The 69,904-nt window shown below is 55.9% G+C and overlaps 1 protein-coding gene and 1 long non-coding RNA gene across 2 annotated transcripts; one reads left to right on the top strand and one right to left on the bottom strand.

Annotated features, from left to right (window-relative positions):
* Nucleotides 1-19,087: 19,087 nt before the first annotated feature.
* Nucleotides 19,088-40,407, top strand: FOXO6 (forkhead box O6). The gene is made up of 2 exons (XM_070593765.1): nucleotides 19,088-20,151; nucleotides 38,248-40,407. Exons 1-2 carry the CDS (start codon nucleotides 19,738-19,740, stop codon nucleotides 39,508-39,510), a joined length of 1,677 nt encoding a protein of 558 aa, XP_070449866.1. The 5' UTR covers nucleotides 19,088-19,737; the 3' UTR covers nucleotides 39,511-40,407.
* Nucleotides 40,408-48,790: 8,383 nt separating this feature from the next.
* Nucleotides 48,791-53,493, bottom strand: LOC139078735 (uncharacterized). Its single transcript, XR_011531770.1, has 2 exons — nucleotides 52,678-53,493; nucleotides 48,791-49,489 (listed from the first exon to the last, which is right to left on the bottom strand). It is a non-coding gene; the product is annotated as an uncharacterized lncRNA (long non-coding RNA).
* Nucleotides 53,494-69,904: the final 16,411 nt, after the last annotated feature.

Here is a 69,904-nt window from a genome sequence, read left to right as displayed (position 1 = left end):
GCTATATATTTCATTTTGGATACTTTCTATTGCTACGTCTTCAAATTTACTAATCATTTTTTCTGTGTTATAAAATCTGCTTTTAATCCCATCCAGTGTATTTTTCATCTCAGACATTGTAGTTTTTCATCTCTGGAAGTTCAATTTGGGCCTTTTTCCCCCTAGTCTGTACTTAACATGATCAATCTTTAGCTTCTTGAGCATATGAAATATAGTTATGTCGTTTTAATGTCCTTGTGTACTAATTCTACCTTCTGTGTTAATTTAGGCCTGTGCCTATTGATTAACTTCTCTCCTCATTATGGGTTGTATTTTCCTGCTTTTTTGCATGCATGGTAGTTTTTGGTTAGATGGAAGACATTGTGAATTTCACCTTGTTGTATGCTGGCCATTTTGGTATTTCTATAAATATTCTTGAGCTTTGTTGTAGGATGCAGTCAAGTTACTTGACAAGAGTTTGATTCTGTTGAGGCTTGCTTTTCAAGTTTATTAGGCAGGACCACACCTTTTTTGTCCCCACCACTGAAGCAATCCCCTTAAGGAATCAGCTTGATGCCCCATGATCTGTGAGGTTTCTCACTTGTCGCTAGGAATACAAACCATCCCAGGTCTTGTGTGTACGTTGGAAATTGTTTCCTCTGCTCCTTGGGATGCTCTTTCCTCAAACTTGGGCAGTTTCCTCACATACAAGTGCTGTTCAGTATTCAGCTGAAGGCTTGAGGGAAACTCTGCAGATCTTTGAAGCTCTGTCTGTGTGAAGCTCTCTTCTCTACAATTCTCTGCTCTGTGAACTCTAGGTGCTTTGGCCTTTCTGGACTCCCTGCTCTGTCTCCTCAACTCAGGGAGACAGCTGGGAGTCTGCTCCCTGTGCTGCAGCCTGGAAACTTTCCCCAGGCAGAAGCTGGCGATTGTAGGGCTCACCTCATTAGTTTCTCCTCTCTCAGAGATTGCTATTTTGTGCTGCCTGCTGTTCATTGTCTGAAAGCTGTTGTTTCATATGTTTTATCTAGGTTTTCAGTTGCTCAGGACAGAGGATAAATCCCCTGCCTGTTATTTCATCTTTCCAGAAGCCTTATAACCACATTTTCACATTTAATTATCACTATAATCTTATATATTAGGAATGATTATCCCCATTTTACAGATGAGGAGAATTGAAGCTTAGAGAATGAGTTATAGTATAGTACAGTAGAGAGACAGAATAATGTAACAGATAAAAAGATGGACTGAATAGCCTAACTTCTGGGTTTGACTCTCAGATTCCCCATTTATTAGTTATGTGACCGTGGACAAACTATTTAACCTCATTATGCCTCAGTCTCCTCACCTGTAAGAATGGAATGATAATAATAATTATAGGATTGTTATGAGAATTAAATGAGTTAATATGTAACTGGCACATAATTACTATGTAACTATTACCTATTATTATTGGGGTAGAATAGGTAAAAAAATGTAGAGCTGAGTGACAGGCAGACTCATTTTGAATTCCAGTTCCATTACTAACTTACTGTGGAAACTTTACCATACGTATCAGTCAGCATTCAGTTAGAGAAGGAGAACCCCTAGGAGATTCTAACTAAAGTCATACAGAAAAGGGAATTCTGGGAAACGTAGTTCAGCTGAGCTGAGCTGACACATTGCAAAGCCACCATACCATGCTACTTAACTGCTACGAGAATCTAGTTCCTCATCCGTGAAATGGGATAATAATACCCCTCATTGGGTGAAATGAGATAATGCACGTGAAGCACTTGGCGCACTGTCTGGCACTGGGTAGCGTTCAGTAAATTGTTTTTACCATAGATGCCAGGATCCCTCAGCTAATAACTGCCAGAGGCATGAGCTGTCCCCCCGAAGTCTGTTGCTCTTCCCACTTCACCCCTCTGCTTCCTAGTGCTGGGCCTGGAAGTATGGAGATAAATAAGACGGTCTCTGCCTGCAGGATCCCACAGTTCAGTAAGGGGGTAAGCCAGGGGCACAAATAAGTATAATATAGCACAGGAAAAGGAAACAGTATTGTTGGGAACCTTCTATGAGACTGACTCCAAGCTGGATTTCCTACACAGGGAAGGAGGAGAGAGGGATTCACCATTTACTGCATACCTACTGTGTGCCAGGCACTGTGATAGGCAGTTTATGAGATGATCACATTGTGTCATCACAATTGAAAAATGAGCCAGATATGATTATTATTCCTGTAATACAGATAAGGGAACTGAGACTCAGAGAAGATCAAGTCCCTTGTCCTAGGTCACAGAGTGACCAAGTGACACAGCCCCGAGTCTCAGAAGATGGCTAAAATGGCAGTGGAAGCCACAACTTGGGGTCTGTCCTGGGGTGACTCGGGAGGTGGGGCCTCCCCTGAGCTCAGAAGGCAGGGCTGGCTCTGGAGCCCCTCCCAAGCTTGCCTGCACCTGTGCCTGACCCGGGGCCGGCGGGCGGTGGTGGCTGCAGTGCGGGTGGCGGTGGCGGCGGCAGCGGCGGGCGCGTGGTGGCTGCAGTGCCGGTGGCAGTGGCGGCGGCGGCGGGCGGCAGGGAGACAGTCACACCTCGCTGTTTTGTAAACTGTTTCTCACAGCTTGTTTGTTCCGGGTTAGGGCTGGAGCGGCACCGTATGGAAGTGTGACTCATTGTTTAATGTGGCAGCTCATTAGCAGAGCTTGTTGCTGCCTCTGATTTCTCTGCTCTCGCTAATTGGAGAGCCCAGTGGGGCCCTGGCTTCCCGGGAAGAACGAGCCAGTCCCCCAGGGCTCCAGCTGGCCCTTGCCCCTCTGGCTCCCTGAGGAGGCTGCCCCACGCCTGTGAGCACTGGTATCGGCCAGACCTGGTTCAAATCCCGGCTCGTGCTGGCAGTGTGAGCTCGGACAAGGCTCCTTGTGCACTCCTCCTCTCTGAGCCTCAGTTTCCCTTCTCACCTAATGAGGGAAATAGTAGCCACCTCATCGGGGTGGGTGAGAGGAATAGTAATAATAGCTGTAAAGTCCCTTATTGTGGGGGTGCGCAGGAGATGCTCAATAAGTGGTTATTGTAGTGTTATTATTAGACTGGAACCTCAGGGACGCCCTCATCCTGACCTCCCTGGGGCAGCCCCCCAGCCCAGAGGTGCTCCGGAGGCTCCAGGTGTGAGGGCCTGTCCCCCCGTAGGTGATCTAAAAACGTTTCTTCCTTCGATGCTTGACCCCTCCTATGGCAAATCGGCCGGGCTCCCTTCACCCTTGGCGCTCCCAGAGGAGGCAGCAGAGCCTGTCGGGGACAGTCCTGGCCTGCCCTTGAGGGCAAGTCTGCTCCCCCGGAGCACTCTCTCAATTCCAGCTCTCCTCTTCGAGGCCACACGGAACACATCTGCTCCCTTGGCCCCGTGACCATCCTTTGCTATTTGGAGGCAGTGACGTCCCCTCTCCAAGTCCTCCCTCCAGGTGGAACCAGTCCAGGCCCTTCAACTGTCCCTTCCGTGGCATAGTTCGTGGGGTCACTGAATACACTGGACCATGATGTCAGCGGTGCCCCCGGAGTTGTGCAGTGCTGTGGCCTCGTTCTGAGTCCTGTCCCCACCATCCTCACTCGCTCTGCACGTGCTCCTCCCTGCCTGCAGGCCTGTTACGATGTGTGGTCCAGAATTGAACTCAGTCCTCCTCTGCACAGTGTAGGGCAGCCCTGTCTCCTCCCTCATTTGAGACCTGCGCTGTCCAGTTGCCGTAGAATGTGAGCCACTTGTGTAATTTTAAATTTTCTAGTAGCCACCTTCAAAGTAAAAGGAAATAAGTAACAGTAACTTAAAGCTATATTTTGTTTAACCCAATATACCCAAAATACTATCGTTTCAATGTACAATCGATATAAAAATCATTAATACCCTAAACTTTTTTTCATATAACATCTTCAAAATCTGGTGTGTTTTCACACTTACAGAACATCCCATTTGGGACCAGCCGTGTTTCAACTACTCGATAACCACGTGTGACCAGTGGCTACAGTGTTGGACCGGGGAGGGGCTCTTCTAGACTCTGCTTCTATTAACATGGTCTGAACTGGCTTTGGTGTTCTGGCCAGCACATCCTCTGATTCAGGAGGAAAGAATAGTCTCGGGCCCGAGGGTTGGGGCCTCTGGCTGCGAGGAGGTCTAGGTTCCGGTCTTGGTTTTAACCAGCTCCCTGTACATGTGACCGTGGACAAGTCACCGCCCCTCTCCGAGCTTCAGTTTCCCCACCTAGCAAACAGGAGGTGAGAGGAAAGAGAAGCACCTGCTCTATGCCAGGAACTCTCCGGGGGGTTCTTCGTGCCTTCTCCCCTGTGTTCCTCAGGAAAGCCCCGTGATGTGGGTTTTCTTCTCCCCGTTTCCCAGGTGAGGAAACTGAAGCTCGGATCTGACTCCTTCCCCACCCCAGGGGCTGTGGATTCACCTGGCTGGGGGGCTGGTTGCTCCTGCCTTCCTGGCCACCCTGGATACCAGTGGGGCTCAGTTTCAGACAGGCAGCCCCCAACACTGTCCCCTTCCTTGTTGTGACTCTTTCTCAAAAAAAAAAATAATAATAATAAAGACACAGGACAGGAGATGGCAGTGTTTTGAGGTGTGCGTGCAGGTGGTGGTCTGTTAGATGGAACTGCCTCCATCTGTTCAGGGGGTCTGTCTCTGCAAAGCTGCCACCGCGGTGAATGAGGCCAGGTCCTGGGCCCAGCCTGCGCTTGTTCCTGCTCCACCAGGACACAATAGAGTGAAACCCACTCATCACATTGCCCAAGGAAGCTCCCTTCAGCTGCTTCCTTCCTAGCTCCTCTCATCCAGCTGATGACCATAGACCTCCCTTCAATCCCAGAGCCCGTCATCTGTCACCTGTGTGACTTTGACAAACGACTCTATTTGACAGAATCTCCATTTCCATGTCTGAGATAGGGGAGAATTCCCCCTTCCTCACGAGGTTGGTGGGAATAACAACCGAGACAGTATTTGTGCACGTGCCTCGCTCAGTACTTTCTATAAATGTTCATTGTGACCGAATCTTCACAACTCATTTTAAGAACCGCTTAGCTTTACTCTTCTAAACTGAACCTCACCTGGGCTCCCCTTTTACTCTCTGCACGGCTTTCTTCCATGTCCCCCAGCCATCTGGGCCTTCTCGGGCAGGCTCCCTGCTGTCCTCCAAATGGAAAGATCATCCGCAGATGACCACTTCTCTTGGGGAGAGCATAGGATGGTGGGGCTGGAGGGGAGCTTGGCAATCACAGCTGGCAATCATGATGGTACCCTATCACCAAGCTCAACCATCTTCGAAAATGACAGACATCACTTCTATTGTGAACCTTTTCTAAAGTATATTACACCTTTCCCTGTGTTCCCCAAAAGAGGATACGTGACCTGAATTTAACTTCTTTTTGATTCAGGATCTTCATCAGGGATGGATATCTTTCTGCTAATATAAAGAGTGAGAGCACAGTGAGAGTGCCCACTGTATAGTGGGTATCTTATAAAATGATGTCATCCAGGGGCTGGCCCCGTGGCCGAGTGGTTAAGTTCGCGCGCTCCGCTGCAGGCGGCCCAGTGTTTCGTCGGTTCGAATCCTGGGCGCGGACATGGCACTGCTCATCAGACCACGCTGAGGCAGCGTCCCACATGCCACAACTAGAGGAACCCACAACGAAGAATACACAACTATGTACCGGGGGGGCTTTGGGGAGAAAAAGGAAAAAATAAAATCTTTAAAAAAAAAAAATAAAAAAAAAATAAAAAAAAATAATCTTCATTTAAAATGATGTCATCCAGCTCTTACACCATCTGGATACAAAGTTTGGATATTATCCTCTTTTCACAAATGAAGAAACTGAGGCTCAGAGATGTTGAGAGACTTGGCAGGGCCTCATGCAGAGGGGTTCAGCCCCTCCCCACCTTCACATTGCCTCCTGGTGGCCTTCGGGCTCAACTTTAAGGGCTCCCAACTGAGTAGGAGTTGTTACATGAGGTTTAGGTGTTGGCCATTCCCTTGTGGGGGCTGGTGGTATATACAGGGGGCAGCTGCTGCCTCACTTTTTGGCCTGCACTGGTCTGAGAATGTATATGCTATAGCACATGCTTTTAAGCTTTGCTTTCTTGGTCTGTCTATGACATTTGCACTATTTACTAGTTCCTTCTTCTTCAACCGCTCTCTTCTCTTGGCTTCCATGAGTCCCCTCTTTCTGAGCTCTCTGGCTGCTCCTTCCCAGAACCCTTTGCAGCCTGCCCTTGCTCTGCTCCCCCTAATGTGCTGGTGTCCTTCAGCATCCTCCTTTGGCTCTCTGCTCTCTTCACATCTTGCTTCACATCATTCCCAGAGTCTCAGTCCCTCTGATGGTTTCCCCGTTTCTGTGCCAAGGACTCCCAAATTCACGTCTGCTGTCCACAACTCTTCCCAGAGCTCCAGGCTGGCCTATTGATGCCTCCAGCTCTAGGCATATCAATGCCTGCCCAATGGACGTCTTTTCTGGCTGTCCCACAGGCACCTCAAACTCAGCTCCCCCAGACTGAGTCCATCATCTTCCTCTGAAGCTCACACCTCCCCTTGTGATCTCTGAGGGGCTCAGTGAATCCCTCCCCCCGACCTCAGGGGCTTTTAGAGTACAGACTCACGCTAAGTGATCCATGGCTCCTGCTGATCCTCAACCAACCCAGAGAAGTTGCTATTATTTTATTTTATCATCATCCCCATTTCACAGATGAAGATGCGGTAATAGCAGTTCCTGGCACATAGTAGGCGCTTAGCAAGTGCTGGCTCTTTCTTATGGCTTTTTGGGTTTTCAGCAGTCTAAATTCATAGATTAAATTGGCCTTGCTCAAGCCAAGGTGGGGTACACAGCGGTTGTTCCCACCTGGGACATGTGCAGGTGTCTAGCTTGCTTTGTGACTCCAGCCCGACAAACTGGACGTCCAGGCTGAGTCCTATTCTGAGATATGTCATTGTTGGATCCCTCCGGCCCAAATCCAGACCTTGCCTCAAGAGGCAGCTGCTGTGCAGAATTACTCACGAGCCCAATTTCAGGTATTTAGCCCCTAAACCTGCCCCCTTTCTCACTCCGAGTAACAGCCAAAGGGCAGGCAATGGCAATGTGTTTAGGTGTGTTTGCAGATGGTGGTGTGCGGATGGGAACCCCCTCCGTCTGCCTGGGTATCTGGTTTGCCTCTCCAGAGCTGTCCTACCATGGTGAGTGGCTGTGAGGCCAGGTCCGGGCCCCTCCCCATGTCTGTTGTTAGTATCATTATCATCTTCACAAGAACCCTGTGAAGTAGATATCATCAATTCCTCTTTTTAAAAGTGAGATATAATTGACATATAACATTGTAGTAGTCTTAGGTATACAGCAGAATGATTTGATATACATATAGATTGCAAAATGGTTACCACAATAAGTTTAGTTAGCATCTGTCACCTCACATATTACACATTTTTTTTTCTTGTGATGATAACTTTTGAGATGTACTCTCTTAGCAACTTTCAAATACAATAAAGTATTGTCAACTCTATTGTAGAGTTAACTCTGTTGTAGGGAACTATTGTTACCATGCTGTATGTTACATTCCCAGGACTTATTCATCTTATAACTGGAAGTTTGTACCTTTTGACTCCCTTTCACTCATCCCGCCCACCCCCTACTGCCTGCCTCCCTGTCCTCTATATCTATGAGTTCGGGTTTTTTTTAGATTCTACACATAAGTGAGATTCTACAATATTTTTCTTTCTCTCTCTGACTTATTTCATTTAGCATAATGCCCTCAAGGTCCATCCACGTTGTTGCAAATGACAGGATTTCCTTTTTGATGGCTGGATAATACTCCATTGCATACATATACTGTAATTTCTTTATCCATTCATCCATCAATGGACACTTACGATGCTTCCATGTCTTGGCTGTTGTGAATAATGCTGCAGTGAACATGGGGGTGCAGCTATCTCTTCAAGATAGTGATTTGGTTTCCTTTGGATAAATTCAATGTTTCTTTATAGCTAAGAAACCTGGAGTTCAGGGAGATGAAGTGACTCGCCCAAGGCTACAGAGATAGAGCCAGACCTAAACCAGGCCTGTGGGGCTCCATGTGTCTGTTCTTTCCATGTTCAGTTTGAAGGTTATCGTTTGGTTAAGGAGACTAAGATTCAGTTGTTCTGAAAATGACTTGTAAAATGTAGGCATCAAAGGAAAAAAAGACTGTAAGGATTCAGTCACAATAAACATTTATTTAAAGGACTGGGTGAGGCAGGGTCACTTATACTGTCTCAGTTGTTTCTCCCACCAACCTTGTGAAGAAGGGGGATTCTCCCTTATCCCAGACACGGAAACTGAGATTCGGTCCAATGCAGTGATTTGCTCAGTCACACAGGTGACAGGTGACGCTCTGGGATTGAAAAGCAAGTCTTTGAGACTCCAAGCTCAGTGCTCCATTCTCCCATGAAAGTGTGGTCAGGAGCGAGGAGCTGGGGAGGAAGCAGATGAAGGGAGGGGACCCCGGGCAAGGTGATGTCTGGAGTTTTACTCTAACATATGGCGGTAGAGCAGAAACATGCACAGCAATCCATTTCCCTGGACGAGGAAACCGAGGCTTAGAGAGGTACAGTAACTTGCGTGAAGTTACACAGCTAGAAAGCAGTGATGCTGGTATTCGGCTTGAATTTATCTGACTCTTAGGCCTTTGACCAGGGTATCACTCCACAGTGTGGTTGTCAGAGCCACACACCTCCTCCTCCTGAGAGTCTCTCCTCCCAGCCATAGCCTGAGGTCCATTAGGAACTCCGGATGCTTTTCTCTCAGGTAGAAAGACTTGAGCCTCTCTGCCTTATAACCCCTAATAGTGCCAGGCCCTGCACTAGGCAATTTACATGGCTTACTTCATTTCTTCCTCATGACGAGCCTGAGAGCCAGGAACTACTATTATCCCCACTTTTACGATGAAGAATTTGAGAGCTAGAGAGGTCACACAATTAGAAGCAAGGAAACTGGAATTTGCATCCGGGACTGACCCCAGACCTGAGTTCTTATCTGCTACCCCTTCCCCACTTTTCCTTGCTTAGATTTGGCATTGATTTCACTCTCTAAGGTTTATCAGGCCAGAGTCCAAATCTCCAACTACGCTGGTCCCCTTTCCATAAATCCCTACCCTGCTTAAAGACACCACTCACCCCGATCTGACAGCAGGGATCAAGTCCTGCTAAACCCGGGGGCTTCCTTGGCCATTTCTGTACCTTATCTCCAATTTTCACAATTACCCTCAAGGGAGGCAGTGTCGTCCCCATTTTCCTGGCACTTGAGGCTCTAGGGTCTCACAGGGTGGGCATCAAGGTCCAAATCCAGATCTCTGTGTCTCTAAGACCCAGCCTCTTTCCTCTCCTTCCAACTGGGAGGCCCTGGGGAGCCTGGAAAATCTCCCCCTTAGAATCATGCTGGCCAGCTATGCCTCGGCCCAGGTGGCTCACAGCAACCCGGGGACTCTGTTCCCATCCAGGCAGTGGCCTTGATGGTTTCTAAGGCTCCTTCCTGGTCTGAGAGCATGGGGTCCTCTCCTCATGACTCTGTCTCAAGGCCCACAGAGAGAACAGACCCGAGCTCCGGCAGAGGACCAGCCTCCTGAGCTTGGGGCTGATGCTGAGCTTGGGGCTGAGCTGGGACAGCTCCTGTGTCTCCAGAGGGGTCACTAGTCAGATCCCTCCTCACTGGAGACCAATTCACCCAACTCTGGTTTCCCTGGGTTCCTGGAACCCTTCCCAAGGCCCTCCCCATTAGACTCCATGTCTTCATACCCTCTGCACTCATCAGGACTGTCCTCGGGCCATGGAGGCAAAGAGATCGGGCTGCTGGCCCTGCTTCACCAAGTCAATGAGCTTCTTAGCTGGACTCTTCTAGGGGCATTCATTCATTCATTCATTCATTCATTCAAGTATTACTGGAGGACAGGCATTCTAGCAACTCTCTTCTTTTTCCCTTCATTATTTTTAATTTGTTATAAAAATATTAAATATAAAACTACATAAAGTAAAAGGGGAGGCTCTCCCCAACTCTCAACATGTCTCTTGATTGGAACTAGCTAGTCCTAACAGTCTTGGGGATTCCTTCTTATATATACAGGACTTTGAATATATGTGCATACACACACTCAGCATAATGCCCATGTGCAGTACTGACAGAAATAGAATCATATTACACGTGGTGCCTGGCACATAGTAGGCACTTTGCTTTCCTGTCATCCTTCTTCACTTAATGTTACATTATGGCCATCTCCCTGTGTTAGCACACGGGGGTCTACTCATTCTTTTTAAGAGCTGCACAGTTTTCCTCTGTGTGCTTGTGCCGTAACATAATCTCCTCCAGATGGCCTCCAGAGTTTTCCTAGTACAACTGTGGCTGTCGCTCCTTGAGTGCCTGTCATGTGCCTGTCACTGGAGGAGGCCCTCTGTGTACATGTTTTGGTGGATATGTCATTCTTATTCTTGGATGCCTCTCTTGGCATCTAATAGTTGCTCAGGAAGTCATTGGAAGACCCAGCTCAACCGTTTCGGCTCTGTGAAGCCTCTCGTGTTCCCTTCCCCGCCTCCCCTGCTCCTCGTTTAGGTCCTGAGGAATGAGTAAGACAAAGACCCAGAGCTAGAGGACCTCACAGACTAGCAGAGTAACAGATGTGGGAGCAGATAATTGCAGCTGAGAGTGAGGAGAATGAGAAACGCGCTCCAGGAACAGAGGAGGAAGGACTGGTATATCCACAGGGGTCCGGGAGGCCTCTCGGAGGAGGTGACAGCTAAGCTGTTTCAAAAGATGCTAGGAGTTTGTCAGGTACGTCGGGGCGACACCTCGGTTCTGTCTTTACCCTGCGTGTGACTTCCCCCATCTGTGCTTCTCACCGTCATCCATCATTCATGCCACATCTACTTCCAAAAAAGGGACTTGGGGTAGATTCTAATGTTTATTAAATGACACATACAATAACAATAGGACCGTTAAGTAAGGAAAAGAAGTAAGAGTTTTGTAATAAAATAGAAGAGAATGAACCATAAACCTCAACTGAGGATAGTGGCTGCCATCGAATACAAGAATTACCTCAAGGCTTCCCAGCAGACAAGAAGGGTTGTACCTGCTGTGCCGTGGGGACAAAGGGCTGGTCCAGCCCCCCAAGTAGACCCAAGTACCCTCCTCGTCACATTGACCATCAGTTTGTTCTCTGTGTTTGTGGCTCCCTCGTGTACTGAGCTGATCAGTATTTTGAATTGATCTTTAATTCTTTCTCATTTATCTGACTAAATTGGATGGGGAGGCTGTGGAGCCAACATTTTGGGAGCACCTACTATGTGCCACTCTTTACAACCACCCTACTCTGAGTATAAACAGCAGAGAAACTGAGGCTCAGAGGAATCAAGCGAAACATCGGCAGTGCTGGCCCCACGGCCACATCTCCTGACCCCAGCACAGCCTCTCCACGAGTTCAGCCGGGAGGCATCCAAGGATGAGACATCTCAGAACAAGGAACCAGATTGGGCGTCCAGTTGCCAAGCTGGAGTCACAGAGCAAGCCGGGGTCCAGGTGGGAACAACTGCTGTGCACCCCGGCTTGGCTTGAGCACAGCCTATTTCATTCATAAATTTATACTGTTGAAACCCCAAAAGTTGTAAGAAAGAACCAGCACTCGTCAAGTGCCTACTATGTGCTAAGAACTTCTGTTACCACATCTTCATCTGTGAAATGGGGATGATGATAAAATAATAGCAACCTCTCCAGATTAATTAAGGATCAGTGAAAGCCATGGACTGCGCAGCATCGAGTTTGTACTTGATAAGTATTTCTGTTATGATCTCTATCATTATTAGCAGCATCCTCACCACGGTCCTGTGAAGTAGGGACTGCCAGTGCTGCTTGATGGCTAAGGAGCTGAGGCTCAGGGAGAAGAAGTGCCCACAGTCCCAGAGTTAGAGCCAGGAAGCTAACGCAGGCCTGGTGGGCTCAATTCCTGTGCTCTTTCCACGTTGAAGAATGGATGCCAGGAGATAAAATGAAGGCTCGGGATAAGTGTGCAGAAGGCAGCCAGCCTTGGGGTGGGTGCAGATGGCATTAGGTCCCTCCACTGGGTGAGGGGGCCTCTGAACAGCATCTGCAGAGAGAGCTTGGATGCACACAGCTGGCCTGGGTTGTGTAGCTAGAGTTGCAGTCATGTAGTGGGGTCACACTTAGCACCCAAAGGACTAGCAGAGAAGCGCCTGCAAAGCAGGTTAGGGCTGGACCCCGGTCCCAGGGCACTGGGCATGGCCAGGCCACCTGAGAGGGCCATCTCTTGGCACCTGGGTGATGAGAGATTAGGAAGGGTGGGATGACATCATTTGCATGGACCACATTTTTGGCTTGTCCTCACTTAGTCTAACTCAAATATTAATTGCAATTAAAAAGTAGAAGTGAAGAGTGGGCTGAGTGTGTTTCCCCATACACGGAGGGGAGAAGGTGCCATACTGTCTCCCTGCTTCCCGGTCAGCTGCACTTGGCCTGGGCAGTCTGGGCCACCCATATTTGGCATCACCCACCAGTGCAGGCAGCAACCAGCTAAGAGAAAGCAATTGCAGCGGTGAAAGCTCCAGATTTGGGGTTGGAAAACTCGGGCTTAGCTCCTGGCTCTGTGACCTAGGGAAAGTCATTTTACTTCTCTGAGGCTCTGCTGCCTTCTCTAAAATAATACCAACCTCTCAGCGTTAATTAAGGATCAAGAGAGAAACACGAATTCACCTAGCATAAAGGCCGCACTTCGTAAGCGCTCGATAGATATTGTATGTTATTATTATTATTATCATTCTCATAACAACCCTGTGAGGCTCCCTCAGCAGATGCCGCCTCAGTTTCCCCATCTGCAAAATGGGGATAGTACTGACAACTCCAGAGTGTGGCTTTCAGGATGAAATGAGAGGGAGCATGCAGCACGGAGCCTGGCACCCAGGAGACCTCCTGCACGGTTGGCCTCCTCCCTCCTTCTGTCAGCTGCCTCTGTCGGGCTGGTTGCTCTGAGCATCCTAATTCACAGGGGGTCCACAGCCTCTCTTATCAAGATTCCTGATGCTGTAGGGTCCTGAGACTGAGAGTCAGGCCGAGGAGGTGCTGATGTCTGCCCAGGGGACACAGGGCAAGGCCAAGCCGCGGACCAGAGAAATACTTACAATTGCTCAGAAGTTACGTAGCTCCTTCTCCACCAGGTTATCTCCTTTCATTCTCCTGCCCGCTCTGGGGTAGGTGTTGTGAGCTCCATTTTGCAGACAGAGAAACTGAGGTATGTGACCAGTCCAGGGTCTCATAGCTGGGTTGATGGGGCTGGCTCCCTCCATAGCTACCTGCCGTCCAGCACTGGGGCTGGGCCTGCAGAGGGGAGAAGCTGCAAACTCACGGAACTGTGGGCGGGGGTCCGAGGGCTCCTCACAGACTCGGGCTCACTGGCTTGAGAAAGTCTGCTGCCTCCATGGCCTGGTGGGCCTGGGGGGACCTGGCTAGAGGAGGCCAGCTGGAAGAGGCAAGCTTCTCCTGGAAACCTCACTCCCATTGCTAGGACTCCTTCTCCTAACAGTCGTGGCTCTTTAAAATTCCAAACTACTTTAGTAGTTTGCAAAGAGGTCTCAGGGCTTTGCAAACATCAGCCTCAGATTGAAACTTTGGGATCACCTGCCCCAGGCCTCCCACCTATTTGACTGATTAGAGAACAGAGTCCCTGAGGAATGGAGAAGTGACTTAGCCAAGAGGAGGACCAGTGCAAAACATTGTAGCCCACTGTTCTGATAGCATCATTGGATCAGGGAGATGACAGGCTGGGGTCAGGACAATGCAGAGGAGAGGTCACATGGGCAGGGCAGGGCAGGGAGGCCACGGCGAGAGGCTAGGTCTTCTGCCAAGGCTCTGCTGTCAAGTCTTTACTTTGTTTTTCCCTTCCACATTCCTGGGAGGTCAGGGGTGTTGTCCTCACTTTAGGGTAACAAACAAGACACAGAAAAGTCCAAAGTCAAAACGCTTCCCAGCAGAGGAGGCAGAATTCAAACCTGGTCCTGCCATCCCCAAATCCTACACCTTTTCCATCACGCTTCTTGTACTGAGTTGAAGAGTGTGTGTGTATGTGTGTGTGTGTCCCCACGCCCAACATTCACACCTTGCCTGGAAGCTCAGAATGTGACCTTATTCTGAAATAGTCTTTGCAGATGTAATCAGTTAGATTAGATCCTAGTGGAGTAGAGTGGGCCCTGAATCCAAGATGGCTGGTGCCCTTAGAAGAAGAGGAGAGGCACAGAGAGAATGCCCTGTGAAGACACGAAGAAGAGACAAGGAAGAACACCGTGTGAGGAGGCAGAGACTACAGTGACGTGTCTGCAAGGCAAGGGATGCCAGGATTGCCAGCAACCACCAGAAGCGAGAGGAGGCGAGGGAGGATTTGCCCCTCCAGCCCTCAGAGAGAGCATGGCCCTGCCAACGCCCTGATTTTGGACTGCTAGCCTCCAGAACTGTGAGACAATGAACTCCTGTTGTTTTAAGCCTCTTTGGTACTTGTCACAGCAGCCCTAGCAAATGAATACGCCTCCTTCCCGCAGCACAGAAAGGGGGCTGACTTACAGGCATCACGGATCGCAGGCGGGGTTGTGTTGAAGTTTAGAATATCAGGGCAAAGCCAAGGCGGAGCAGGAGGAAGGGAACATACATCTGCCTGAGGTGTACTCTGAGCGGGGCACCTACACACGTGGTCTCCCTCATGCCCCACAGGCAAATATAGCCATTCTCATTTCACAGATGAGGAAACTGAGGCTCAGAGAAGGGAAGTGATTTGCCCCTAAGCTCATTTCCCCCTGCCTCTAGGTGCTGTGCAAGAAGCAAAACCGGACTCCAGCTGGAGACCTAGGCAGGCGGGCAACTTACTTCTTTTCTCCGAGCCTCAATTTCCTCATCTAGAAAATGGGAATAATAGTATTTGCCTCTCAAGTGGTTGGGAATGAAATGCGTTCACCCTGTCATTCAACACATAGTGAAGGTCTCCGTGCCAGCCCCTGCTCTAGGTCCTGGGTACACAGCAGTGGACAAGACCGGCAAAGTTCTTGCTCCCAAGGAGGTAGGTGCTTCTGGATAATGCCTGCCAGGTGCTCTGCAGGGGCTGACTCTTAGCCAGTGCTCAATAAAAACTTATGGGGATAAGACTATAGATGGAAGGGTACAGTATGTGGAACGGGCTTGTCCTGTGTGAGAAGCTCCCTTTAGTGCTAATTCTCTACCACTGTCAGTGGTAGGATAGCCTCTTGGCCCAGGAGGACACAAGGTCCTTTCGGCCTGGGCGCCCTATTCATGGGCACCCAGCAGTTGCTGGTCCAACCTACCTCCCCAAAGCCACAGAACTCTCTGCTCCGGGCCTGGACTGTGGAGGCAGCTGAAGGAGCCCGGGTCTTGTCATGAGGGCCCTCCTCAGCTGCACTGTCCCCCCTTAGACACACAGTGTCAGCTCAGCCCCACCCACTCCCTGACACTTTCCCTGGGCCAGGCCTGAGCCTGCCCTGGAGGCTCTCCCAGCTGTCCTGATGTCCCCTCTGGCTTCTGCAGACGCTCCCCCTTTCCACTCCTGGAGCCCTCCCTGGTCTGGGCACCAGCCCCTCCCCGACAGGGGCGTCCCCAGACATCACCCCCTGTGCTGTTCTTTTTTTCCTGACAACTGTGGCATCGAATGTCAACCAGGCTCTGCTCGGCACTGCAGGTGGGGGCAGAGGGGTGGCTCTTGGTAACCATGTGGTTTAGAGGAAGGTCCTTTCCAGGCACACATGAGGGGCGAGGAATGGCTGGCCCTGGTCTGGCTCTGCTCTCGACTCACTGCGCTGCCTTGAGTAATCCTCTTCCTCCCCAGACCTTGGCTTCTCTGAACCACGAAGGGAAGGCAGCCCTCTCTGCCTTCACCTGGTGGCATGAGGATCAGGGGCCATAGGAACAGCCTTTCGGGGACTGGGAAAAGGCTGGGCAAGTGGCAGGGGACTCCTTGGAGAGCTGACCTTCTTCTAAGCGGGCTCTGGAAGGGGGTTCTTGGGGGTGCAGAGCAGCTACGCCCATCAGACCTCAAAGGAGCCTGTCCTCCTGTCCTCACTTGCCCTGAGTGAGCCGGGACAGCTGGCACCGAGCACTGGGGAAGCGGGCTGTGGCGGGCCCTGACAGCTCAGCAGTGGCAGCAGCGGAGGTGGCAGTGGCCTCAGCGGCAGGGGCTATTCTGAGAGCTGGGAGGGGCTGGGGAGCTGAGACTGGAGGAGGGAAGCAGCCGGGGAGGAGACAGTCCTGCGAGGGTGAGGGAGTGTCCCTGTGGCCCGGGGAGGGTGTCTGCCAAGGGCTGTGTGCGTTGGGAGAGCTGCGTGGTGCATGCTCTTCACTGGGAGGGGATGGACTGCACAGGTACTGAGGCGCGGACTGGGATTGTCTGGGTGGACATGTACAAGTTTTGTGATCCAAGTACGAGTCGAATGAGGAAAGCTCACGTCTGTAAGTGAGCGAGCAAGCGAGCATGCATGCACTGGAATGCGAGTGTGTTTAAGGGCATGGGGAGGTGCCTGTGTGTGGAAGGGGGAGGAATGCAAGGGTAGGCAAGTGGGGGCTTGTTTGTGAGCAGGAATGAATGTGGGAGTGGTAGGAGGGTGAATGGGAGCTTGAGAGCAAGCGCGGGGGAGGGGTGGGGGCCTGGGAGACCTGGGGGGAGGTGTGGGTCTGTGTAATTGGGATGCAAGTGTAACGGACATGTGCAAATGTGCATGTGAGGGAGCTGGTGCTTGTGAGTGGATGCAAGTGTATGCATGGTGAGAGCAGGTGGGACCGTGTGAGCTGGGACAAGCGGCAAGGAAAGATATGTAGGATCATAAACATCAACAGTAATAAAAACAGCTAGCATTGACTGAGCACTTACTCTGAGCCTGGCACTGACATTCGTGATCTTATCGAATTCTTCAAATATCCGAGGAAGTTAGTGTTCTGATGGTACTCACTTATAGATTAGGAAATAGTGGCTTTGAGGATTTAATTAACTTGCCCATACTCTTAATCACTATGTTATACTGCCTCATAATGGATGCGTGAGCAGTGGCCAAGTTGTGAGTAAAGAAGGATGAGTGTCAGTGTGCATGGCAGGTGTGAGTTTGAGCATGTGGGGAGGGCAGGGGGCTGTGTGTGCCAGACGTGGGTCCCAGAGGAGAGTCCTGGCAGCAGCTGTGGACACTGGGCAGGGCAGGGGCCCGAGCAGAGCCTGAGTCAGCCTCTAGGGCGTCTCTGCCAACCTGGCTTCCCGGTCCCGCAGTGGCAGCGTGTGCCAGGGTCCCCAGCGAAGGGTCCTCCCCGCTCTGGTCTGGCCCCCGGCAGGCCCCCATCTCACAGAGCAGGCTGGGCCAGGGCTGAAGACTGGCAAGTGGCCTGCTCGGCCTCCAGGATACCTGAGTGAGCAGCGCCCAGTGTGGGCTCCCCAGGCAGGGAGGGCATATGAGAACTGTGGGAGGGGGTCCAGCAGTGATTTCAGGCCCCTCGTGGCTCTAAACAGAACCACCTGGTGGGTGTGTGTGTATGGGGAGGGGGCAGCCAGCGGTTCCATGCCCACCCTTGCCTTTGGGATGTGACTCAGTCAGATGCCACTCCAGGCATTTGCAAGCTGGGCCTGCTCCCACACTGGGGGATGAGGGGGGCCCCCCTAGCCCCACTCCCACCCTCACCCTTGGCCCTGCTCCTCAACTAGGGACCTAAGTTGGAAGGAAGGAATTTTTGAGAGGGCTGTCTCGTGGCCTGGGCCCAGCCCTCCCACTGCTCAGAGAACTCTGCAAGTCGCAGCCTCCAGCCTCCCCAGGAGTGTGGTACTACCGGCTGGTGAGCTTGGGATTCTAGTCCTGGCCATGCCATCTGTGCAAGTCACCTCCCCACTCTGGGCCTCAGTTTCCCTATTGGGAACAAAGAAATATTGTACTAAAGGGAAATAAGGTGTTGCTGGCAGAGCAGCAAGTGGTGTGGGCAAGCGAGGAACAGAGACGAGTGTTGGGAGTTGGGGTCGGGGAAGGTGTCAGGGGTGAGCTGACATTTGAGCTGCGCTCTGAGGAATGGGAGAATCTCTGATGAGGGCCTTGAGGTGGGGGAAGGGCATTCTGGGCAGAGGGGATACCCTGAGCAAAGGCTGGCAGGTGGAGTGGTAGCTGGAAACCTAGCCTAGGGCTCTGTGGGATGAGGTCATGGGCTGCCCAACTTCTCAGCCAGCCTCTCCCTTCTGAGGCCATTGATACCCGATTAGCATCTGCCTCCTCTGCTAGCCTGTGTGGTAGCGACCTCACCTGTCTGTCACTGCTCTCCCCACAGTGGCACGAAGAGTGCCTGGTGCATCAGAGGTGCTCAATAAATACCTGTTAAATGAATGAGAAACTTCCCTCCAAACAGGATGAACTTTGGGGCGAGAGCTTCTTCCAACGGCCCCTGCCAGAGCCTCCCACAGCCTCTAAAACAGTGGTTTGCAGAGTGTGGTCCAGGTGCATCACCTGGGAACTTGTTAGAAATGCAGAGTCTGGAGCCCCAACCCAGACTTACAGGGCTGAGGCCCAGCAATATCTTTAACAAGCTCTCCAGGCTGATTCTGCTACACGTCAAACTTTGAGAACCCAGGCTCTGAAACTATGTTCGCAGGCACCCTAAGAGCCCATGAAGAACCCATCTGCAAGCTAGAATTGTTGCAAAGCCTAGTCCCGAACCCGGGTATTCTTGACCCTTTCCCTTTCCCCAGCCCAGTCCAGGGCACAAAGGAGAGCTTGATCATCCTCCCCATCAGGTTGCCAAGACGGAAACGCCAAGGGTCTAGAAACGGGGCGGGGCACTCCGCCTGCGAGTAGAAGGCGGGGCCAAGTGCCCCGAGCCCCGCCCCATCCCCGTTGCCCCGGGAAACCCCGGGTTGTAACAATAACCCGCTGACGCGCTGCTGGGAGGGATCCTGCCGAGTCCGTGGGCGGGATAGCCCTGCTGCGGACCAACGGGAGCGCTCGGGCCCCGCCCCCGCGCCCCCCACCCCCAGAGCCGAGCAGGGGGCGGCGTCGCGCCCGCCGCTCCTCCCCTGCCCCGTAGGCGGCGCTATTGCGCACAGGGGCTGCGGCGGGGTCGCCCCGAGCCGGGAGCCCCGCGCCTCCACCCCGAGCCGCGGGCGGGGCACCCGGGCAGGCCGAGGATTCCGCGGCTGCGGGCGGGCACGCCCCGCCCCCTCCCGCTCCGGGCCCGCCCCCTCCCCGTCCCCCGCCCGTCCGGAGGTGCAGCCGGCGCTGAGCGCGGCAGGCGCGGGAGCGGGCGCTGGAGCCGGAGCGGCGGCGGCGGCGGCATTCACGGGGCGGTGGCGGCGGCGGGCGGGCTCCGGCACGGGCTCGGGCTCCGGCATGGTGCAGTCCGGCCTCGTCCTGGGAGAGCGGGGCCCGCGCGCGGGGCCGGCGCCGGGGGAGCGGCGGCAGCGACGGTGGCGGCGGTGGCTGCAGGCGCAGGCAGGCGGCAGGTGCTAGAAGCCGGGCTGGGCGAGGTGTGTGCCCGCTGGGCTCCGGGGCCGCCGCCCCCTCGCTGCCCTGATCTTTCCCTCCCTTTGGGCTTCCCAGCGCGTCCAGCCCCCTGTCTCCGCGCCCCAGCCCATGGCGCCCCGCGGTTGAGCCGGCGCCGCCAGGGACCCCTCCCGCGGGCCTCCCCGGGGCGCGCAGATCCCGGAGCCGCCCGCCCACCCTCCGCGGAGCCTCCCTCCTCTCCTCGCCCGAGCCGGGCGGGACCATGGCTGCGAAGCTGCGAGCGCATCAGGTGGACGTGGACCCGGACTTCGCGCCGCAGAGCCGGCCGCGCTCGTGTACCTGGCCCCTGCCGCAGCCCGACTTGGCCGGCGACGAGGACGGAGCGCTGGGTTCAGGGTTGGCTGAGGGCGCCGAGGACTGTGGGCCGGAGCGCCGGGCGACGGCCCCGGCGATGGCCCCAGCGCCGCCGCTGGGCGCGGAGGTCGGACCGCTGCGGAAAGCGAAGAGCTCCCGGCGGAACGCGTGGGGGAACCTGTCCTACGCCGACCTCATCACCAAAGCCATCGAGAGCGCCCCGGACAAGCGGCTCACGCTCTCGCAGATCTACGACTGGATGGTCCGTTACGTGCCCTACTTCAAGGATAAAGGCGACAGCAACAGCTCGGCCGGCTGGAAGGTGGGGGCGTCTAGCTGTGGAGGGGGCTGGGGTCGCCGGCTGGGGCTTCCAGGGGCTGCTAGGTGCGTCCAGGCTCCGGATAGACGGGCGGTCGGGAGGGAGACCATGGGGCACCCCCAGGGGTCATGGAGTGTGTGCCTAGGGCGTTGGGTCGGCCAGCAGACAGGCGGGGGCGTGCTGGGAGCAGCTGTGTGCGTGCCCTGGATGCGGGGTGGGAGGTCTGGTGAGGTGACAAGGGACTGCCACTTTGAGGCACTCCCGAGGAGCACCCCACCCCGTCCTTGGGAGCATAGCTGAGGAACCTATTCCCAGGCCTCAGACACAGGGCCCCTCTTGTCCCCGGGACTCTGCTTTGTGCTACTCTTGTACCCTCTCCATCAAGGCACCCTCCTTAAACAGCTACAGTAATGACTTGGGGCTAGTGGTTTTTTCCCCCCAGATCTTTCCTACTGCCCTCCCTGGAGCTGGCCCTAGGGTGAGGGGTGCCACCCTGGGCCCACAGTTCTTCCTGTGGTGCCAGGAGTTCACCCTAGGGCACCAACCAGCCTTGGGGGGGAAGGGGTCAGGTGACCTGGGATCTGAGTTCTCCGTGGGGCAGCTGCTGCCCCCTTGCCTGGACCAGCATGGTGGGCTGGTGATGACCTCCGCTGGTGTAAGGGCAGCCTATTGAGGGCTGGGGATCTCTCCCTGCCCACCTCAGGCTGTCAGTCTTCCACTTCCTGGCTTTCTGAGCCCAGATGCATTTGGCAGTGGGGGGAGGGGCAGGGGCACCCCAGGGAGGCCTCCCTTCCAGGGAGTGGAAACGGGGGAGCCATCTTGGGAGGGGACAGGGGCTTGACTGGATTGTGGCCTCCAGACCCTCCTCTGGCCATCTTGTTGGGGAATGGGTATGGTCAATGCCTTTGGGAGAGAGGAGTTTGGGGTGGGGGGCTCTGTGCCTAGGGCCTGTGAGCTGTCAGGCTCCCTATGGGAGACGGGGTCTCTGCAAAGGAGTCATGCCTCCATGGAGGGAGGGGGCTGTGCCTGGTGGTGGCTGCAGACAGGGTCAGAGGAAGGAGGCGTGCCAGTGGAGGAGGGGAGGCTTGTGGACATGGGCAGCTCTACATGCCCAGAGGTTGCTTTTTAGGGGCCACGGGGTGCTCTGACCTGGGAGCCCAGGGTCTCAGGCTCCGTGCTGGCAGCTTCTCTGTCTCTCTGTGGCCTCTAGGGGCTGGAGGCACAGGCTGGAGGAGCAGACGTGAGTTTCCTTCCCCATCCTCTCTCTGGTCCTCTTGGGCTCAGCGCCCACCAGAACATTTATTCCTCCCAACTGGGTCCTGCTCTTGGGCCTTGCTCCCTCCTCCCTCCCTGCTCCCCATGCACTGTCCCACCTTTCACTTCTCCCTGTGGATATAATCCCTGTCCTCAAGGACACAGAGTTCAGATGCCTCTTCCAGGAAGCCTTCCATAACCCTTTTTAGCTAGCTCAGGACTCCCTCTTCTGTGGCCTTCTGCCTGCTTGCATAGGTCTCATTTCCCTTCCCCACCCTGCCTTTGGAAGACAGTGGCAGTGTTGGGGCAATCTCTGTGCCCACAGCACCCAGCGTAGAGCCTGGCACCGAGGAGCCACCCGTGCATGTCTGGTGAATGAGTGAAAAAATGGGTGGATGGTGCGGAGGATGCTGAGGCCAGGGAGGGTACTGTGGGCCAGGGTAAGCCAGGAGGGCTTCCTGCAGGAGGTGGAGCTCCAGCTGGGCTGATGGATTAGGGATGATGGGGGAAGATGGCAAGAGGGGACGTGAGGCTGGAAGCTGGGCGAGAACTGTAGTTCATTGAGGGTTTCAGGGCCAAGCCCTGTGCCAGACACCTTCAGGCATTGGTGCCAGGTGTCTCTTTTGATGCTGTCACCAGTCCCTGAGGAGGGTTTTACTGTCACCATTTACAGAACTGGGCACTGAGGCGCCGAGTGGAGGACTGAACTGCACAAGGTTACACAGTCAGTAGATGGGAAAGCTGGACTCCAGTCCAGGTGCCTGTCCCTCCCAGGCCCCGCAGAGCCTCCGGAATAGTATTCTGCTGGCACTGGCCATGGGAGGGGGACACTGGGGCAGGTCTGAATCCTGGAACGTGGTTGGAATTGTGCTTGGAGATAGTTTAGTCCCACGCGTTCATTTCTCAGACCGTGAGACTGAGGCCCCGGAAGGGGGTGGGCCTCTTCTCAGGTCGTCCGCGAGCCATGAGCGGCAGGTCCTGGATGATGGCCCAGGTCTCCCGCCTGCCCACTGGATGCGGTTTCCACTGTGCCACGCTGCTGGGGACACACTGGTCCTCTCTGTGCCTGGGCTCAGGAAGGAAGGAGCCCTGGAAGGCTCGTCCTGGGCTGGGGCATGGCAGAGGGAGCCTCAGGCTGGGGCTCCTGACCTGGGCCCTGGCAGAGACCACCCAGGCCCTGGAGGAGGGCTGTCCGGAGGGGCCTCTGGCCTTTCCCATCTCATCTTCTCCGTGGCTGTCCCCCTTCTACCCCACCTCATCCAGCTCCCCAGGGAGCCTCCTTCTCCTTATTCTGCCCCCCCTGCTACCTATTCCTCCATTCCCAGTCAGTCCCCCAAGCAGCCTGGTTGGGGGGCCATGCCCCACTCCCAGCCAACCTCTGGTTAGCAGGGGCTGTGTGACACCTCAGGTGCCAGGGCTGGGGCCCAGGCCCATTGTTCCTTCCTTCCTCCCATCCCCCACATAAGTGTTGCACTTGAACCCCAGGGGTGTACCACACCCTGTGTTAGGTGGAGTGGGGGGACCAAAGGGGAAGGCACTGGACCTGACTTCAGGACACACCAGAGCTCAGCCAGTTCCACACGCAGGCCCTGTGTTTTACAGGCAGGAAGGGCCGGGTTGGGGGCTGTACGAAAGGTGGGCTAGAACCCTGGGGAGCCAGGCAGGCCCTCACAGAAGGTGACACTTGATCTGAGCTGCCTTCATTGGGGGGTTAGAATTTGGGAGGGTCTTGCAGGGCATGTTGACTGCACGTGCAAAGGCAAGGAGGTGGAATTGTACGTGTTGGGTTTGGGAGACGGTGGGGCGTGCCAGGCTGGAGCCGACGGCTGGTAGGGATGGCAGGGAGGTGGCATGGGAAAGGCAGAGTGGGTCAGGTCAGGAGGGGCCGATGTGCCTCCTTTGCCCTGTGGTTCCACCTGTGGTGTGCTGCGGAGAGGAACTGGAGGAGGCAGGACCAGCAGCAGGCACAGGACACCCCACGGGCTGCAGCCTGAGGAGAGGCCAGGCTTGGTGCTAGGATCTCCACCGGAGAGGCTGGTAGTGTTCCCCTCAGGGCAGAGGGTCTCCAGGCCTGGGACAGGGCCTGGACAGGAGCTCCCCATCCCTTTGCAGTGTCCCAGAAGTGTGGGTATCCGCCATCCAGGTAGAGCCTCCCACTTCCTCTCAGAGGCGGCTGACCCCCCTTCCCTAGCGCTGGACTCCTCCCGGAAGCCTTCCAGGCTGCTCCGGGTCCTGGCGCTCCTTCCACTTAGCGCCCCTGGAGTTGTTCTGCCTGCTTTTGTGTTTCCTGGCTGCCAGCTCCCCTGGGAGCTCCCAGGCCAGGCCTGGGCACCTCCCATTCCTGTCCCCAGGCCTGGTGGGGGAGGAGTGCAGTGGATGGGGACTTCCCTTCTCCCTCAGGGCTGGAACAGCCTAGCTGCTGGGGGGTGGGATCGGGAGGGGTGGCGCTACCCCCATCTGGCCAGGCTGGCCAGTAGGTCCTAGGTGGGATGGAGCCTAGCAGGAGGGCCTGATCTGAGAGGCCAGGAGGAGGGTCCTGCTGCCGCCGGGCTGAGCGGGCTGAGCGGTGGTTGTGAGTGCGGAGGGCTCCCCCTCTCGTCCTCCCCCCAGCCTGCTCCAGGAGGGCTCCCTCCTCCTCCTTTGTCCTCCGGGGATCCCCAGCCCCAAGGGCTGGTGGGGGTGCGGGAGGAGGCGGTGTGAGCCCGGGTTGGGGGTGTCCTCACCCCCCGCACTGCACGAGCGGGGGGCTGGCAGCTGCCCGCCTCCTGGGCACGAGCCCGTGCCAGCCGCTCCTGGCACAGTTGCTGGCACGCCCGGCAGACTCCCACGGCCACCTGCTCACACCCACCCACGAGCGCTGGCGCGCTGCGGGCCCTTCCGGCTTCGCGGGCCTCCCAGCGCCCCTCCTCCGCTGCTGTGCTCTGGAGCCCCCACCCCAGGCCTCTGCGCACCCGGGCCCCCTCGCTCCCACCACCCACCGCCCTGCCCCCTCCCCGTGCAACTCGGGGAGCTCAGGAGGTGGGGCCTCGGGAGGCCCCTGGGGTAGCTGTGCTGCGGTGGCGGGCGAGGGGGGAGACCAGGAGGCAGGCAGACAGACAGACCGACAGACAGGGTGAGGGCCCCGCCTGCCACCTGGCGCCGCTCCAGCGGGACGATGGCGGGCAGCGCCGTGCCAGGCGGTAATTGCAGACAGACTAATTTAAAGAGATGAGACGGTTATTTTTAACTCGTGTTAAGGTAATGAACGGCGCGGGGGGTTTGCGGGTTCGAAAGTTCAGCACCCCCAGCCCCCACTTTCTGCGGGTTGGGGCCCCCTTCTGTGCGCACCCTGAGGACTCCAGCTGCAAGACTGACTGGCTTGGGGGACCGCTGCCAGACAGGAGGGAGGGCTGGGAAAGAGACGCCCACTAGCCCAGGGCACATCCCATCAAGTCCTGGCCACCGTCCTTCCAGGTGGGTATTAGCATCCCCGTTTCCCAGGTGGAGAAGTGACTTGCCCTGGGGTCACATCCCTAGAAAGTAGCAGGCCTGGGAGTTGAACCCCTTTATGACCCCCATACTCAAGCTTTTTCTAGACTATGGGGGCTGGAGGGGGCGTCTTGTGTTTGGGTTTGAAAGCCCACCTTCTCCTGTCTTTGAGTGGTAGCTGGTGGTGGCCACCACATGGGGTCCTGGGGCCTTGGAAGCCCCTCTGTCTGTGTCCTGTGAGGGGAGGGCGTGGTCATGGACTCCGTGTATGGATGTGAGCCCCTGGGATATGGGTGCACCAGCTATAGCAGTGGGAGCCCTCTTGGCACCTCACTGTCTCCCTTACCTCGTGGCTGACTCACCAGCACCCTTTCCCTGTTTGCAGCCTCTGGGCCTGCCTCCTAACTTGGGGGTGGTACCTGGGAAGCAGGTACACACTGGTGCCCACTCCTTCCACCTCCGAATCAGACTTTGGGTCTCTAGGGGAACCACGCTTCCTTCCTCAGCTCAATCCCTTCTCACACACTCCCAGTGACAGGGACTGCCCATTGTATTGCTAGATGGGTCTTAAAGTTGTGAAGACTTCCTTCCTTCTCCTGCTGTGGCCCGTCGCCCTGGAGCATGGCTCAGGGTGTCCTCGTTCAGCTCTTTGGGGTCAGTTGGAGTTATGGAGTTGGGAGTGGGTGAGGGGGTGGACTGAGCACCTGTAGGAACTTGAGCCAGGTGTGTGGATTCTGGGCCTCAGTATTCTCCTGGATGTCCAAAGGGCCTTCACTGGGTCTCTGGTCCTTTTGGCGCTGTGACTGACAGACGCTCTGGTTCTAGGAACCAGGAGGGGTTAGTTGGCACCGAGGGCACAAAATACCAATAGGACTTCTCACGGGAGGAAGTATGTGAGCGCAGGTGTGGATGGACTTGAACTTGGGACTCCTGCTCGGAGATGCCTCCCTGCCCCTGGCAGTACCCAGGTGGCAGATGTACTCTGGGCACAATGAAGGGAGCGCAGGTTGGCCCCCAGAGCTGGCAGATGGGGGGGTGCAGGGTGTTGGGTGGGCATTAACTGAGGCTCTGAGGTCTGGGTAGGGCGCTCAGGGGGACAGCTGGATCTGGAGTGCCCCCCTTCCTCCTGGCACCATGGTTACCATGGAAACCAACTCCTGTTTGGGAGGGTTTGGCTGTTTGCTGCCATTCCCCACCCCCCAACCCATATGTGGAGGTGGGAGGGGGGCCAGGTGGCATGTGGGGGAGGGGCCTCCCACACCCTCCCCCCAGGGCCTCCCTCTTTGCAGAGAAACATCTCTGGTCTCTAAGGGGGGGGTGCCTCTTGTGGGAAGGGGAACACAAATTAAGAGAGTTAACGTCTGGGTGTTAGGCAGTCAGTTGGGCATTTCACATAAATGCTCTCGTTTCATCCTCCCTGGGTCCTGCCAGCTGTGTGTTAATAGCCCCATTTTGCAGTTGAGGAAATGGAGGCCAAGAAAGATGAAGTCACTTGGCCAAGGCAGCATAGCTGGGATGAGGCTCAGCCTGGATTTAGACACAGACTTGTCTGTTTCTACCATGTTTCACCATCTCCCAGTGCCGGTGCCGTCTCAGCCCCACATGCCTGCCAGCCCTTCTGCTCCAAGGCTCGCTCATGCTCCAGAACCCTCTGGGGCTCCTCCGTTCCCCTGGGAGCCAACCAAGCCCAAACTACTCTATTTGGACCCCTGGGCCCTCTGCTGGCCTTGTCCAGACCTTGCCTTCCCTCCCGCTGTCCTTCCTGCCTCTGATCTCCCTCACATTGCCGCCTTTACACCTGCCACTGGAGTTCTCAACACACACCCACTGCCATTGTCACGTGCTCACAAGGTAGCTACCGACTCATGGACTGATCCCTTGGGACACTCCTCCGAAACTAGGCGGGGTGCTTGAGTGGTTTGAACAAAGACCCGCCTCCCAGGTGATTCTGGAACCCACTGCGTCCCCCTGAGAATTCCTGCCTTAAATCCTTAGTTGTTGGCAAACCTGGCTGATGATCAGAGTCACCCAGAAGCTTTGAGGTAATACAGGTTTCCAGTCCCCATCTCACACCATCTCTAGCAGGCTCTCAGTGGGGGGCCCATGGAACCTATATTTTAACAGATCTGTCTAGTGACAGGTCTGATTCTGAAGCAATGCCTTAGATGGTGGTTCCCGGGTTCCTGCTTCTCCCTCCTTTCTTCTGCCCTGGTGTGGACCAGCTTCTCCTCCAAGCAGGCTGTCCAGGGTGAGCCCACTCCTCTCCTCCTCACTTTTTCTGGGTCCTCCAGAGAACTGAACCCCATGCAGTCAGCCCGAAGGGCCTGACCCCCCATCTCCAACACGTTCGCTCATCCCTCATGTCTTAGCAGTCGCGCTGTATAGAACACGGATGGAGAGAATGCAGCGAGCAGCCAGGGCCGATGCACTGTGCCACTCAGAGCTTTGGCTGCAGGAGGCGGGGCCAGGGTTGGTGTGAATACTCAGGAGGTCTCTCTGGACCCAGAAAAGTGAGGAAACTGAGCAGCGCAGCGCCTGCTCTCTGAGAGCTCCCCATCTGGTGGAGGGGACGAGAGCATGTGTACCACACGGTGCTGTTCCTACAGGAGCCAGTCCAGTGGGCTCAGCATGACACTCAAGGCCTTGGCCACCTGGCCCCAGTGAGCTCTCCAGCCACATCACTCACCAGCTTCTGGCCCTTGCTGTAGCCACAGTGAACTCTTCCAGCTCAGGATTCAATTGCCTTGTGCCATTACATACATGCTTTCCTTTAATTCTCACAGCAACACTGTGAGGCTGGTCCTGTTACTGTCCCCGTTTTGCAGATGAGGAAACTAAGGCAGAGAATTAAAGTGGCTTTCATAGTATCCCACTGTAAGAGACAGAAAGGAAACTCCCCAGGGCCCACTCCTCCCTAGCCCATTGCTCTGGCTAGGACATTCCAAACTGGCCTCCCCCTCCACCCCTGTCCAGGCCCCTGTCATTGCCTCTCTGCTCTCCCTAGGAGTTTGGCCCTGGGGCTTCCAGCCTGGAGGATGGCTCTGGGGTCGCTGGCTCCTTTTCTCAGACAGAGAGCTCCCTGAGGACAGGGCCTGACCAGCCTGATGTTGTCCATACCCCACCCTCCCCATCTGCAGGCACCAAGGTTGATGGCAGCTTCCTCCCTCTGCTCCTACAGCCACCCGGCACCGACTGTGCAGTGCTGCTCAGGGGCGCTGGACTGGCTGCCTGACTTTGAGGTGTCCACGGGTGAAGCTGGGGAGAGAAGATGAGGACTCCTGATTTTGATTCAGGATAAAGACTGCCCGGGGTCATGATGGAGGGCCAGATAATGAGCCATAGGTGTTTGGAGGTGGGGGAGGGGAACCAGGTAAAGGAGGTGCAACCCCCAGGCCTCTTTAGGAGCCGGGCAGGGTCTGGCTGTGTTGGCCAGAGCCCAGTAGGACTTGAGGCTGGAGAAGCAAGCCAAGGCCTGATGGTTAGTGGCCTTGAATGCCAAGCTGGGCAGCTGGCACTCCAAGCTGTGGGGGATGGGGAATGACCCTGGCAGAATAATCACTTGTGGGTGGTGTGGCAGGTGGATGAGGGGAGAGACGGGCTCCAGCACCCAGTGTGGGCCTGGGACTGGGGTCTGGGGAGAAGATGAGCCTGAGGGGGATGGAGCCCAAAGAGTCCAAGATGCCAGGCCTGACGTGCCATTCAGTACCCTTCAGTGCCTCGAGGATCTCGGAGGTGAGGCGCAGAGGTGTGCTTATGGGTCTTGGAGGCCGGAGGGAGGAGCTGACCGGAGCTCCGTCACTCACCCTCTATGTGGCCTTGGGCAACTGAGCCTCAGTTTCCTCCTCCACAAAATGGGATAATAATAGGACTTATGCCCAAGTTGTATTGTGAGAAATACAGGAGGGATACATGTAAAGTCCCCAAGAAATCGGCAAATATCACGACTGTTATCCATTGCTCTGTGACGGAAAGGACCCCCCTCCCACTGCTGTGTCGAGTGGGGGGCCCTGGGCCCTGATCCCTGAGGGACACTGACTTGTGCATGTTGGGGGAGTGGTGTCCTTCCTCTAATGCCTTCTTTTCTGTCCCAAAGGTGTCAGATATTCAGGATGTCCAAGCTTCGTCCTGCCCTTAGGTTGACCCACTACTTTCTAGCCTCCAGAGCCTTCCCCATGGCCTTGGGAGGGAAGCGTGCAGGTTTGAGGCTCTGTATTTTTACAGATAAAGGCAATGATTTGCTCAAGGTCACCCTTGAACCCAGGGCTCTTGTCCCGGGATGCCTGCTCCTCTTTGCCCACTTCAAGGCTGTGTGACCTTGGGCACAGCCCTTCCCTCTCTGGCTGAGTCCAATCTCGAGATCTGAATTCCCCTCCCCCAACACTCTGGGAAGCTGTGATGCCTCCTCCACCCCTCATGTCCCCTCCCCCTGTCCTCAGCTGGCCTTGCCTCCTCTGTAACCTGAGCTCTGGCTGTGGGGGAAGGGGCTTGCCCTCCGCCAGAGGCACCTGCCAGCTGAGCAGATGTGAGGGGATGGAGCCCTAACCGCCCCCCCAAGGGGATCTCCGACTCTTGGCCCAGCAGGCCTGGGCTGGGGCAGGCAGTGGTCAGCACACCTAGCCCGGGCCTCTGGCCTCTGCACCCAGAACTTACCCTGAGCACTTGTTCATTTTCAGCGGACATTCATGCTCCAACATGTCCTGCAAGGACCTCTCAGTATCCAGAAGACAGATGGCAGATGACGGCTGCTGCCCCGGTCTGGGTGGGCTGCCCTGGGCTTCTGGAGCCCCTTGGCGTGGGGACAGAGGGCCAAGGGCGGCCCCTGGGGGCGAGGCCGGTGTCTGTGCGGGTGGCCGTGCCCCTGGGAGAGCAGATGGTTCTCTTGGCACCATGCCCATTCCTCCTCTTTTCCCCTTAGGAGCCAGCCTGCAGGGCTGGGGCACAGCTGCTGGGCCCTCCCCAGAGCCAGGCCCAGGGCAGGGCTGGGTGAGGTCACCGCAGCTGCTCCCAGGGCCTGGGGCAGGGGTGTGGGGAGGTGCTGCATGCAGAGGGAGGGAGGGATGGAGGGGGCTCAGACTGAATGGACACAGGGAGAAGCCTGAATGGCTTTGCATTCCGGGATCCCCTTTAATCCTGGATGAAGGAGGAAAGAGTGTGGAGGGGTTGCTAAGCCAGTGTGGACAGCCCCCACCCCCACCCCAGGCCCACTCTGGAGCTTCTGCCTGGCATGGGCCCCTCCCTAGAGGCATCTCAGGGTGGGAGGAAAAGTGAGGGAGGGCCCTGGGTGTGAATTCCTGCACTGCTGCTTACAACACCCATGTGACCTCGGGCAGGTCAGTTTGTCTCTTGGAGCCTCCGTTGCTCATCTCTAAAACAAGGATGATGAACCAGCTCAGAGGGTTGTCACAAAGACTCAATAGGATTTTAATCGCTGAGTGCCAGCACGGTGCATTGCACCTGGTGAATGTTCAGTAAATGGTCGTTTCTTTCCTTTGCTAAATTCTCCTGAGGAGCCAGGAAGTGCTGAGGAAAGGAAGGGAGGTGGCAGAGGCCACAGGAACGGGAGGGAGGGGAAACCAGGAGGGAGGAGGCGAGGCCTGGGGCTCTGGCCTGAGGTTTTGCTGGACAGAAACTGCGCAGAACTGCCAGGCCTGAGTGGTTCGTGGCTGCTGAGAGCTCCATCCTATGTGTGGACTTACTGTGAGCCAGACATTGCCCCAGAAAGTTCAAGTGGGGAGGCCGACTCATACACAATTATACTCCAGTTTGCAGTTAGATTTCTGCAGGAGCACTGAGGTGGGAGCAGCTATTCTTGGAGCTTGTGGAGGCGACTAGGAAGATGCCACAGAGCAGGTCTTGATGGAGCTGCAGGAACTGGTCAAGCAGAGAGAGGGAAGGGCAAAGGGACCAGAATGTGCAAAGGCATGGAGGTGTGAGGCATCCAGGGTGTCTGGAGCCCCCGATGGGCTTAAGGGAATGGAGGTGATGAGGCTGGAGAGCATCAGAGAGCTCTTGAGTAGCAGTCTGGAGTTGGACCCAAGCCCGGGGGGATGAGGAGCCATGGGCTTTTGAGGGGCGGAGCTTGAGCTTCTGCTGCTGGTGTGTGGGCTCTGCTGTCTCTGGGGTGGCCGTGGGGGATGCCAGGGCCTGTCCTTTGACCTCATGCCTTGCTTTGGACATTTGATTCCTCCTGGCCCCTGGCTGCCCACTTCTGTTCCACCGCTGACCCCAAGCCCACTCACCTGTTGACACCTGTGGCCCTGATGCCCCCACCTGCGCTTCTACCCCTCCTCCACTACAGACCCTACTGCCAAGGATTTGCACGTGGCCTCAGGCCCCAGAGGTCATCCAGGTCACCCCTTCTGCCAGGAAGCCTGCCTGGACTGAGCGCCAGCCACAGCTTCATCTCAGGCAGCAGAGCAAGTGACCCCCAGAGAGTCTGTGGCTCTGTCTGAGACACATGTGTGTTCCTGGGTCAGACTGGGGCCGCACAGTGGGGTGGGGGGCAAGGCTTGGGACAGGAGCTACTCCTGGGGCTCTGAGACAGGGAGGGGATGAGGTTCTTGCCATGTGGGATCTCATCCGTGGATGTTGGGATTGCTACCCTCTTTTACAGGGGAGGCCCAAGGTCACATGGGTGAAGTTGGGATTCCAACCCTTGCCCTTGACCTTTCTTCCTGCAGGAAGGGTGGGAAGGAAGGAGGCAGAGAGGAAATGGGAGTCACGGTGGGGATGGAGCGCTCACTCAGCCCCACAGGTGGTGTCTGCTCAGGGAAGCATTAAAGGGAGGAGCTGGGTCATCACCCCCTCTGGTAGGCAGGGTCGGCTTCCTGAGGGGAGGGGCTGGGCTGAAGCTTGGACAGTGATGGTACCTGGAGAGGTGTCCATACCTGGCTTCGGGCTTGGATGGATGGACACAAGACCCAGGACTGAACTGGGTGGGTCCTGGAACCCCCAGGTGCCAGGGAGGCCAGGTGGTAGCACAGGGCTCATGGTGGGTGGGGGGCACCAGACTTGGGTCTCCTGTTTCTGATGAAAGCGAAGAACCTTGGGCTTGAGAACCAAGGCAGGGATGGCCCCTGAGGTGGGCAGCAGGGCAGTGTCCCCCGTCACACTGGGGGTGAGGATGGGAAGAGCCCTGCCTTTGGAATCCAACAGCCCTGAGACCCAGACCTGGCTCCATCACTTCCCAGCTTCGTGGCCTCGGGAGTCATTTAATCTGCCTGAGGCTCAGTTCCGTCCTTGGTAAAATAGCACTACCTCCTTGCTATTTCGGTGGTTATCAGGATCAGAGGAAGAACTGCATCAAAGACCCTAGCCTGGGTCTGGCATGTCGTAGGCGGTGCCCTTCTCCTGCCTCGGGATTGGAAGCACGTGGCAGTGGTGTGCTGGAGCTGCCTTCCGCGGGCTCACGAGAGCCGATCGGGCACACTTCTTCCCGTTCTGCACTCAGTAACGTCATGCTGGCAGCTTAAAATTGGCTATGATGGGAGTATCCATGCCACAGAAATCAGCCAAAGCTACAAATCAAATCCTGGAAAGCTGGAGGAAATCCATCCTGTGGGCCCTCTTTAGCCCTAGAGGGGACAAAACAGGAGACAGGGCAATGGTGGAGCGCTGGCTGGGCCAGGCAACCTAGGACTCAGTCCATGGGCCTTTTTGGGCCTGGGCGGGACTGGACATAGTGACAGCACCAGGCAGCTCTCTGTAGGCAGGGGACAGCAAATGGTGGAACCCCTTTTCTCTCCATCCTCCCCCCTCCCCACTCAGAAATCTGGTGGGCTCTGGCTGGAAAAGTAAGATTGGATGAGGCTGAGCTATCAGAGAATGAAGCTGTGCTGGGAGGAGAAATGAGGTTGTAGTGGAAGATAAACGAGGTTGTACTGTCAGGGAATGAGGTGGTACTTGGAGGCAAGGTGAGGCTGCATTATTAGATAAATGAGGTTGTACTGTCAGGGGATGAAGTGTACTTGTAGGAGAGATGACGTCCTGCTGGATCAGTCGGGTCACACTGTCAGAGAACACAGCCACACCACAGGAGGAAGGAGAGCCTTCCATTCGGAGGATAAATGAGGGTGTCCTGCTGGATAAATGAGGGGGCCCGTCAGGTGAATGGAGTGCTGTTAGCAAATGAGGTTGTACTTGCTGGATAAATGGGACTGGTGTGCTGGATAAATGGGGTTGTGCTGTCAGAGGAATGCATTACTGCTCGTGGGCGAAGGGTGTCCTGGGAATAGATGAGGTTGTCCTGCTGGATAGATGAGCTCCTGCCACCAAATGGATCAGACCCTGTCCATGAGGGAGGCACCGTCAGCAAGGACAAGGTTCTTCTGTTCCCAGTGGGACTCCTGGAGTGTCTTCTGGCGCAGGTGGTACAGGCTGTAAGAAACCTTGGCCCCAGCAAGCCCTGGGCTACTCAAGTCTATCTGGGCATCAGGGTCGGGGCTGCACTGTGCACCTTGTGGGGCCTTCTTCACCTCTCGTGGGAGCCCTTACTCCTCTCTGTGGTTCCCTCTGTGGGTCACACTGTTCCTGATTTCCTCCACCCCGTGCTTGTCTTTCCTTGTATGTTCCCTTCTCTCAGCCCAGTCTGGAGGAGCTTGTATCATGTGCCAGCTACTCTGCCTAGTCTCCTGAATTCTCCCTGTGACACAGTATTCCCCCTTTAGTCTCTCTCATTCATTCATCTGACATTTATTAAATGCCTAGTATGTATCAAACACAGAGGGTACAGTAAAAACCGGACAAAAATCACTCATGAAATAGGGAAACCAGACAATAAATAATATAGAATATAAATTGTATATTTATATATAGCACTTATTAGTTTATATATATAAATTAAATATTCATTTAGAAAGCAATAATTGCTTTAGAAAAATTTAGAGCAAGGTAAGGGGGCCAAGAAATGGCAGGGAAGAGGAGCACTTGTTACAAGAGTGGTCAGGGTGGGCCTTGCTGCAAAAGGTGACATCTGAAGAAAGACCTGAAGGAGACGAGAGATGGATGTATCTGGTTCTGGGAGCACGGCGTTTCTCTGAGACAGGGGCCCCAAGGCGGGACGCTGCCTGGCAGGGTTGAGGAGCAGGAGGGAGGGATCCAGCAGGACCGCGTTAGGGGAGGAGTCTGAGAGGTCGTGGAGGGGCTGTGGGCTGTGTCAAGGCCTCCCGTCTTTACTCAGAGTGAGATGGGGGCATCAGAGGCTTGTGGGCAGCACTGGACGGGATGGGGGTTATCGGAAGGACCCCTCTGGCTGGCGTCTGCGTGGAGGAGGGCTGCAGGGGAGCAGGGTGGCTATGTGAGGAAATGGAGGTTCAAAGCATCGTGCCCCAGGGTCGCACTGCTTGTGGGTATTGGAGCCCAAACTGGAATCCAGATCCAACCCCAGAGCCCATGCGCTTTGCCCTGTGCCAGCCTCCCCTCCCTGGTGGGTGAGGCCCCAGAGGCTGGCCTCCCTGGCCCAGGTTCTGAAAGAGAGGGAGATGGGCATGGAATGTATCCCACTCTCCCTTCCCTCTGCCCCCTGATGGTCTCCTGAGGCCCTGAATTAGGGAGGTCTGTCTCCCCTGGGAACCTGCCCCGGGCCTGCATGGAGGTATGGGAGATGTGAGGCCCCAGAAGCCTGGCCCAGCTCTGGGCACCAGGGGAGCCCAGGCATGCCGGGGCCGTGGCTGTGGTGGCAGGTTGCTAGGTGACTCCGAGAGGGAGCCCTGGTTACTGCTGCCCTGGCAGAGGCGGCTCCCTCCTCGGCCTCCCTCACCACCTCTGTGGCCTCTGGCCTCCCAGGAGGCCTCGTGGGTGAGTTGTGATCGGCGCTTGCCACTGGATCTTGGCCAGGAGCTCTGATTGGTACCAGGTGGCTGGGCCCTGAGGAGCCAGACGGGGCTGCAGGGCCTGGGCTTCCCTCCTGGGGCACAGCCGTGGTGCACACCTGGTGCAGAGCCTGGCCTCGGCAGTCAGGGCCTAGGTCCTTGCACAGCTCTGGGCCACCTCCCCGGGTGACCCTGGGCAAGGTATGGCCCCCCCAGGCCTCAACTGCGCCATCCATCTGGCCAGCAGAATCCCTCCCCAGGGGCCTGGTTTTCTGTGAGAATGCAAGGGAGGGGGCTGAGCAGGCAGGGCCCCAGGTGCCCCGGGTGCCCCCACCCCCACTCCCGGAGGGCCTCAGTGTGCAACACTCAGGTTTTGTGTTAGATTCCATTTACTCAAAGAGTTCCAGTACTTTAAAAAAAAGTTTGAAAACTTCTGGACTAGATGATTCTAAGAACTTTCAGTATCAAATCGAAAAGGTCCCCAGAGTACAGTTGGCCCATCTCATCAGTTTCCCAGTAGGGAAACTGAGGCTGGAGAGAAGGAGGGACTTGCTCCAGGTCAGCCTTGGTGGCGTGGGTAAAGCCTCAGGCTGGGGCTCGGGAGGCTTGGGCCGGAATCCCTGCTCTACCACCAGGTCCTGGTGACCTTGGGCAAGACCTTTCTTCTTTCCAGGTTGGACCAGCCGTGGTTTCAGCTGGGGCTCAAGCTCCCAGGGGTACCTGGCTGGACAGGGAACAGAGCAGGGAAGGACGCAAACCTTCAGAGGCTTGGAACATGTGCTCTTGGTAAACAGAATCTAAAACATTATTTTTACATTCAGAAAATCTGGACGTATTAGGAATTACAATGCAAAATCCCCTTGAACTCTAAAAACAAAGCACAAGTCTTATAGGAAATTTTGACCTTGCAACGTGCCCCCAGTCTTCCTATGCTACCAGCTTCTAGAGAGAGTTTACATGGAAAGTTTGAGAAGCACTGGAGTACTGGCTTCCTAAGATTCTTTGGAAATTCTCTGACTCCTTTCTCTCTCCCCTGGTGGAATGCGATGTCCTTTAGACTCATGGGTGAGATTAACTGAAATCAATACCTGGCTCTGCCACTTAAAACTGTGTGACCTTGGCAACTTACTTAACCTCTCTGAGCCTCACTCTCCTCATCCTGAGATAGGGATCCCAATCCCTGACTTGTATGGAGTTTGACAGAACGACTACGTGAGATAAAGTACTTATAACGCTTATAGGTCTGAACAGGCAGGTTCTGAGCAGATGCTGGTACCTGGCAATGTCCTTCCTTCCTTCTCCCCCGACCCCCAGCACTCAGAACCAGGCTGGCACATAGTGACATTGATAAACAGGTGTTGCCGTACTGACCTCCAGCTGCAGAAGCTGGGAGGTGGAGCTTTTGGTGAGCCAGAGAGTTCCACAGGGGAAGAGAACCAAGGCCTCCAGGCCCCTGAACACAGGTGTGGGGGAGGGGCTGGGGCGCCAGGTGCAGGGGCAGGAGTGGGAAGGGGGTATCTACTTGAGAGAGCACCACTCTCTAGGGGTCCAGCTCCCCTCCTCTCAGGGCCCCAGGAGAAGCCAGGCAGCGCAACTCTGGGAGGGGCGTTGGAGCCCCAGCTGTTACCTCCAAAGACCAGAAAGTGCTCGAGATAGGGAGCCTGGGGCCCTGAAGAGTCAGGGCGGTACCTGGAGCTGGAGGCGAGGGGTGGGAGCGAACCCTGGGCAGCAGGAAGGACTCCTCCTCCTGGAGACTGGTGGGAGGGAGGCCGGGGCGGGAGAGCCCTCACGGATCAGTGCTTACTGGGCTCAGTGGATTAATGAGTTAAGAGCAGGTCCGTGAGCTGGGCAGATCTGGATGGAGTGGTACCTGGCATTGCAGCCTGTGGGACCATGGGCAAGTCACATCACGCCCCTGGGCCTCTGCTCCCTGGTCCATGAGACGTGGTAATGCTGGCTTTCCAGGGTTGTTAGTGCCCAGCACAGTCATGCTCAGGATGGTATTAAGGAGGTAGAGACAGAGCAGGTCTGTTGTGTGACCTAAGAGGCGAGGTCCTCTGGCCAGAGTGAGGGATTGAACCAACGTTGATGAGCACCTGGTGGGTTCACCAAGCGCTCACCCACACACATTATCTCAGGCAGTGACCTAACAGCCTTCTAAGTGCTTACTCAATGTGGCCCATTTTTTTCAGACGACTTCACTAAGGCTCACAGCGGTTGAGCCAACAGCCCATGGTCACATAGCTAGGTGGCTGAACAGAGCCAGGCATCCTGCCCGGCCCTTCTGACACCCAAGCCCATGCTGTTTGCACAGCAGTTGCTGAGCCAGGAGGTCAAGGACACCAGGTGGGAGGCCCAGCAGAAGTTCTGTTCCTCCAGGTTCCTGAGGGGAGCCAGGCCAGTGGAGCTGTGGGCTCCCCTGTCTTCTTGGCAAAAGCAGGCAGCGACAGGGGCATCGCTAGAGACTGGCACAGCAGACATTCAGAAGGGGATATGCAGGGGTGGCAAAGGGGAAGCCCAGGGAGGTACGGAGGGACAGCAGAAAGGGCCACGTAGCGTTGGGCAAGCCACGTCACCTCCTGAGGCTTGGTCTTCTCGTCTGTAAAGGGGGATTGTGCCACCTGCTTTGTGGGGATCTTGTGAAGGTTCCACCGAAGGGGCTGTGAGGGCAGAACTCCTCTGCTCCAGGTGGGTCAGGAGGGGAGGGTGGGCTGTGGCCGAAAGGGCAGGCTGGAGAGCTGGGCTGGCCTGACGGTGGGCACCAAGCAGAGGTGGGGTCTGAGGTCTCCATGGCCAGAGGATGTGCTTTGAGGGGCTTGCTGGGATCCAAGGCCTCTGTGGAGTTCCCGGGAGCTCAGAGGCGTTGGGGGAAATCTCTGAAAAGTCTCGGGCCTATACCCACCTTGGGGACCCCAGCCTATTCCGCCTTCCCTGGCCAGGCCTCGCCAGCAAAGGGTTAACAGCCTTCTCTACCTGCAGTTGCATTTTAAAGACACGAAATTAAAGCAGGTAATTTATTCTCCCCACACACGAAAGAGCAATTAGTTCTAAACAGGGCTTAATCAGTCACCGCGAGATTGATTTCTGGAGCCCTGGGTTTTCGGGCTCCTGGCGCCATGCCAGGCTGGGGAGGGAGGGGGGCAGACAAATGAGCCGCGGCGGCAGGAGCCCTTACATAATCTGCTGGGGGCCTGGCAGGCTGGCTAGCTATGGGCGGGGCGGGGCGGGGCAGGGCGGGGCGGGGCTGGGGAGACGGGTCCTGCTCCCCTGCTGCAGGCCCCTTAAGAGTCGCCCTCAGGTTCGGCGATGCTTCCGGAAAGGCCAGGCCCAAAGCTCGGGCCCCACCCTCTGGGCATTGCCTGTGGGGGGCGGGGCAGAGGATGGGTCTTCCGGGTTTGTCCCACTTGGTACTAACACCTGTTCCCCCAACCTCTTTATCCCCTTCCCCTTTCTGGCTCTTTCCTTTCTCTTATCCTCTCGCCTCTTTCCCTATTCTTTCCCGTCCCCCCTTTCCTCATGGCCTCCTCACTTCCCACTCCCCCACCCACGTCCTTGTCTCCGGCCACAGAACTCCATCCGGCACAACCTGTCGCTGCACACCCGTTTCATCCGCGTGCAGAACGAAGGCACTGGCAAGAGCTCGTGGTGGATGCTGAACCCCGAGGGCGGCAAGACGGGCAAGACCCCGCGGCGCAGGGCCGTGTCCATGGACAACGGGGCCAAGTTCCTGCGCATCAAGGGCAAGGCGAGCAAGAAGAAACAGCTGCAGGCACCTGAGCGGAGCCCCGACCATAGCCCCCCGGGCGCAGCAGCCCCGGGGCCCTTGCCTGCCAAGTGGGCCACCAGCCCGGCCTCGCACGCCAGCGACGACTACGAGGCGTGGGCCGACTTCCGCGGCGGCGGGAGACCCCTGCTCGGGGAGGCGGCTGAATTGGAGGACGACGAGGCCCTGGAGGCCCTGGCGCCGTCCTCGCCGCTCATGTACCCGAGCCCGGCGAGCGCGCTGTCACCCGCGCTGGGTGCGCGTTGCCCCGGGGAGCTGCCCCGCCTGGCCGAGCTGGGGGGCCCGCTGGGGTTGCACGGCGGCGGCGGCGCGGGGCTGCCCGAGGGCCTGCTGGACGGCGCGCAGGACGCGTACGGGCCACGGGCCCGCGCCGGGACGCCCGCCTACTTCGGGGGCTGCAAGGGCGGCGCCTACGGCGGGGGCGGGGGCTTCGGGCCGCCGGCGCTGGGCGCGCTGCGCCGCCTGCCCATGCAGACCATCCAGGAGAACAAGCAGGCCAGCTTCGCGCCGGCCGCCGCGCCCTTCCGGCCCGGGGCGCTGCCCGCGCTGCTGCCGCCGCCGCCGCCGCCCGCGCCCAGGCCCGGCCCGGTGCTGGGCGCGCCCGGGGAGCTGGCGCTGGCGGGCGCGGCAGCCGCCTACCCCGGCAAGGGGGCGGCCCCGTACGCGCCGCCGGTGCCCTCGCGCAGTGCCTTAGCCCACCCCATCAGCCTTATGACGCTGCCCGGCGAGGCGGGCGCCCCGGGCCTGGCGCCGCCGGGCCACGCGGCCGCCTTCGGGGCCCCGCCCGGCGGCCTCCTGCTGGACGCGCTGCCCGGGCCGTATGCGGCCGCTGCCGCCGGGCCGCTGGGTGCCGCGCCCGACCGCTTCCCGGCAGACCTGGACCTCGACATGTTCAGCGGGAGCCTCGAGTGCGACGTCGAGTCCATCATCCTCAACGACTTCATGGACAGCGACGAAATGGACTTCAACTTCGACTCGGCCCTGCCTCCGCCGCCGCCCGGCCTGGCCGGGGCCCCGCCCCCCAATCAGAGCTGGGTACCGGGCTGAGGGCCGCCTCCCGCGCCCTGGGTGCCGGCCCCGCCCCCGAGGGGCCTGTGTCTTCCCATCCTGATCCCCGGATCCCCACCCCCGACTCCAGCTCCACGGGAGGATCCAGGAGGCAGCCCCAGCCCAGCTAGAGACATCCCTCCGAAGCTGACCACCGAGGGAAGTGGTGGGGAGGGGCTTGGGCACCCCGCCACTCCTGCCCAAACTCCTGAGACCCACTCCTCCTCCTCCCTGGGCAGGAAGCCTGGGAGTGGAGGCTGAATTCCGGGCTGGGTGGAATGCGGAGGAGCAAGCGGCCGCGCCGGTCTGGGAAGCCAACCTGGAGATGGGGCGGGGGTCTCCGAATCTTCAGTTTCATTTGCGGGGCCCTCACCATGACGAATTGCCCACCCCAAACTGCGCTCTAGTTCCCAAGTGACACTTTCCCACTGGTCTTAGCCTCACCCACCCCAAGCCAGCAATCCCCTCCCGAAAACACACTCACACCTACCTACTGGCTGTTCCCCTTGAGCTGTCCGCCTTCAGCCCTACACCATCCTTCCACCCCCACCCCCACAGTTCAGCGCCTCTCGCCCATCCTTGCCGGCCCTAGCTTCTCCCCTTCTCTGTCGGAGTCAATTCCGTTTTCCAACCTCCCCATCACCCCCCAGTGCTGGTCTCAGCCTCTCCAGAGAGCCAGCAACCGACAACCCTTTCTCCGTGCCAGTCCTGGCTCCTCTCTCCCGTATTTATAAGCGTCCTGTCGGGGCGGGCTGTGGGCGCGGCGTCCCCGGCGCATATCGTAGGCAGTGTACCGTGGCCGTGCCGTCAGCGTGTGCGTGTGCGTGTGTGCCGTGTCGAGGCCGTGTAGAGTGCATTGTACAGCATATTTTCATGAATAAAATTGTTTTAAATATTTCCCGCGCCTTTGGCTAGGAGGGGGCGTGGCGGCGGCGGCGGAGCATTGGTAGAGATCGTGGGGGTGGGGGTGTCCCAGTGCCTGAGCCCCTGTTGGGGCTTTGTGTCTGAGGATGTGTCAGCATTCACTCATGTCTGTCTGCTCAACACATTGGTGAAGCGCCTACTGAGTTCCGGACTCTGGACGGGTGCCTGTGTGGAGCTCTGCACCTGTTTCCGTGAACGTGTGCCTGCAGGAAGTTCCTGGTTTGGGGAGATTCTGTCCTGAGGAAGCCTCAGAGATTGGAAGAGAAGGCAGACATATTTACTGAGAAGCTATTAGTGTCAGGTTCTGTATTAAGTGCCATTTTTGTTCCTGATATACAGATGATCAGAGAGGGAAAATGGCTTGGGAAGGCAGGGTGGGAGTGGAAAGGAGGCCTTGAAGGCGCCAGAATTCTATTTGGATCCATTCCTGGTGGTTTACCAGCTGTGTGACCATGGGCATGTTTTCAACCTCTGTAGCCTTGCTTTCCTAGAATAGATCACAGGATAGTAGTACCCATCGCACGGATTTCTCCTGAGCAGTAACCGGGAAAAGGTATGTAATGTGCTCAGCAGAGGTCCTGCCCTCGTTCATTCACTCATCCACGGGAGATTTAGTGAGCACCTGTTATGTGCCAGGTCTTGTACCAAGCACTGGGGCTGCCACAGAGAACATCACAGGCACAACTCTGCCCTCAAGGAACTTAGAGGCTTGAGGGGGACACAGATGAGTAAACAGGTGATTATAGGTAAGAGCTGGAATGAATGGAGGAGCCAGGGGGCTGTTGTGGAAATGAAGGACACGCTGCACCCATCCCAGGCTTGAGGAGTCAGGGAAAGTGCCTGGAGGGGTTGCTGCCTCAGCTGAGCCTTGAAGGGTGAGTTGGCCTTGGGAGGGGGAGGGATTCAGACAGGGGAACTGCAAGTTCAGAGGCCCAGAGTCAAGGGGGCGTGTGGGTTCCAGAACTAAAGGCAGTTTAGTGTGGCCAAAACTCAGAGACAGAAAGGTTACTGATGACATGAAGGCAAATGGGCTGGAGGGGGCAACAGCGAGAGAGGGCCCGTGGCCAGGCCAGAGGTGCTGGTGGTGACTCAAACCATGAGGGAGTGGGGAGGGCAGTGGGGTTGGAGGGGAAAGGATGAGGTCACATATAGTTTGGATGTGGGGTCACTGGGACTTGGTTTTGGATCGGACATGGGGGATGAGGGAGAAGGAAGAGTCAGTGATGCCTGGTTTCCAGTTGGGCACCTGGGAACACAGGACCATTCCCTGAGATGGGGAACATCGTGGCAGGAGGAACCCTGGGGAAGATGGTGTGCTCCGTCTCAGACAGGCTCAGTTTGAGTTACGTACCATGGGAACCGTTGGGCTTGGGGAGGGATGTTCGGGAGCATGTATACTGTGTGAATGGCATTCCCTGGCATTGGGCGACATGGTAGCCTGGAGATGTCCAGCTGGATAGTGGGGTCAGGAGCCCAGGAAGGTGTCTGGGCTGGAGAGAGTCAGAGAACCAAGGGCACAGAGGCTGTCAGGGAGATATTGGGAGTGGCCTGGGGGGTGGTGCAGAATGGAAAGAGCAGGGGACCCAGGTCTGCTTGGATGGACACCTTAAAACACCTTGGCACTGGACGAGGAGCCCACTGGTTGAGACGAGCAGCCAGCGGGAGAGGAGGAGGAAAACCAGGAATCTGGAATCTGTGGAATCTGTGGAAAGAGCGCCATCCTCGGAAGGAATGCCCAGTACTCTTACCCCTCAGAGCCTCACTTTCTTGGTCTGGAAGATTGGGCAGTAGCACCTGTCTCAGATTTGTTTGGAAGAGCAGATAAGATTGGAATTATTCTCTAAGGTCACACTCCTGGCAAGGAACAGAGCCGGAGTCCTGCCCAGACTGTGGGCCTCAATGCCGGGGCTCTCCTGCAGCCCCCAGTGCCTCTGGGGAGGTGGCTGTGAGCAGAGGAGCAGAGGAGCTCTGAGTCAGCAGGACCTGGACAGGTTCTGGGCTTCGAGGTGAGGGGCGAAACCTCCCTGTGGGGTGTGGTAGCTGTCCCTGTGGGTGGGGAGGACATAGAAGCTGACAGATCCTCCCTTGTGACAGATGCCCCACCCCCACCCCATACCAGACTCCGGGACAGCCCAGCTAGGCCTGGGCTCCATATGGGCTGCAAAGCTGCCCCCACCCTAGGCTGACGGAGGGTGGGCTGCTGGTGTGCATGTGCAGGTCTGTGTGTGTCTGTGCTCCATGTGCATCTTTTGTGTGGGCCTGTGTGTTGTAGGTGTGCTGGGAGGGGGGCAGGCTGAGTGATGGTCAGGGTCTCCCTATCTGAGTGTGCACATGCCTGAGGGTGTGTGTGTGTGTGTTGGGAATGACAGTGTCTCCATCTCCCCGTAGGCCCACATGTGCGCCTGGGGCTGTGGAGTCCATGCCTGTGTGAGTTGTGTGGGCTACATGCCTTCCTCTCTGAGTGTCTGCCTGTCTCGGCGCATCCCTCTCTCTGGTGCACTGGAGCTGGTGTTCCCCTGCCAGGCGTGTCTTCTGGGCTGCTCTGCTGAGAGAGGGGAGGGGGACAGAGGGACACTCCCAACCCTGGGATCCGGCCAGGCTCAGGAGCAGGGAGCAGCGAGACCACCTCAGAGCAATGACTGAGCTCTGCCAGGCTCAGGCCAGTGGAAATTCCAGAGAGAGCTTCTGTCCTGCTGGGCCGCATCAGGAGGAAGGGAGGCAACACCCCTGCAGCTGGGGGTCCGCAACTGGCCCTTCCCTGCCAGCCTTGGAGCCCAGCAGACGCGCCCCCCTCCATGCCCACTCCCTGGGAGGCGTCTGACACATGATTTATTCATAAAAAGCTATTATTTGTGCCAAAGAAGAACTGAGCTGCTGGCTTTTTAAGTGCTGATAATGCTCTCAGCCTCCTTGCCTCGCCTCCTCTCCCCTCCCCTCCCTCTCCTCTCTCCTCTTATCTTCTCTCTCACCTCCTTGGGACTTCGCATCCTTTCTCCTCCACCCCTTCTTCCCCCTTCCCCTCCAGTTCCCCCTCTCCTTTCCCTTATTGTTCTCCTTATGCCTCCTTTTCTCCCATTTCTCCATCCTCCTTGCTTCTCACCCAACTCACCTCTCCGCATCCGCTCTACAATTAGGGGAATGAGGCAGGGTCATGGGGCAGGGGTGGGGGGTGGGGGCTCAGAACCAATTGTCCCAGACTGGGGAAGGCCTACACAGGCCTGGAGCCCAGGGCACCTACCCCTCCACCGCAGTGCTCACCTCCTCACCTCTTCAGGACAAGGGGAAGGTTGGGAGGAGGGGGAGCAGGCTGGGGGGGCTGTCATAACCAGCTTCCCCTATGCTAAAGGCTGTGACTTTAGCTCCCATTATTATTACCAGCCTCCCAAATAAACATTCAGTCTAAAAAAAAATTAGACATTCAGTCTAAGGTGCACTTGCTATGCAAATGCAGGTTCAAGGCAAAGTCCCTCGGCCCCCTATAACCCTCAGGTGTGCCCCTATAGAGAACATCTGGAGCCACTGTTAGGCAGTGCCCAAAGAGTCTGGCATCAAGGGAGGTTCTTGGGGCCCCATCATAGAGCTCCCCCTGTTTTCAGACAGGAGGCAGCAGAATGAGTAGCACAGGTGTGAGTGTGGACATGGACACACACAAGGTTTTTAGAAGCAGACATCACAGACCCACACGTGTGTGTGCCCTCCCGCTCGCACGTGCATGTGCACAGCCACACCTACGTACGAAGATGGAGAGTTGTTCATCCCTGAGCACCTGCAGTGGGGGCTGAAACCCTTTCCCCGTTCGGATCCATGTTCGTTCATTCATTCATTCACTCCATAAACTTTCTATTTGCCACAACTCTGTGCCAGCCCTGGTGCTGGGTGCTGGGTGGCAAAAATGAGCATAATAGGGCCATAGGAGGGGCCCTGGAGCAGGGGGCTACTGCAGGCCCTCCCCTGCAGCCTTGGGCTAGGGGTTTGGTGCCCAGCAGGCAAGGGGTTAAGTCATTTGGCATCCAGAGCTGGAGCCATTAGGCCTCCTAATTATGAAATTATCGAGGTCCTCAGGTGACTGCTAATTTCACACACACTGTTCCTCTCACGGCTAATGAACGCCCGCAGAACCCACGCCTTGTCTTTCCTGCTGAACGGTGACCTGCAGTTAATGAGCTCAGGAAGGCAGACAGGGCGCCGGCTGGGTGGGTGGGGGACCAGGTTGAGGAGGGGGCCGCTCGCCCTTCTTGCCCCCCTGGCTCCCTTGCTGGCTGCCAGCCTCCAGTGAGGACGTCAGGGCCAAAGTCCAGCCCACAGCTTCTGCAGGACAGGCTAGGCCAGGAGCCCTTGGGAGCAGAAAGGGATGCTGATTTGGGGCGGGCTCTGGGCCATGTGACCCTGGAATGAGCTTCGGGGTGGGAGGAGAAGTGAAATGCAAATGGTGGAGGAAGACCATTTCTGCTTGATTCCGTGTCAAAGACTTTCATTAAGGGCCAGGGTAACGGCAGCCTAAGGGGTGGGAATTGGTGGAGGGGGGGGCACAGTCCTACCCCGGGGCTGGCATTGGTGATGACTCTGGGGATGGTGACACTAATGATAGTTGGCAGTGTCAACTGGCAAGGTTTCAATGCTGCTGCTGGTTGTGATTTTTAAAGTTTTAATTCTTTTAAATTAAAAAAGTAACATAAAAAACTAACCTGCACAATAGGAGGGAAATAAAAGTAACACATACTGTTTGCAGTCTTAGGTGGGGGCAGTCCAGGAGCCCAGGTCTAGAGGTCATGTTCCCCCAAATAGGGAGGCAATGGACCCTTCCGGCTGACTACCAGGTGGGCTTGAAAGCCCTAGGACCTGCCCATGGGGAGGCCCCTGCCCCGTGACTCACCAGCTTGGTCAGTGCCAGCTGCGTGGCAATGTGGAGAATGAGAAGAGCAAGGGGGTGAGAGGCATGTCTGGGTGCCAGGGCCTAGCACTTGTTCTAGCTTTTTCTGTCCTGTGGCCTTGAACAAGCTCCCTTCCTTCTCTGGGCCTCGGTTTCTCGGTGAGTAAATGATAGGGTTAGACTAGAGCTGTGTTTACAGAAGGGACAGGGCTGGGCTCCTTAAGGACTGTCCATACTCAGCCTGGTCCCCATCAGGGACCCTCCCCTGAGGCTGACACCCCAAGCTGGGGACAGGTGAGGAATCCCATTTGCTCCGGGTTTGTGTATGTGTGCCTGAGGTGTGAAGGTGTGCGTTACTCCACCCTCAGGAATGGAGGGACACCCTGGCTTCCCACAGCCTGGGTGTAGGTGGCATCCTCTGACAGCAAGTTCCTGCTCTGCCACTGGCTGGCATCTACTTCTGCACCTCAGTTTCCCACCTGTCAAAGGTAGGTAATAAAAGTATGAACTCACTTCGGATGCGACAAAGATCTCAGAGGCTGTCGCTGTTACTATATGACCTGGGCCTGATCAGTTCTCTCCCCAGGTGCTCACAGATCTCTTCCAGGCAGTTAGCTCCATGTTGAGGCCAGGGAAAAGTGTCTATACTGCGGGTGTTCCCGGGGAGGAGGGGGGGCTGGGAGGGTGTGAAGGGCCCCCTCCTGCACGTAGGCACACACCTCTGCCTCTTGCACATTCCTGCTAGCCCTCTAAATGTGTTGTCCCATTTGATCCTTGCAACCACAACATGTGGTAGATGCTTTGATTATCTGCATTTTACAGATGAGAAAACTGATGATTAGAGAGGTTAAGTGATTATCCTAAAGTCACACAGCTAGAAAATGGCAGAGCCAGACCTCAAACCCAAAGCCTGTGGGCCCTTGACTACTAAGTTACACCTTTCCTCCATGAGTCATATACATATGCCCATGGACACGCATGCCACATGCACATATGTCCCCAACCAGGGAGTCTCTCGTCTCCACATCCCACCTGCATGCACACAAACGCACGTCTGTCCTCCCCTGCGCTTAGGCATATAAACCCACACACCCACAGATGCACTTGGACATGAACAGGTATCTTATTACAAGACTTGCAAAAATTCACATGTACATGCCTGCCTGCAAGCGGACGTCCACCCACCAACATGCAAGGCACACGAGAGCATGCATAAACCCACACAAGTTCTATCACATATGCACTCAAACACACTCACCCAGGAAAGTGTGCACACACAAATGCACACCCCCGGGTACACAGATGGTGGTTTTCACCCGTGCACAGGCACTGACATCCAAACACATAGGTACACGAGAAATATCCTCAAAGGAGCATTTATACACGGGTGCACATATGTGTGCCTGTGCAGACACGTGTCCTCCACATGTGAAGCAAGGCACGTGGCTGCTCTCACATGTGCACACAGGCACAGGGGCACACAGGCCCAGGCACCCTGGTGCAGTGAGGTGAGCACCTCTTGTACCGTGGGTGTGATGGATGGACCCACGTCCTAAGTGACTATCGAAGTGTCGTGGTGTGCGAGGTGCAAACACCAATTAGTGGGGCCTTTGAAAGCATCAGCTTGTTAGAAGAGAAGCAGAAAAGGCTGGAATTGGCATAAAACACGGAGCTATTTAACTCTCGTGGGGTGGGGGGTCTGTGTGCTGTGGAAAGTCCTTTGGGCAGAGCTCCCTCCTCCACTCTGCACTTGTTAGAGGAGAAGGACCCTCACGAGGGGCCTTGGCAGGCGGCTTTGATGCTCCTTGAAAGCGGGGGGTGGGAGGGGCAGCCTCCTGCCAGCTCTGGGCTGGCACTGAGCGAGCGGGGGCTGCGCCAACTGGCGATCAATTTCATGCACATCGTAAACCTAAGTGCTTTCTGGAGAGTCGGGCAGATTGCACATAAAGTCCCCTTCTGTCCCTGGCACACGGGTGGGCGGGTGAGGCAGAGGCTCCCCCTGGTAGGCAGACCTCTGCCAGGCTGCAGGAGACCTGGATAACCTGGTTCCCAGTAGCAGGTATCCTTGGGGACGTGGAGAGTTCTCTCAGGAGGGTGGCACTTCTGGGGGCAGCTGGGGATGTGGACAGCCCCGGGGTCTGCCAGGCTCTGCTCCCTGATGGCTGAATGGCTTTGGGCAACCAGCTTCTCTGACCCTTGGTTTCTTCATCTGTAAAATGGGCTGATGTCAGAATTAAATGAGTTCCTGTCTGGTGCATGATGTGTCACAGAGCTGAAGAACCTATGAGCACGCGTGAGGTCACATTTGCATTTATTGGGAATGCCCAAATGATTAAGGCTCTGGTTCCCCCCTTCTCACTGCAGGGCCTCAGGCCACCCGCCTCAGTTTCCACCATTTCTGGCAGGCTCCAGAGGTGGGGTCACACAGGGGCCCACAAACCTATCTTTCACGACAGGAGCCCACCCATTCTTCCATCCTGGTCCTGCCCACACTCCTGTTTATGGACATCTGCCACCCTTGAACCTGTTTGACGGATCCTCCCCACCATTCCTCCCACCGGAAATATCAATACCAGGTCAAAGGGGTGGCCTCTGGATGTCCCCCTGACCCTCTGTCCTCTGGATGCCCTAGCGGTTCTGGGATCTTCATCCAGGCCAGGGCAGCAGGGTGAAGATGGGGGGACACAAGGGGTAAGGGGTGGAGGGGGCTGTGTTCCTGCTCAGCTCTGGGCCTTGTCATCTGGTCCCCAAAGAACTGGGGTTGTGCTTATCATCTCTCAGACACTCTCATGAAATCAGTTTCTTCAGCTTCTGTCCTCACCCTGACCCTGGAGCTGAAATCCAGGCCATGGCCTGGGCTGGGGAGGGGCTCACACAGCCAGCATTCCAGGAGCCCATACAGTGGAGGGGTTAAGCGTTCTGAAGCCAAACTGCCCAGATTCACATCCGGGCTTTGCTATTTACAAGCCACACGATGTTGAGTAACTTACCTTATCTCTGCCTCAGTCTCCTCATCTGTGAAATGGGGGTGATGTTACCTACTCATAGGGCTGCCGTTGTGAGAAATAAATAAGTAAACATTAGTAAAGTGCTTGGAGCGGTACCTAGCACAGAGCAGCACGATGTGGATGTTTCCTGATATTATTATGATGATATTAATATTATAACCATTGTTCCTGTTTCTCCAGTGCCCTTTTCAGACTCTCCTCCCCAATTCTTACTCTTCTAATAACAAAATCAGTCTCCATATTTATCAGTGGGTTCCAAACTGAACTGGGAGTGGGAGTACGACAGGGTTACTACAGTTCACAGCTCTAAGGGGTGACTTCCACATTATAAACTTTGTCAGCGTCCCTCCCCCCTGGAATTGTTCAGTACCCAACCTGAGCAGCTGAATGCAGCTATCTCTTTCTTTTCTCTCTGATAAATGGAGCCCTGCTGTCTTACTCTGCTTGGATCGCTATAACAAAGTACCACAGACTGGGCGGCTTAAACAGCAAACATTTATTTCTCACAGATATGGAGGCTGGCAAGTCCAAGCTCAAGGTGCTGGCAGATTTGGTTCCTGGTAAGGACCCTTCCAGGCTTGCAGACGGCCGCCTTCTCGCTGTTTCCTCCCATGCAGAGAGAGAGTGCTCTGGTCTCTTCCTCTTCTCATAAGGGCACTATTACTGCTGTGGGAGCTCCACCCTTATGACCTCATCTAAACCTAGGCCCCCAAAGGACTCCACCTCCAAACACCATCACATGGGGGGTTGGGGCTTCAACATATGCATTTGGGGCACACAGACACTGAGTCATAGCATCTGCCCAGCCAGGGCATCTCGTGGTCAGGGACTTACAGTGAGCCTGGCATGCAGTAGGCACTCAGGAGCCGGGTGCAGACCTTTTAACAGTTCATCCTCACCGCCACCCAGATGGTTGTCCTCAGATTAAAGACAGGGCAATTACACTCAGAGAGGGCTGTATTAGTCAGGACAGGACAGGCTATGCTGCGGTAACAAACAGCCCCTAAATCTCAGTGGAGAAACATAACAAAAGCTTATTGTTGGCTTATGCAAAATCTCCCGCAGGTCCAGGCATCTCTCTGGGCTGCTGTCCTTCATGGGGTGACTCAGCTCTCCATGCTGCTTTGATCTTGAGGATCCATCATCTCAAAAGCCGCTTTCTTGGTTGCTGCAGCAGCTGGAAGGTCACGAATCAGCTTTTGTATGCTTTGGCCAGGAAGTGACTATTTCACTTCCATCCACAGCTCATTGGCCAGGAGCAGTCACATGACCCACTGACTGAGAAGGAGCCTGGGAAATGTAGGCGTATGTGTATGCAGGAGAAGCGGGGAGGTGACTCTGTGTGTCCAGGTGTGGACCAGACAAGAAGGCCAGGGAGCTTAGAGGGAGAGGAAGTCCTGCCAAATGGGGCAGAGAGGACAGGGGATGGAGCTGGGCTTTGAAGAGGGGGCAAGATGGATTTGGCAGGAATTAGGCAAAGACGAGGAAGAGCACGTTCCACGTGGGGACAAAGAGAGAGTAATCACCTGGAGGTGGGAAAGCATAAGATGCCTCCAAGGAACAATAAGAACATCCCGCTTTGAGCGGTCTGTCTAGGGAGGATGGGGAAGGCGATGGTGGACTTTCAAGGCCTTAGAGAAAGAGAAATATTTTGGAGGCAGAATTGATGAATCTGCAGTCCATTATCAACCCTGTGTGGATGCGGTGGGAGGAGGGGCTCTGGTTTAACTGCCAGGTTTCTGTCTTGGGAAACTGGGAGAGGAAGGTGCCAGTCATCAAGTTGGGGGATCCAAGAGGAGGAGTGGGGTGTAGGTCAGAGAGAAAGCTTGGTTTGGGCCACCTTGGGGTTGAGATAGCCATGGAACACACAGGGAGGGGCCGGGAGGCACTGGATGGTCGGGTCCCAAGCTCAGGGGAAAGAGCTGGGCTGGAGCAGAAGATCAGAGGTGTAGGCACACAGACGGTGACTGAAACCTTGGGCATGGATTACATTACCCAGGGGTCACGCGAAGGGTGAATGGAGAAGGGGACCCGGGACAGAGCTCTGGAGAGCAGCCTTGTGAGAAGGGCAGGGGTGGAGTCAAGAAGGTAACAGCCAGAGGGGTGGGGGCAAAGCCAGGAGGCATCGTGGGAGCAAAGGAGAGCCAAGAAGAGAAGATAAGTCAATTGTGCCTGATGCTGTCCCCTCATCCAGATGAGCGCGGCTGTGGGCTTCGTGACCCATGGTCACTGGTGGTGGTGACCTTGGCGAGGATTGTTTCTAGGGCATGAGGGGTACAGAAGCCAGCCTGAAGTGGGTCAAAGAGCAAGTGTAGACAAGTCCCAGAAGCTTCCCTAGAGGGGAGAGATGGCTGCGGTCGAAGAGGTTGGGCTGTCAAGGGAGAGTATTTCTTAAAATTATTTTATCATTATTATTGTTTTTTAAGAAAGGAGAGACTTGAATGTGTTGACAGCTGACAGGAAGGAGCCAGCAGGGAGGGAGATACTGGAGATTCAGGGGATCCCTGGGGAGTGCGGGGCAGTGGGGAGGAATCCAGGACGGGGGTCGGGGGTTGGGATTCGCCTAGAAGGTCAGCCATCAGTGGGCCGTTGGGGCAGGGTCACCCCTGTGGAAGCCATGGAGAGGGAGATGGGGAATGACAGACAAGTAGCTGAGGCTCGAGGGCCCCAGGGAGACCGAGAACGTGGTGGGTGGGGGTGTGGGTGTAAGACCCAGGAAAAGGGAGAGGTTTGGGGTAAAGGGATGAGTTGGAAAAAGAGGCAGAGAGAGGTGGGAGACAGAGAGAGAGAGAGAATCGGAGAAATGAAGACACAGAGGGAGAAGAAGAGAAACAGAGAGGGGAGGCTGAAAGGCCAGGCTGAGGCTCAGGAGAGGACCCCTCAGGAGAGACCCCTCAGGAGAGGCCCCTCAGAGTGAGCATGGGCGGGCCCGGGAGTGCCTGAGGAAAGAATGTATGCTTTTCTCAGGGGATCCTGAGCCAGAGCTCGGATCCTCTCTCAAACCCGACTGGCGCCCAGCCCAGGAGTCCACCTAACTGTATCCATGCAGATGCCCAGGCCCCTTGCTTTCCAGGACCCGGGTGTGGGGAGGGTGTCTGCCAAGCCCTTCCTGCATTGCAGGGACCGGCCATGCCCCTCAATGCCTGGTCCTGGGCAGAGGGCAGCCTGGTCTTCACTGGGGCAGTCCAGGCCTCTGGCCACCCCACAGGCATTGGCCCCCAAGTATGGACAGGCTGTGAGGGAGACGAAGGTTGCAGCCAGGCCCCTGCCGCCAGCCCTCATGGCCCCAGCCCCAGGCCCTGGTCGCCCCATGGGGCCTAGGCCACCCTGACATTCACCTAATTGTCTTCCCGCTTTGATGAGTGGCTCCGCAGAGGCGCTGCCACGGATCAAATTAAATGTGAGCCAAGCAGGCAGCCCTGCTGATGAGACGGGAAATACCACATTTACATAGCCCAGCACCGGGTGGGGAGACCCAGGCCCAGAGAGACAAGGATCCAGGGGCCCAAGGAGAGAGGGAGTCAGAGAGATGACAGAGAGCTGGGGGTGGGGCAGAAGGAAAGACGTGGCATAGAAGGTGGGCGAAAGCGGGCAGGCGCAGTCCACAGGGTCCCAGTCACTTCTGCTAACGAAGGAGCGGGGGCGGGGGGAGGAGGGAGATCAATACAGGTAGGATCTTGCCACCTCCAGGCAGGTGACCTCCGCCCTGCCAAGCCCAGCCAGCTGGCCCTGCAGGGAGGTAGGAAGGTGGCCTGCAGCCCCAAGATGCAGCTGAGTCCCCTCCAGCCTGGCTCCCAGCTGGGTCTCCGAGCAGCTCCCCTCATCCCACCCCAGACCCCACAGCTGGGCTCCAGCTGCTTCCCCAGCACAGCCCTGGTGGGTGCGGCCGTGAGCTTCCCCTCAGTTCACTTGGGGACATTCTGGCTGCCCCAGGAAGGGTGTGTGTGGTGCGTGTACGAATGTGACAGCAAGAGCGTGATCACATGCAGCACCGGCATGGGGTCTTCTGGGTGCAGGTGCGTCAGCTGCACTAGCCCTGGGCACTCGGAGGACATCAGTAAGCTCGGTCTTCCCTCCGCTCGGTGTGGCCCGGAGGCTCCCACCTGCGGACCTCGAGTCTGTGTGCAGGCACATGGAGCACTGGTGTTCAAGTCAGGGAGGTGGTGCCAGCAGCCCCTCCCGCCCCTAAAAGCACGCTCCAGGAGCAGAGCCCTGTCACAGCCTCAAAACAACTCCGCGAGGAAGCCACTGATATTCTCCCCACTTTACAGAGAAGAAAACAGGCCCAGAGAGGGGAAGTGGCAGTGGCCTGACTAGCTAGGAAGGGGCACTGCCCAGACGCGAACCCAGGACCGTCCTACTCACCTCAGTGGGTCCTTCTCTGCTCCGTCCTCTGTCCTTCTGAGTGTCTGGGGCCCCCGACGAAGGCTGGGTCTGGTGGGCTCACGATACTCAGACCAGAGCCCTTGTGCTTGGTAGGGGTTGAGAAGTCCTTATTCATCCCTTCCTTCAGCTGCCTAACTGGGTTCCCTCCAGAAACGCCCCCTCCCCTCCCTCTGCAGCCTCACAGGCCTGGGCTGGATGCCTGGGATGGCACTTGGGCTGTGAATGGTATTTACTGAGCACAAACGCTGTGTGCCGGGCCTGAGGCACGCCCTGGACATGTGTGTCACTGAACCCTTGCTTCGACCCCAGGCAGGTGGCACCCTCAGCCTCATTTGCAAGACGTGGAGGCTGAGGCTCACACAGATCAGGGAGAGGCGTCCTCTTCAGAGTGGGGCTTCACTGGGTTCCGTCTCCCTCCTTTCGCTGAGTCCCCTCCCTCTGTCACTGACACAGACCTGGCCAACCAGGGAGGCAGTGGGGTGTGGAAGGAGAGGCTTCCTGTGCTTGAGTGTGTGTGAGCTTGCACATGCCCACAGGCGTGTGGGCTTGGGGCCAGGGCCCGCGGGACGCCCTGCCCTGTGCCGGGGTCTGTCGGTGCTCTTGCCGCCTCCTCTCCTTCACTCCTCACAGCAGCTCTATGACCCGGGAGTTGGAATGAGCCTCCCAGACTCAAAAATGGGAAGTGACGGCAAGTTAGCCTCAAGGCTAGTTGTGGGGTCCAAGTGTCCAGATCCCCAGCTCTTTCCAGCACCCGAGATTCAGCGAGGTTTGCACCTTCCTTCCCCCGTGGACACTCCTGCTTGGGGTCCCCCCCCACCCCCGCCCAGGGGAGCTAGACCCACGAGAGCGCCTGTTGGCTCCACTGAAAAGCCCTTCCCCCTCACCCACGGGGTCCAGGGCGGCTTTTACTGGGAAAATAATTAGAAATCTAATTCTTATTTCTCCCACTCCGCTAATTGTCTGTGGACAATTTGATTGTAACAGTCGTCACTGAAGCAGAAAAACCACCTTATTTCTGCCAGACATCCTCCCTGCAATTAACACTAGCAACTGCCTGGCTCTCCTCTCACCTGCTGAGGCGAGACCCAGGGCTGAGGTGCCCTCACCTCTCTGCCTCCCGGCTTTGGCCAGAGCACATCTGGGGCCGAGGCCTGGCCGCAGCGGGGATGGGGCGGGGGCAGGTGCCAAGGGACCTACAGGGCAAGGGAGCTGGGAGAGAGAGAGGGAGAATATGAATATTTGTGCATTTGGGGAAAAGGAGGGAGAGACGCAGGCCCAGACCCAGGGAGAGATGGGGGCAGCAGGCCAGACTCAGGGCAGAGAGAGAGGGAAGAAGGGAAGCCAAGGAGGGAAGAAAATGCCCAATGGGGGCCAGGCTGAGGAGGCAGGAGCCAGGACCCCCAGCCCAGACCCTGTCTCTGCCAAGGCAGGGACACACCTCTGAGACAAAACCAGACAGTGTTTTGAGGAGACGGCTGCTGAGGGCTCCCCAGAGGGCCCGGCCTCCTGTGGGATGTGGCTGATTAAGAAGGGAAGGAGGGGAGGAGGGGATGGGACCGGAGGGGTGTGCCGGGGTGGGAAGCGTGAAGGATCCAGGGACCAAAAGGAGAATGTGGATGGGGACAGGACTGAGCATGAGACAGCCATACAACCGGGCACTGACCTGTTGATCAAAGCTGTGAGGGCTCTGCTCTCCCACCCTCCACCCACCCACTTCCCTCCCCTCCCTGGGAGCACAGCTCTCTGGAGGCAGACACCCTCCATTTCTAGCCCAATCTCCCCACACATCTTGTCTCCGGTCTCCAACCCCATCCCTGTGCCCCACCCTGATCCCCTCTCTCCCTCCTGGTGCAGAAGCCCTGATCTCCCGCGGGCTGGGTGGGGTTGAGCCCGCTTTCTTGGGGTGTAGGCTGAAGAGCTCACAGGGGTCCCCTTTCCCAGAGGGGGCAGGAGGGAGGGCCTGTTGGCTGTGTTGGCACCAACCTGCTCTCAGAGGCCCATTCCAGGGTGTCTGCTCCAGGGTGGGTGCCTGTGGGGGGCTTGCTGGATGCTCCACACAGGTGCAGGGGGCGGGCAGCCCAGCCTCACCTCATGGGGACCCCTGAGCAGCCTCCTCTGCCCAAGCCCCCTGCCCCTGAGCCAGGCCAGGAGGGAGAGTGCAGGGGGACTGAGGGGCAGGCAGCCATGTGGCAGGGGCCTAGGGCCTGCACAGGGGTGGCAGAGCGAGAAAAGAGTGAGAGAAAGGGGAGCTTCAGCCCAGCGCCTCCTCCACTTCTTCTTCCCTCTGCTGGTTCTCAGTCCCCCCACCCCCTCCTCCCAGGCTTGTCAGGAAGGATATGGGGGGGCGCCGGGGGCTCCTGTCAGTCGCAGGCTGGAGAGCTCCCGAGCTTCATTAACATGCAAATTAGCAAGTTCTGACTGGCTGTGGCAGCGATGGGCAGCCACCCCTCCCAGCCCCAGAGTGTGTGTATGTGTGTGTGTGTGTGTGTTGCCGGCAGGCAGCAGAGTTTGAAGAGGGGGGATTGGCTCTCATTGCCCTGGACTCCACAGACAGCAGTATACAGGCATCTCACTTATACACACACTTATAAGCACATACCTACACAAAGACACACATAGTACATATACACACAGACACACATATGCCATATATGTACATATATATGCACATCAGACATATAGACACTCCTGGTCACAGCCAGCCAGCCACATATCTACTACTTAGGGACATCCATGGACACACAATCACACACACACAACCTCACCCACAGTGGACAGACCCTAAATGGTCTCAAACAGGCAAGCTCCCCTCCTTTTCAAACATACACTATTCCATACTCTCACACACACAGTTCCCCCCAGAAACACACATACATAGAGAGTCCTAGTCAATCACACAAAGTCACACCTAGGCAAACAGTCCAGTGAGAGGCAGGCTCTGAGCCTCCACAGTCTGCCCCAGAGTGCGGCCGTCCCCTGGGTCCCTCCCGCCCATCCTGTGGCATGTTCCCTCCACCGGAACTGACTGAGACCAGCAGGTCTCCCAGCCCACCCTCCTGGCTGAGTTACTTGCACCGCTGGCCCCTCTGCTCAGACAAACCCCACCCCCCGCCCTGAACCTCCTTCACCAGCCCACTTGCACTGTCTTCTAGTCGTCACCTGCCCTGCAGCCTGCCCCGGCCTCCCTCTGTGGGGTCGGGCCCCTCCTGTGGCCACACGGTCCCCAGGCTTCCCTAGAGAGTGGCCCTGGTCACGCTGCACTGAAATTGCCTGTTGATGCGTCTGCCTCCACCGGGCGGGAGCTGCAGGAGGCCGGGGCGGCGTCAGTCAGTCTGGTGTGCTGCTCGGTCCCCAGTGCTCAGGTCACTCCTACCCTTGCGTTGTTTCCGCAGCAGGGCGGAGCAGGAGCCAGCAGCGATAATAACCCAAAGAGCTAATACTTCTGTGGCCTGGCCACATACACAACCACCCCACGAGGGAGTGCCTATTCTTATACCCCATTGTTACAGATGAGGAAACTGAGGCATGGAGGCGTTAAGGAGCCTGACCAAGACCACCCAGCCTATAAGCGACAGACAGAACTGGGATCTGAACGCTAGTGGTCCAGCTCTCCACAGCCCAGCACGTGCTCTTCCCCGGGACACCAGGCAGAGACTCAGAGGGTTGGGGGGCAGTCAGAGGGGGTGGGGGAACAGAGGAGGGGAGGGCAAGGGCAGCAGGAGGATTGTCCAGGCCTGAGGAACAGAAGGGGGCTCTGGACCTCGGAAGGGAGGATCTCTGCTCACTCACACCTGTCGTGGAGGCTCTGGGCTGTGGGATCCTGGGGCATCAGGGCTGGGGAGATCAACCAGACACCCCGCATTGTAGAGAGGGGGTGACTGAGGCCAGAGAGGTCGAAAACTTGATGCCCATTTCTTCAGTCCCCGCTGCGTGCTAAGCATCTCATCTGAGGGCTCTTCTTGGATCCTCGAGACAGCCCAGTGAGGTTGGCACTCCATTTTACAGGTCACACAAGTGGGGCTCAGTGTATCTCCACAGGCCCAAGGTCAGTCTGGTGGCCATGCGTGGTTCCATCTTCAGGGAACCAGTTTCCCCAGGCTAACCCTGCTTTTGGAATGGGAGCTGCCATCTTTGAAGAGCCCACCCTCATGGGCATTGTTGATTGGCTCAGGGATGGACACATGATTCAACCTGGGCCAATCAGAGCACTGGCTTGAGCATTTTAAACTTGGGGCCAAGATGAGACTCTCGAGTTTTCAGCAGCCTAGATTCCCTTGTGCAGTGGGAGAGTGAAGGAGTCTGACTATAACCTGCATGTCACGGGGCATCTGGGGGCTTCGGCATGCCCTCGGCTTACTGGGCAGTCTCCAGCTGGTTCCACTAGCTCCACCTCGCACCCCTCCTCCATCCTCACATCACCTCTGCTTGTCTAGGGCCCACTGTCACCCAGGGTTCTCACAACAGATGTCTGGGTGGATGGAAGGCAGGCCGGAGGGGTCCCTGCCCATTGGACACCCCAGGGGGTGCTGAGATAAGACTCAGGGCGCAGCCAGCCTCACTCCTGGACAGTCATGGGTGAAAGGCTGAGGGTCGTCATGGAGGGGTCCTCACCCTCACACTGTCTGAGGCCAGGGCCTTTGTTTCTTATTCACTGTGCCCAGAACAGGTTCTGGCATACAGCAGGCACTCACTGTCCATTTGTGAAATGAACAAACAGATGGATGAACTGACCCATGTCTCAGGCCCTGGCTGGGCCCAGAGCTCACTCGCCAGGGTGGGACTATGGTGGGTGTGCCTCCCTGCTCACCTGTCCTCTCTGGTCCCTTTCACCGCCCCCACCCAGCCTTTGGGTCTTTTACGCAGTCCAGGGGGTGGGGGTGGGTGGCTCTCTCATGCAAGCTGCATCCAGTCGTGGGGGCTTACCTTAGGAGAGGACCTTTTGAATGTAAAAGGCCAAGAGTACACACCTTTGTTTCTCTTGTCAAAAGTAGGGGTGACCCCAGTGTCACTGTAGATGGTGGACCAGCTGTGAGTGGCGCCCCCTGAGCTGTGTAATGCGGCAGCTCAAGACTGAAGCCCAAGTGCCAAGCTGGGAAAGACCCTTGGAGAACGAGTGAAGACATGTGGTGAGGGTGGGTGGGAGATCGTTAATTAATCATCCAAAATGTCATCAGGCCATGTCAGCTGTTGAGCTGGGACTCCTGACAAGTGGGCCCCCATGGGTGCCTTTCTGAATTCCTCGGACAGAATTCTCAGCACTCACCATTCGCTTCTGACATCAGAGTTGTCAGGGCTTCCTGAATGTGGCCTGCTGCATCCTGCCCCGTCCCCTGGGCCCCTTCCTTTCCCCGACCCAGTGGGGGCCCAGGTGGGGCTTGGCCGAGACCCACCATCCAGTCTGAAGGCTGCTGTTAGGCCTGTTCCTTCTATTCTGGGATTTTTGATCCAGGAGAGGGCCCCAGGTCCCTGGAGAGAGAAGAGAAGGCCCGGCCTGCCCCGTGTGCCGGCGCAGCCCCCGGGTCCCCTTTGAGAAAATCCCCGAGGTGGAACGGAGGTGTCTGGGTTTCTGGCTCTGGTTCCCCGGCTTGGCAGCTGCCTCTGGCATTTGGCACAGACAAGGCAGGAGCACAGCAGCCAGCTGGGGGCTCCAGGGGCGAGGGTGGTCGGCAAGCCAGGGCAGCCCTTCCCAGCCTTGGAAGCAAAGAGTTAACAGGCTGGGGAAGGAGGGAGCAGCAGTCATTTGGCTAAGGAGCCTTGTTAATTGATTCCCTCATTCCCATTTGTTCCTGCTAAAGAGAGACAGATGAGAGCGAGCCCGCCAGGCCCGGCTTGGCACCCGGCAGCTTGGCTGGGCACAGCTGTGCTCCTGGCTCTGGTGTCTCTGTTGGGGGGAGGAGCCGGTCACAGCGGAGGTGAGGAGGTGGGGCAGGCCCAGTGCCTCTGCTCACCTCAGTACAGGAGGAGCTGGTCACAGTGGAGGACAGATCTTTTCTTTCACCTCTTCTATCTTTTTTGTGACACCTCTTCTATCCTTTGGCTGGCACAGTGGCCACCCATGGTCCCGGAGCTCAGTAGCAGATCCCAGAAGCCACTCCCTCACTGTAGGCCCACGATGGGCCTCTGCCAGCATGGGGCCCAGGCACGCTTTCTGTCTGGAAGAGGTCAGCTCTGGCCTGTCCAGCTGAGTTCTGTGGCTTCATGAGGCAGGCTCAAGTCCATATCACAAACTGGCATCCTTGTCATGGCCACAGGCTCCGTCTGCATCCCCTGGTCCTGCCTGCTTCAGACTCACCTTTTTATCTGTTCCTGCCTCGCCTCGTTTCAGCCAAGCTCGCTGCTGCCTGTTCGAGTGGGCTGTTTTGGATGGTGCCAGACGAGGGCCTTGCCAGTGTCCCCCAAGGGAATGGAGTTTGAATGTCACAATGCAGTCGCGCATGGAGACCCCTGAGGTGAAATCCTGGCTCTTCCACTTACTAGCTGCATAATTTAGGCAAGACATTTGTATCTCTCTGAGTCTCAATTTTCTCATCTGTAAAGTGGCAGTAATGCGAGTGCCTATCTGTGGTAGATTGCAAAAGTGGCCGCAATTTGCCACCCCTCCCTGAGCCTGCCCCATGGCAATATACCTTTGCAGCTTCTCCATCTCCTTGAATCTGAGTTGGCCTTGCGACTTACTTTGGCCACCAGAATGTGGTGGAAGTGCCAGGGCCAGTTCTGGACCTGAGGTCTTGCACGCTCTCATTGGCTCTCTTGGAGCCTTGCCCAGCTGCTGCGTGAAAAACCTTGGGCTATCCTGCTGGATGAAGAGAGACATGGCTCAGTCACCCCCATCACCCAGATGACAGCCAGGCAACTCCCAGAAGTAGAGCCACTTAACTGACTAGGGGCTGAGTGCAGACGCATGGGTGAGCCCAGCCATGACCAGAAGAACGGCCCAGCTGAATTTCCAACCACAGAATCACGAGCTTAATAAGTGATTGTTGTTTTAAGCCATTAATGTTGGGGTGATTTATTATGCGGCAAAAGCTAACTAATACACTCTCTCGAATCATTGCTGTGGGGACAAAGATGAGATAATGTAAGTAAAGTACCCAACAGAATGCGTGGCACAGAGCAGGTAATCAGAAAGTAAAGCTTCTATTACTGTTGCCCAGGGTGGGGTCACTGACCATAAATTAAAGCCTTTTGCATTTGACAGCGTTCTCTCATAGGCACTCAAATTTACGGGAACTCTCTCTGAGCTACCCCCTCCACACACCTCCTCTGTAGTAATAATGAAAACAATAGATGACATTATTGAGCATGAACGCTGTGCCAGGCTCTGTAGCAGGTAATTTACATGCATGACCTCATTTAATCTTCACTTCACCTTATGAGAGAGACACTCTCCTTTATACATTATTGCATTTTACACATTCACCCTTTCACATCCCAGCAAACTGAGGCTCAGAGTCATGAAATGGAATTTACCCAAGGCCGCACAGCTCGTGAGTGGCTTCAGAGCCTCTAACTTGTTAGAAAGCAATTGAGGGGCCGGCCTGGTGGTGCAGTTGTTAAGTGCACACGTTCTGCTTCTCGGCAGCCCAGGGTTTGCAGGTTCAGATCCCGGGTATGGACATGGCACTGCTTGGCAAAAGCCATGCTGTGGTAGGCGTTCCACATGTAAAGTAAAGGAAGATGGGCATGGATGTTAGCTCAGGGCCAGTCTTCCTTAGCAAAAAGAGGAGGATTGGCAGTAGTTAGCTCAGGGCTAATCTTCCTCAAAAAAAAAAAAAAGAAAGAAAGTAATTGACTACCTTGGGCTTCCGTCTGCTTTGCCGGTTCAGCTTCCATCTGCAGGCTCTTTCCGGGCAACCCCGGCCTCTGGGGATTTGAGGGCCTTTCTCACACTTTTATCAGATATTCCAGTTACACCCAGTTAGATCCCCGCCCAGCCCCTCTGGGAACCTGGACACTGTGCCTCTGGCCTCACACACACACACACAGACCCTGTCAGAAGCCTTATCCTTTGCTCTGTCAGGACAATGGTTTTGATCCTCTGCTCTGGGTGACGCCTTTGGGGCCATGGGTTTTCTCTGGCTGCCCCTCCTGGGCCTCTAAGCGACAACGACTCAATTTTCCAACCTTTTGCAAATTTTCCCTTGTTCTCATGTTTCCTTCCATCTCTCTCGTCAGGAATTCAGCAGACACTCACTCTGTGCCAGGGACATTGGGAATATTATCTGCCCAGCATCCTTCTCTTCTCCTGGGCGTCTCAGCCCTTCCTAGCCCCAGTGACCCTGTGGCCACCTCGTGAGCTGCCATGTTCTTATAGGAGCCCCGCCCCTGGCGGAGGTTGAGTGGCCCAAGGGTGGCATATAATTCAGACCTAGCCAATTAAAGTTCTTCTCTAAGTTTTTCAACTGGAAATGAAAGAGAGTCATTCTTTCTTGGAAATTATAGGATATCAAAATTGCGATGATGCTACTATGAATTTTTTTCATATTTTATTTTTCCTGTTTTTGACTAATTTCATTGTTTTTGTGTCTGAACACTTTTTGGAATAGTAAATCTTTTTTTTTTTTTTTAAATAAGTGTACCTTTGGAGTGATCTTTTCTCTCTTCGCAAACTCCATGATCATATTTCTTCATATTTTGAGACCAAAGGTGGCCTATTGAAGAGAAGAGAATTAAAGATAAAAGTTGATTCCTCTTTTTAAAAAATCTGGAGGGTTCAGTGTTTCCTGCCTCCGGGAAGAAGCGGAATGGATGAGCTGACGTGCGGAGAGAAGCGGAGAGCAGAGCAGAGCCAGTGGCTCCTCAGGCCCAGCTGCTCCCGGCCATTCCCGGGGCTTAATTCCTTGGATTCTGCAAGTCACTTACTCCCTCTTTGTGCCTGTGGGAGTCGGAGTTACATTTCTGTCACTTACAAAGCAGAGTTCTTACCGAGGCCCCTTGCCATGTGGCCTCTCCACACACTTCTTCCAGAGAGGCTGGGGCAGCCCCCTGGGGACCGGGGGAGGGGCAGGGGCATGTCCTGAAGGCTGCTCCGTTACAAGTGTGGTTTCTCCCCTGGAGAGAGAACTTCAGTCCCCATGGACTTAAGCCTTGTCTTTACAGATGATTCACGAAGTAAAGGTTTTCCTGATCTTAGAAACTGGCACCACCAATCATCCATATACCCGGATGAGACCCTCTTTCTCCTCTCTCCCTCGCTCCTCATATCTAGACCATGAGCAAGTCCTCGTCATTCTAGCTCCCCAAATTATCTCGAATCTGAGCATTTCTCTCCACCTCTATGGCTACCCACTGTGTTCACACCATCATCCTCTCTGCTCTGGCCTCTGCAACTAGCTGCTACCTGGGCTGGTCCCAGAAGGCCCATTCTCCCCACAGCAGCAAAAGCATCCTTAGCATGTACGTGGAAATCAAATCACATCACTTCTTTACTTAAAGCTCCAAGGCTTTCCACTGCCCGTTGCATTTGGAATAAAATCGCGGCTCACACATGCCTGTTTGCCCTGCCCTAGCCACAGTGGTCTTCCTCCTGGGCTTCAGGCACATCCCAGGATGCTTGCCCTGCCCTTTCCGGAGCTCCCTCACTGTCACTCAAGAGCCCAGCTCTTTCTCATCACTTAGGTCTCAGGCGAGGTGGCACCTTCTCAGAAAGCCCATCCTGATGATCCTTCCTAAAATAAGCCCTCCGCCCAGTTACTCTGCATCCTGGTCCCGCATTTGCATTCTTCACAGTGTCATGGAAACCTGGGGTATCTTGTTTGTCTGTGGATTTGTTTTGGGTCTGCCCCTCCCACTAGGATGTAACTCAGTGAGGTCGGGGAATGGGGCTGCCTCGTTCACTCTCGTGTCCCTAGGACCTAACACGGTCCTTGACACATAGATGGGTTTGATAAATATTGAGTAAGTGACTGCGTGAAAAGTTGAAGAATCCAGTGAAGGAGGCAGTATTTTCCCCATTCTCAGAACAGAAAGTTGGGGCTGGCACAGAGCCAGCAAGTGGCAGAATGGGGACTGAAGCCCAAGTCTGTGTGAGGACAGAGCCTTTGAGCTTTCCCAAACAGCCGACATTTGTGAACTTACAAAGCAGCCCCATGCTCATTATTTTATTTGAGCCTTGCCACCCAGTCCATTCTCCCAATTTTATAAAGGAGGAAATGGGCGCATGGAGAGGACTCCTGGCTGGTCCAAGGGGTTCTGTCTTCAATAGGGATCTCTGGGGTCTCACAGGCTTCTGGGGCCCCTAAACCTGTCACAGCCTGAGGGATTCAGCCTGAGCCCTGTCCGTGGGGGCACCACCTCCCTCCACCCCTATGCAGGCCACCCGCCTGTGTCTGTCACATCAAGTTCAAGTGATTCATGTGGCAGCGGCTCCTGGTCTGCCTGTCGGCATGTCAGCTAGTCCTGGTTACCATGACAACAGGATGCAAGGCACCAGGGCATCAGTGGGCTGTGGCTCTCTGAGGCCAGTGCCATGGCGGGGGAGGGGGCTTCTTTCCTCCTCCTGTGGGAAGCTTGGCAAGGGCTAGAGCCTCCGGGGACTGGCTGGCCCCTCCCTGCCTCCATGCCTTGGCATTTCCTTCCTGCCATCTGTGCTAGGAGCTGGGGGAGGGGCTAGAGTGCCATCCCTGGTGGGAGGGGCCGGGAGCAGATGGGTGGGAGGACCAGCCCTTCCCCAAGTTCTAAAGCCTGACTTCCAGGGCCCACTCCTTAGCCCCTCAGGCCACCGTCTGCCTCACCACACCACAGCCTTTCTCCCCTTGACACAAATGTGAAGTTCAAGACCCAGTTCAGCCAAAAAAGTGGTCTCTGGGCTTGGAGTAGAACCCTGGTGTCCTGATTTCAAGAGAAGGGTCCTGAGGGAACAAACCTGCTTTGTGCCAGCACCTGGCATGGATCTTATCTCAGTCTCTCTTCCCAGCAAACCCCTGTGTCCAGCAGTATCAGACCCCTTTTGCAGAGGGGAAAACTGAGGCTCAGAAATGTGAGGTGACTTGCCTCAAGTCAGCCTGCTGGAAAGTGGGAGCACCAGGCTTTAAACCCAGGTCCAGCTGGCTCCCCATCTTGCTCTTGCAGGAACCCTTGCTCCTACCTCAGAGGGGAGGGGATTCGTCCCTGCATTAATCAGCTTGTCAATGACTCCAGGCACTGCAGGATGCGTGGAGTGAAGGTGCTTCCTTTTTTTTTTTTTTAAAGATTGACATCTGAGCTAACAACTGTTGCCGATCTTTTTTCTTTCTTTTTTTTTTTCTACTTTATCTCCTCCAAATCCCCCCAGGTACATAGTTGTATATCTTAGTTGCAGGTCCTTCTAGCTGTGGCATGTGGGAGGCCACCTCAATGTGGCCTGATGAGCAGTGCCATGTCCGCGCCCAGGATCCAAACCGAGGAAACCCTGGGCCGCCGCATCAGAGCACGCGAACTTAACCACTCGGCCACGGGGCGGGCCCCTGAAGGTGCTTCTTGACAGCAGACATGAGGCTATTGTGTCCTGCCCCAGGGAGAGGGTTGGGGCTGGGCCTGGGACAGGTGACAGGGATGGGGATGTGGCCAAAGGAGTTGGAGCTAGCTAGAGGAGCAGGGGCTTGCTTTCATAACGGGGTGTCCAAATGGGTCATTGCTCACTTGGAATTGCATCTGAGAGTAATGGGTGCCAAGAATCCCCACATTTTAAATCCAGATGTAGCTGTCTTCAGGCCTTACAAGGTTGGTGACCCCAAGCTGGTTCTGTGACCCCTGGTACCCACTTCCAAGGTCCAGAAAGGAGGTGAGAGTGTTGAGGGTGGGACAGGGGGAGGTGGGCAATGAGGATTCCTTTGAAGGGGCGGGTGGCATGTGCCCCCTGCTCCCACCTTAATTGGGTGAGGTGGTGATGCTTTAGGAGAAGCATTTGGAAAAGCTGACGTGGGTCCCCTAGAATTGGGGCAGGCACAGTGACCGAGGCCTGACCCTGGCTTGACAAGACTCTAGAAGGGAGTGGTGACTTGCAACTGTGTATGGCGGGGCAGAGGCTGGCAAGCCCGGTTTCCCCTGGGGGTTGGAGGGGCCCCAGCAAAGCCCTCTGCACAGAAGCTCTGTCTGCCGAGGTGGAGTGACCTCTTGGAGACTGAGTGAGGGAACCGTCAGAAACAAGAGCTGGGGACAGTGTTGAGCTATCAGCAGCAGACATCATTGCCCATGTCAGGGAAATACCAGCTGAAGGACCCTGGGGAGGGGGGCTCCAAAGACCCACAGGAAATGCTCCACAGAGAGGACCTGCTAGCCCCTACCTTGCTGGGGGCCCAGGCCTCCCATCCACATCGCGGGTTCCTTAGCCTGGGTCCAGCCTGAGCTAGAGGGGGACAGGATGAATCTTTAGACTGAATGACAAATTGAACTTTTGATGCTAGATTAGATTGGAAATTTTAATTCACAAAAAAAGGAGACTGATAGTGTCCAGAAAAATTATGGGATATGCCCCAGATGTGGTCCAGGAGCAGGGAAACCCCAGCGCAAGCTTGGAAGTGGACTCTCAGCAGTGCTGAGAGAGTCAAGCATCTTCTGCTCCAGGCCCTACCGGGCCCGGCAGGGGCAGCACATGGTTCCCTTGATGGGTGTCCTGAGCTGCAAGGTGGGCTGAGTCCATTCCAGCCCCTCTTCCTCCCTCCTCCTGCCCCACCCCCATTCTCTCCCGGGACCCAGGCTACACTGGGAGGGGTTTTGGGCGGGAGGTTGTTTCTTCCCGCCAGCTGCCCCTGCAGGGCTCCCCTTACTCCCCCTTGTTCCTGCCAGCACAGCCCCTCGTCTGCCGGCTCTGGGACCTGCCTCATCCTCTTCTCCCCCTGCCCACCCTAGAGCTGATGTTGGCTTCTCGGGACTGAGTTCTCCATTGGAGCTGGGGCAGGGCTGGGCCCAGTATCCTCAAATGGACCAATATATCCACTAGTCCCATATCCCCTGTTACAGATTGGGAAACTCTATCACTGGGGCTCAAGAAGGCAAGGAACTTGCCCAAGGCCATACAGCAACCCTTGGCAGAGCCAGGTTAGAATCTAGGCCGTTAGCGCCCTCGTCCTGGGCTCAGCGGAGCACCTGGGGCTCCCAAGGAGAGACGACCGAGCCAGGCCCATGGCAGGTCCCACTTGCCACCCCTCGCTGGCCTGCAAAGCCACATCCAGAGAGGATGGAGGGCTAGAAAGTTCTCTTCCCAGAAGACCTCAGGCCCAATTCGGATGGACAGAGATGTCAACACCTGGTAGCTACTCATTCCCCCACACCCAGCCCTGGATTCAGTGGGCCTCTGAGACCCTCGGGGAGCTGGCAGGCAGAGTAGCTTCTCCCAAGGCATGAGCAGTGCTTACTGTAGACTCCAGCGGGTGGGGTTGAACAAGTGCACGTGCTGGAGTTAGACCTGAGCACAGGTCCTGCCTGTATTAATTAGTAGACTTGGATGGGTCACATGACCTCTCCAAGCCTGGTTCTCTCATATGTGAAGGGGAATGAGGCCCTGAGATTCAGTGCGAGGATAAAGAGCTAATGCACACAAGGCACGGATTCCAGTGTCTACCCCGCTAGGCTGCCTCCCGCCCCCCGCAGAGCGTCCTGTTACCTTACACTTTCCTTTTGGACAATGTGGTCAAGGCCAGGGCGGTGGCCCCATCCATCCCCCACTGCTCAACCCGCATGGAGGCCCAGGGTCACCCCATCTATTTTTACACTTCTTTTCCTCCCTCCGTCCCACCACTTCCTTCCTTTTTATCCCCCTCCCCGTTTTTCAGAAATGACATAATTAGAGGGATTTAATGTTCTGCTGCTGAAATCTTCATTTTCTTGGGTAATTTCCATTATTTCATCAAGGAATAATTAATTGCATTGTCTTTAATCAATTGTTTTACAAATCCAGCAGCGGGAGGAATTCTCCCACCATCTCCGCAGCTGCTCTCCCCTCCTGGGTGAGGTGCCAGCTCATGCCGAGGAGAAAGCTCGGCGGCCAGAGTTGGGGTGGGGGGCGACTGTAGAGGAGGGATCCAGTCTCCCCAGCCCCTGGGGAAGGGGAGGAGAGCGTAGGCGTCTGGGAATCCATCAGGCAGCCATGCAGGGAGCTCCCACATGCTTCGGGGCAGGCCCTGGAGAGGCTGTGCTCACCTATGAGCCTGGACAAGTGGAGAGGCTTGGTCCCATTTAGCGGATGTGGAAGCTGAGACTTGCTGAGGAGCACCAGGAGCGAGAGGTGGAGAGGGACTCAGGTCTCTCAGGCTCTGGGACTCAAGAAAAGGAAGATAAGATCCAGAACTGGCGTCTCAGAGATGGGCGCTGGTGGTGACCAGGAAAGGGGGAAGAGTGGGAGGAGGGACTTCCCCAGGCAGAGGCAGAAAGTGACTGCAATAGAAGCTGGTGGGTGCTTCTATAGTGCTCCCAAACGCTGGGCCCTCTTCTAAGCACTTTATCATCACAAGGACCTGGCGGGTAGGACCTCTTATTACCCCCAATTTATAAAGAGGAAGCTGAGGCTCAGAGAGGTCAAGGGACTTGTCCAAGGTGATACGGCTAGTAGGCAGTGGAGCTGGGTCTTGGCCTCAGACCTGAGTTTAAGTCCCAGCTCTAGGGACAGTGTGTTATAGTCCACTAAGGGTCCTGCTCACCCACAGGCACCCTGTGACAGCATCCTGTCTCCCTCAAGAAAAGCGCCACCCTGCTGTGGCAGGCAAAGCGCCCGTATGATCTGCTTCTTCTCTGACTGCCTTTCTCTCTCCTACCCTGCCCCTGGCTCGCTGCTCCAGCTCCTGGTCTGCTTCTCTCCACCTGCCCCAGGGTCTTTGCCCGTCCCACCCCATACTCTGTGCTGTTCCTACAGGATTGCTCCCTGTATTCGTTGACATCTCTGCTCTAATGTCACCTCCTCAGAGGGCCTTACCAGGGCTCTCTCATACCCACACACCCCATCTCCTTATGGCACTTTATTTTTCTTATACATCTTTATTTTATTTTTCTTTTTTATCCATGAATCTGTCCATAGTGGGCACTAGTGCTTTTCACCAAATACACACTTCCACCTTCTGGGTAGCAGGTAGGACGGCACGTCCCCATGCCTCGGAGAAGATGAATGTGGCCTGTGACTTGCTGCTGGGAAGTGAAACAGGACAGAAGTGCTGTGCATCACTCCCAGGCCTGGGCTGGGGGCCTCGGGAACTGTTGTGCAATCTGCCATGTTCCCTTTTGTGGAAGCTGGAGATGGCGCCTCCTTCAGCCTGCATCCCCAAATGAGGACAAGGAAGAGCTGAGCCCCTGCAGGAACTCCTCCAAGAACGTGTAGTGTGAGTGAGAAATAATTCTTAGTGGCTTTAACCACTGGTGGCAGCTTAACTTTGCCCATGCTGACTGATGTGTCACGTGATACATTGTTACTCATTTACGTGTCTCTCTCCCTAGAATGTCAGCTCCTGGGGAACAGGGGCTTTGTCCCGTTCACTCCCTATCCCAGTTCCTAGAACACTGCCTGGCACATCGTGGGTGATCAGTGGTGTTTGTTGAATGAATGAATGAAGGTCACATTGCCTTGAGCAGCACTTTAGAATTTACTATATATATTTATCTGACTACAGCCCCATGATGTTGGGAATATCCCCATTTCACAGAGGATTCTGGAACTGACACTTGGGGGATTGGTTGAGTTGCCCCTTGACATGCAGCCAGTTAATGGTGGAGCTGGAACTAGAATTCATGTCTCTCAGTTCATGGCTGCCCAACCTGGCCCCATCCATTTGCTCTCAGGATACAGGAGATGGAGCCACATTCCCCCTGCCCCCAGCTTGTGGTCCTCTTCCCTTTGCCTCTGATGGGGGGGTGGGCAGGGGAGGTTGCTTTCGGTGGAGCCCGTGGTTCTAGGGGCCACCCCCTACTCCTGCCCCGTGGAGGGAGTTGCCTGCCCATGGGTGGGGTCTCCCGCAGGATCTCTCAGTTACACTGACTTTTCACCCAGCCAGAACCACACCAGCTCCTTCAGTCTCTCATCTCGCCAGCTGTCATATCTGAGCCCAGCAGAGACAGGAGGGCTCGCCAAGCCCCTGCGTAAAGCCTGTGCCAGCTCCCGGGGCTGAGGCACTCCCGGGTCTCAGTCCAGAATTGTAACTTCCTTTTCATGCGGCTCCTTCAAGCTTGGGTATCTGGCTTTCCTGCCTCCGGTGGATCAGAAGTGACAAATTAGAAGGGTAAGGCAGGAGCAGGTATGCTGGGACAGTAGCATGCTGCAGTGGGAAGATTATGAAAACATGGACAGACTCCAAGGACACAGACTTTGGAGCCATTTAGCACAGGGGCATGCCAAGGGCTGTCATCCTTCAGAAAGCAAGGAGGTCCCTGTCCTGCAGCCCAGACATTAATTAACATTCATCACACAAGCTGCCTGATGTAGGCAAGTCGCTTGATCTCTCCAGACCTGAGGTCCCTCCTCTGCTGGATGATCCCAAGGCTCCTTCTGAAAAACTCCGTGTCTGTGTTGACATACATCGTACATTCAAAGCGAGGTTCAGTTGTGTCCTGTATACCGTTTTAAAAAGGCAGGGGAGTCTGTAATGCCTTTCAGACATATTTCCATCCAAAAGTGGTTTTAAATGCGTTGACCTTAAAAGTCAACCTAAAGGTCTTTCATTTTAAGAACTTTTATGGACTTTGCATGGTGGGCACTGAGCAAGATGCGGGGAACGTAGAGATGAAAAAGACACATCCTGCTTTTGAAGTCATCATCTCGTGGGGGACAAGACGTACAAACTGATCATTGTAATCAACAAGACGCAATGGGGCCGAGAGAGAGACCAGCTCTTCATGGAGGATGAGAATGGCTGGGTCTTGACAGATTCGTAGGAGCTTTCCAGGCAAAGAAGAGGAAAGCAATTCAGGTAGAGAGATTAGTGTGAGCAAAGGCATGGAGGCATGAAACTCTCGTGTTCCAAGAATTGCAGGTGGTTCAGTGTCAGCAGAGCATTAGTTTTGAGACAGAAAAACACTAGAGATGAGGCTGGAGAAGTAACCTGGGGACAGATGATAAAAGGCCTTAAATGCCAGCCTAAGGAGTTTGCATCTTATCCTATAGGAAACAGGGGAGCCATCAAAGGTTACGGAGCAGGTGAGCAACATGGTCAGATCTATGTTTTAGAAAGTCCCTCCTTCCAGCGGCCAGTGTGGAGGACAGATGGGAGGTAGGGGCAACAAGGATGGAGGCAGGGGAACCAGGGAG

Source organism: Equus przewalskii, chromosome 2 (genome assembly GCF_037783145.1).
Source record: "Equus przewalskii isolate Varuska chromosome 2, EquPr2, whole genome shotgun sequence".
NCBI lineage: Eukaryota > Metazoa > Chordata > Mammalia > Perissodactyla > Equidae > Equus > Equus przewalskii.
The sequence above is the reverse complement of the archived record's forward strand: the minus strand, read 5'-3'. Positions and strand labels throughout refer to the sequence as shown.

Excerpts from the sequence above, each read along its gene's own strand:
- FOXO6 (XM_070593765.1), top strand. The coding sequence starts at position 19,738 with ATGGCTGCGAAGCTGCGAGCGCATCAGGTGGACGTGGACCCGGACTTC. Across the intron at positions 20,152-38,247 it reads ACAGCTCGGCCGGCTGGAAG|AACTCCATCCGGCACAACCT; the intron begins GTGGGGGCGTCT and ends CTCCGGCCACAG.